The sequence below is a fragment of the Engraulis encrasicolus genome, chromosome 16, assembly GCF_034702125.1.
Source record: "Engraulis encrasicolus isolate BLACKSEA-1 chromosome 16, IST_EnEncr_1.0, whole genome shotgun sequence".
NCBI classification, from domain to species: Eukaryota; Metazoa; Chordata; class Actinopteri; order Clupeiformes; family Engraulidae; genus Engraulis; species Engraulis encrasicolus.
Genome location: NC_085872.1, coordinates 14,302,421 through 14,374,509, shown reverse-complemented (window position 1 = coordinate 14,374,509; position 72,089 = coordinate 14,302,421). Strand labels below are relative to the sequence as shown.

Here is a 72,089-nt window from a genome sequence, read left to right as displayed (position 1 = left end):
TCATCCCTGAGCCCGAACTACCATCTCCTGCTGTCATGTTTAATTTGACTGCAATTCAGCAGCAGTGTTTGGTCGATAAAATGGCAGGTGTTGAGGGGCTTTGCCTTGCTGCGTCTTGCACCTCAGTTTCTTCATTAATTGAAGACCGATAGACTAAGGACAGTCATCATGCCAAGCTAGTGCTGCGAGCCCTTTGTGACAGATTCTTCTTCTCAGCATAGGTCCTCATGGGGACAGCGACCCCACCTTGCTTGTGTTGTACTGTACCACTCTGCAGCTCTGCTCTCTCACACACAACCTCGCAATTACAGAGCTAGCACTCTGAAAACCAACATTTTCTGAAAACCACTGTTTAGTGGGAAGTGGCGAATGGTTTATCTGAAATCATTTGATACAGAACACAGACAGCCTATTAGTGCAACTCCATTACTCCCTGCAGAGCTGGCAGAAGAGGATTGAGTGTTCTTTTCCTATTTGATCCAGAAAGAAGAGAGAGAGAAAGAGCTGGCTGCACACATACAAAAGAACACACCAAACACCATCACACACGGCAAACCTCAGTTCAGGGTGCCTTGACTTACACCATCTGCCCGGATGATAAGGATCAATCTGCACCAATAAGCATTCATACACACCGCTTCATAGATCCTAATTAGAAGTCTAAACACATTACCACCCCTAATCTTTCATCCAACCGCTTATCCATTTGTCTCATAATAAGAGGTAATCAAGTCCAGGCAGCTTTTAACATTACTGCAACCTCTTAAATATATCATCCACGTCCACATTTCCCCCGTTTTGACAGTTTTTGTGCTGCGAAATGAAGGAGCTAACAAATGAAATTAGCCAAGGAAGAGTGGAATGCGAATGCAATCAACCCTTACATCTATCATCCTCTCACAGGTGAAGCAACTTAGTCTCACTCCCACCTCAATCCCTCTGCGTTCCAGCACTTCTACTTAATTAAATCCTATTCAACCGTTGTAAACAAACAAAAAACTGTAGTGTATGTTTGTCATTGATTGTATCATGCCATGTCATGTATTCACAACACAATTTGGTTCCAACAGGCTTTTGTTGGAAAGATGCAACCAATAAATCAAGCAATCCATGCAAGAACAACAGTGCAGAGATGGTTTGGATGTTTAGTTGGGTGCAAATGCAACACGCGGAGCTGTCCATGGTGCTGATTTGGGTGAATAGGCCATTAGGATTCACTGCCTCTCTCTCTCTCTCTCTCTCTCTCTCTCTCTCTCTCTCTCTCTCTCTCTCTCTCTCTCTCTTTCTCTCTCTCTCTCTCTCTCTCTCTCTCTCTCTATCTATCTATCTTTTTATCTATCTATCTATCTATCTATCTACCTTTAAAAGTGCTGATTTAAAAGTAGGAAACAGGTACCCATTTTCAGCCCTGAGATGGGATCGCACACCTTCACTTCATCCATCCATCCATCCACATGTCCCATATCTCTAGACACTGTGGCTCTAATCATTGTCTTGGTGCTTGGTGCAGCGGTGCGGTACCTTGATGGCCGAGGATGCGATCTGGAGGTGGTGCAGCCGGCGCAGTGTGCTCTCCCTGTCAATGAAGTAGGATGCCGCCAGCTGGTGGAGGGCCTCCAGGGTAAGAGGCGTAGAGCCAGAGGTGCTGTTCACATCGATCCCAACCTCTGGGCCCTTGCTCAGCTTCCTCTGGTCCACAAAAATGGTCAGTGACTCCTCTCCTGACAAAACACAACAGAGAGGAGGGCCAATTTAATGACCTAAGTTTCAATAGCCACATGAAAGCCATTACTACAGTAAGGTGCTGCTTCCACGTAGCTGGATATTTTTACATGTGGATATTTTTTTCTCCTGGTTGATTTGGTTTTGCACTGGTTTTGGCCTTCCGTTTCCACATAGCAGATATTTAAAATCCAGCTATAAAAAGCAGGAGAAAAAAATATCCTGTTTAGGGAGCTGAAACGCATTTGTTGCAATGGAGGATTTATTTTTATCCACATGTTGCGTATACACCTCAACAGGAGAAAAAAATAACCTGCTAAAAAATATCCTGCTACGTGGAAACAGCACCTAAGTCTGCATTTCACCACATACATGTTTTTTTTCTTCTAAATTTAGAAGCCTTATGTCAAAGCATGATCTGGAGAAGCTAATACATGCCTTCATTTCTAGTAGGGTTGATTACTGCAAGAGTCTTTTTACAGGCCTCCCCATAAAGACCTGGTCTACAAAATGGTCAGAGACTCCTTACTGATAAAACCCATCCGAGAGGGCCAATGTAGCCTCTTACTGCAGATGGGGTCGCTTATTCACTATTTGCTGAAAATACTCAATACAATACTGCTATGACAGTACAGAGAGCCTTAAGTAACAGGTACAGACATAGTTACTGTAATACAGTTTTGGTGACAGTACTGTTATAACACAGGCTCTGCACTAAGGGGTTAATGCCCTGGATTTGACACTTGACCGCATGCATTGCTTCATTTATTCAGGCTGACTCGGTATACACTACATGCAAATGCTTACAGACATATTGTTGGCACATCTTTGCCCCCTGGAAATTGAGCCATTAATGCTGTTGTAATGTAACAGACATGTATTCTTACCCATGGGGCTACACAGGCAGCTGTAAACAGCCTCCTCGCAGTGTATCTAAACAAACACATGAATTGAAAAGGCTGCTTATCTGACTCAACTGTTCTTGGGCAACGGTATGAGTATCATACTGAGAGCCAGACACTCAGACCCTTTGAACTAAATGGAAATGTGCATCCCGTTGGTGTGGAGGAAGACCAAACATTTGAGGATGTGAGTGTTTAATAAATGTGAAATTTGACCCTTTCACTTTTATCATGAATTCATGTGCAATTTTTTATAAATATGTACAGAGAGAATATATATTATCTATCATAGCTTTGTTTTTCTTTTAATATAAAAAAAAATGGCAATCATATTTTCTATCTTTGCAGAACGTATAATGTGTTGTATTCATTTTAAAACAAATGTCAGTTGTGACACACAGCACCTCTATTGCTTTCAAAACCAATAAAGCTACTCCGGATAGGGATCACATGAAATCTGTACTACCTCTCTTACCTCCTAAAGTTGCGGAGAGCAGGAAGTGTGTCCCGTACTTCTTGATGATGTTCTCTGTTATCTTCTGCAAGGTGGGTCTCCGCCCCAGCAGCCTGATGTTGTGGATAAACTCCGGGTCAAGAGGGGGAGCAACCCCATTGCTCTCCTGTCTCTCCAAGGCTAGGTTGTTGACCCTCCATCTCCCAAACTCCCTGCAATGCAAGGTAAGCATTAAACACAACCTTGGCTGCCGCCGCAGGGGTGGTGGGGGAGGTGGAGGAGGTGGAGGGTAAACAGGGACAATATGCAATCTGGAGAAATGCAGAAATGTAATCAGCAATATGCAAATCAGACGGATCTGCTTTCCTTCAGTATTTCCCCAATTCCCAATGAATCTTTGTGCCTCCTCACAGTCCTGGGCTGCCTGGTAACCGGTGGGTGTAGCTTGATTGGTAAACAGTGGGTGTAGCTTGATTGGTAAACAGTGGGTGTAGCTTGATTGTGCTGAGGCCAAAGGAGTCTCTGGGTGGGCCAACATGAGTAAACTCATCCATCCACAGAGATTTCTGGCCTCCTCAACAAGGTGGTGTTGAGGATATTAACAGCTACGTTGTGTATTTTTTTCACATTCCCAGTTCTGTTTTTTTAACGACTTTGGAAAAGTCTACATGATTTCTATTGGGAGCTCTGAGTAACTGCCGACCGTTTTCCTGTTTTTCTCGCCCATTTCTCAGACCTGCTGTTCGATGTGAGAGATGGGATGCAGGTGGGAGGGAGACCAGGCTTCAAGTGATCAAAATTGCTGTAAGATGATTCTGACGCCTGCTGACATTTAGCTGAAATATCACCTTATTGAATAACTAGTCTCCCACCTGAGTCTACACTCAATATGTTTGATTACATTTGCACATACTTGTACACAATCAAGCACGCACACACACACGCATGCACACACACACACACACACACACACACACACACACACGCATGCACACACATGCACGCACGCACGCACGCATGCACACACACACACACACAAGATTTGAGGAAGACTAAGAACTACATAGCAAGTCGTCTCAAGTTGCCTCAGTATCCGGGCTGACAGAGTGCTCTTCTGGCCTGGGGCCCAGTGCTCTTTGCTCAGAGTTGCAGACATCCTCCTCTGCCTCTTACTGTTTATAGCAAGGAGTGCCAATGGAACGGGTGAGAGGCTAACGCAGGGCGTAATCTACCTCATTCATACATAATGGAACATGCCTTGCGGCCCAGCGATAATCAGGTTTCACAGAGTTTTGCTTCAATACAGTTACTCACTCACGCTTGTCATAAACATCTCCGACAGACACAAGGAATGGATCATTTTACTCTTATCACTCCAAGACAGCGTGACGTTGTAAACAGTGGGTACAAATGGTGGCACATCCACCTAGTTCTCTAGCAATGGACATATTGTTCAAGTAACGGTAAAGGGGTTGACAAACGTGCAGAGAAGCACAGACATGATAAACAATGACTTCTGTCCAATATCATAGCCATAACAAACAGCCATAAACACAATACAAGACATCAATATGGTCGTACACTCTCAGAAATAAAGGTACAGAACTCGTCGCTGTGGCAGTACCCTCAAGGGGAGTACCATTGTGTTGCTTGAGTGGTAACTCAAAAAAGAGATGACAGATGCACATTGGTAAACATTGCAAGAAACTGAACGCACCTCTTTTTTGGGGTACCAATCAAGCAACACAATGGTACTCCCCTTGAAGGTACAGCCACAGCGACGAGTTCTATACCTTTATTTCTGAGAGTGAATAATACAGGACGATGTTTGTTGGGGAGAGTACAAGGAGCTGCCACTTGCTTTGTTGACATATTTTGTGTGGTCAGACCTGTTATCTTATCATCCCTTCATGCTGTTATAATGTCACACAAGATGTGAATTTTCAAAGAATTGTACCCTCAGATTCAATCCCAAATTATTGCTTTCTATTATTGGTTTGGAGAAGATGGTCCATCTAACAGCCATCCATCCATCCATCCATTTATGCATGTATGTATTGCATACATGTGTGTCTGTATGTGTTGTATTTGAGGCTACTGTACATATTTGCAGCTTAGAAAGTGCTAAATAAATGTATGCAACTATTAGGAAGGAGAGTTCACTTGCAAATTTTAAACAAATGGAAGAAAACATGAAGTATTCTCATAAGATACTTAGGCTGCAATTTAAAGTATCTTACTTCACAAGATACCTTAAAAACTGTACTGCATATAGGAAAGGTAAACAAAAGCACTATTGTTTTGGCAACCTCCCTGGGTGGTAAAAGGTTATATGGTGATCTGCTTTTTCATCACCAGAAGAGAATAAATATATAGGAGGATGTGGGCTGGGAAACTACCAAAGCTTGCTATTTTGCAAAGACGGACGGTTTGGATCAGCCCTGGGGGTCATCTGAACAGGAGCTCAAGAGTCCTCTACAATCACATGTCCTTGTGCATCACTGGACCAATCTTATGGTAGGGTCAAATGGCACGGAAGCAACAAAGTAGCACAGAAAGAAATACAAAAAAAAGGTATACAGCATAAAAGAAAAGGAGAAAAAGAAGAGAAGAAAAACAAACCCCAAGTCACATTGTGACTTATCGTTTTAAATTGAAATTGCAGGCTGGGGACAGGGGGGTGGGGTAATCATGTTCATGGCAGTGAAGAAGAAAAAAATGATCGAGCGGTGGATGGATGAAGTGTATCATTACAGCCAATCAGCCTAACGATGCCTGAGCTGAGTGGCTGTTGGAGATGCTTGAGGAGGGGCACTATACCCGAGCAGAGGGCCATCCACATCCTCATCCTCATCATCCCCCACCAGGGAGCACAAGTTGACAGAGGGACGCTCAGCTGGAGAGGGCTTATAGCAGCCACCAGTGGGAACATGGGGCTACGTCTAATCAAAAGGCGATAGCAGCTTCAGGAGCCTGTGCAGGGCAGGGTGGGCGCCACGCGCAGGGTGCGAAGGCCAGAGCTCTAATCAGCCACCCTAGAGCTACATGTATGTGTTGTTGCCCATGGAGCACACAAGGCTCCATGTAATACAAGAGTGGCGGAGAAAGGCTATGCTGTATTGCGATGCCTTCAGATTCATTACGCATTACTTACCCATTCATAATGAAGTTGATAATAAATCTGTGGCCTGATAGATGATGATACATTTGATATGATCTGATAGATTCCAATTGCTGTTTCCAATCATTCATCATAAACACAATGCATGTCTGTCTATTTTATGAATGTGCTGTGCACTGTACTGTATGTGTATAGCCTACTATACTGTGCATAAGTGTTGTAAAATGTGTCTTTGCTGTGATAATGTATACAGTATCATGCTATATCATCATTTGTTGAAGGAAGCACTAGATAGATTTGACTGAACCCAATGAATGATTATTCAAAAGCATTAAGACACACATATATAGGCCTATTGAACATGTGTGATACGGTCTAATGGAGAAACAGTAAAGGACATATCTTCTATTAATCGTAGTATTGATCCAGACGTAAAAGCTCTACTGGCCATATTTCCATCTGAAAGTTTTCAAATGAAGCAGGTGCTGAGGCTATATACTGTAGTATTGATGCCCAGATAGTGATTGAATAGAGTGATTAAGTGAATGAAATGTATTGCAATATTTACATGTAGGAGAATGTGTATACACAGATGAACAATGACCAGCTATCCATCCTCAACATTGTCTTGTCTTGGTATGTCCTGTTTTGTCTAGTCTAGTCTAATGTCTGTGAGAATGACTGGAGCTACGCCAAAGACAATTTTCTGTTTCATGTGTTACAGACAATAAAGTTTTATCTTATCTTATCTTATCTTATCTTATCTTATCTTATCTTATCTTATCTTATCTTATATGTAGGCCTAATTGATTTGTGTAGGTTGATATGATTAACACAAAAAAAACGTAATTTGAATCCCAGAGCAACAATTTTCAAACAGTCTCAGTCTCATCTCTTGATTAGGATACACCTTCTGTCTCTTGTAAAGACAGTGGGCATGCATTTGGGCATGTGCACAGTGCTGTGACAGACAGCACTCTGAGATCTTAAAAACCATGTCCTCTCATGAGCAACATCAACGGATTTATTGGATTTTTGCAAAGCCTTTATTTCCCTTGTGGTTACAGGGAATGGCATTGTGAAATGCAAAAGTTTACTGTGCCCAAATATCTCGATTTGGAACGATTTCATTAATCACGCTGGTGGGTGAAAACAAAGTGTAACTACATTGTTTTTTTTTTGTTTTTTTTGTTTGTTTTTTTTTGGGGGGGGGGGGTGTAAAGAGGGATCGCATTTGATATAGGGGCCTAGGAACCAGCGGAAGTAGGCAGATATGAGTTGACAGAATGCATGTGTTGCTCTCATGTTTGGAAACTATCTTTTTTTTAAATCATAAATGGAAAGATTAAGGTGAGAGCCGGAAATGCTTCTTCTCCAAACTGATAACCTGAACAGCTCACACCTGAAGAGTAATAGTAGGCTCTATTGCACATCAGCCGGAGCCCGCAGGGATGTACACAAGCTGGTTTAACAAAACTGCTGGTCCGTTCAGATGAGAATCATCAAACAGCTACACTTACAGCGCAAGCTAAAAGACAGATGAGTGTTCGAGATCGGTCTTACACAGGGCAATACCTCACCTGTAAATCTTGTATCTTGTTGAGAAGCCGTGTTCGTGGCGTTCCGTGAACTCTGTGAACTCCTGCGCGCGGTGAAACGGTCCTTTATCCGACAGGAGCCAACTCAGGGGGTCGGCTGCATCAGCGGAGGCGGCCGCGGAGGCTATAGCCCAGCAGCAGCGGAGGGTGAGTATCATGCCCTCCCATCCGAGCATCTGATCGGCCGGCCTAAGACCAACACTTCGACCGTGCATTCTTATCCCATAAATTCTTCATCCTTTCGTGCGTCAGTGCCCTATTGCAATTGAACACATAGTGTGAGAGTCGTGTGGAAAATAAATACTTCGTTTGCTAATTAGTGACCTAAGGGGGTACAGACTGCCAAACTTAAGGCTATTTAAAAAGGCTGCGCCTGGAATAGGCTTTATTTATTTGACTATGCGGGTATTTAACCCCTGGGGAGTTTGTCAATACATGCCACATTATTTGACTACACATGATTTACTGCTGGCCATACATACTTAGTCTGACAAGTGCTAGATATGTATTGATATGTAATCTGCTCAATATTAACACACACGAAACATTTATTTACCAGAAAGTCCAGCCGTGTAACTTCCTTAATAGAAATAGCATCCGAATGCACAGGTGAAGATTTCGCTCCGTGTTTCGTCACCTTCAGAAGTTCGAAGGGCGGTCTCCATGAGGTGTTGCGAAATACATGCGAAAAAATTCTGGTTACTGCACCATGATAAAGTTCCTATTTTTCAGTTGCAGCAATTATCTCCATGATGAAAACTTTTTTTTCATGAATCGGTTAATTCGATGACGGATCGTGTATTGTACCCTGCGTAGACAATTCCAATCGCCACAGCCGGAGCGAGTGACGGGCACTCCACAGCCCTCGGTAGACATTCAGCGATGTAGTTCATGTTCGGCGCGATCTGCCCTCCCCGCATTGGGATGTGTGCATGTAGAGTGGGGGGCGTCGTCGATCAAGTAGCGCAGCCACAGGCTTAACTGTCAGCATAGCGTTGATCTCTGACTCCTTTGATTTGGATGGGTAGTATACTTGATTTCAACATCATGTACTGTACATTACATATGTTTTGTTGCAGCCTATTCTGCATTGGAACTTTTCACTAAAATAAACAGCGATGAATCATTAGGTGAGGGCTAAATCTATTTCTATTGCCACATAATTCTCCAAGTTCATCAATGGTGTAGCCTATTTGAATTAAACCTCCGAGAAATAACCTTCATCCTCTCTCTCTCTCTCTCTCTCTCTCTCTCTCTCTCTCTCTCTCTCTCTCTCTCTCTCTCACACACACACACACACACACACACACACACACACAAACACACACACACACACACACACACACACACACACACACACACACACACACACACACACACGGGGTGTTGCATATTCATTGCACCACTATAATATCCAAATGTGGATGGATGAGGGTGGCATGTAAGCAGAGAAGGCAAATTAAGGTTGCTATCAGGAAACGAAAACGTAGCTAATGCTGTTCAGGAAAACAAAACCATCAAAGTGAAATACAAAGCCCATAACCTTTTTAAAAACTCATCAGATATCATCCTGTCAACAAAGACATTTTTGTGTGTTTGCAGCACTATACGACAAAGAGCATGTGTTGGTATGCCTGGTTGCTGTCGGAAGATGATATCTAATGATTTGGAAGTCTTGAAGCCTGTGCTGTGTGCATCTAAAAATGCATTAAATATTCAATTTCTCTGCACCATAATTTGTGCACAGAAAAGAGGAGGGAAGGGGAAGGAGGCAAAACGAGTTTCCCTCAGGGCTTAAGACTGTTACAGTCTCTTGTACTCGTCGCCTTTGTTGTCGGCATAGACAATCATTGAAATGTTCTTAAACCTACTTTCCTTCTCTGTCTCGATCCTTCTTATGCTCTCATCCTCTCTCCTCTCAGTCTTTCTTTCACTGCCTCTCTTTCTCTCTATCTCTCTCTCTCTCTCTCTCTGTCCATCTATCAGCCCTCTCTCATCTCTTTTGATCACTATAGTTCTTGTTTTTAAATCACCTTATGTTATATCGGTCTTCCTATGTGTTTGTTTTTCCTCTATCAAATTGCTCTCCCTCTTCCCTACCATCTCCCCCATGTCCTAAATGGTCTGAGAGCTCAGGAATGAAGTCAGTGTTGATTATGCTTGAGGTGATCATCTGAGGGAGCTCAGGGGCACTGACTGACTGCAGGAATGAACCACGAGGGAGAGGAGTGCAAGCAACATTTATGGAAGGGCAACCAATATTATTTAACACACTGTCCTTATGGTAGATGGAAGGACAACCACTATTATTTAACCCTATTCAGACTGTGCTTTTTTGGCATTCCTGGGCCTGGGGGGGGGGGGGGGGGGGGGGGGGGCTCTTTTGACCACCCCCCCCCCTCATAACTCATGAACGGAATACAGTATGACTACGAAACTTGGGGGAGATGATCTTCATATGGACATCTATGAATGACATAATTTTTGTGTAATTATCTGGTATTATGACGTCATTATGACATCATTATCTTATTATGCCCAAAATCTCGCCATAATGGATTTTCCAACTAATTTAGGTAATGCACTTAAATTTTAATGATTTTCTGCTTCAAACCACTTAAATGCTCACAAAGTTGTCTGATGCTAATGGAAATAACAAAAAAATATGAAAATATATGGCGTCATAGATATGGTGAAGTGATTTTTGGTCAGACATACCTGTCAGAAAACCGTTGCCATGGCAACAGCAAAAATGATAAACCTAATCTTTCGGTACCTAACTGTAGCCAACTAAATGTTAGGAAAAGTCACAAAGTTTCGTAGTCATAGCTTAAGTCGTTAAGGAATTATACGACATCAAAGTTGGTGCGGGCACTTTTAGCCCCCCCCCAGTCTGGATAGGGTTAACCCACTGTCCTTATTGTAGATGGAAGGAAAATATTATTTAACACATGTCCTTATGGTAGATGTAGACCGAATAATGATGAAACGTCTCTTTTCTGAGCAACCTACACATATCTATTGGTTCATTCAATGGTATTACAGTTTACATTGCAACCTTCAGCCTTCATTAGATTGCTCCAAACTGCTTGTAGAGCACCAATTCAGGCTATTTCTGAAGTCAAATATGGATTCTTCTGATACTGAAGCAAAAGCCCAACTTTGCCTGCTCAATTCAGGGCAGAGGGTTGGTTAGACCTTGTGGCTTTTGTCAAAGCACCGTCTGCATTGCTTATGTTGCTATTTTTGCACCGTCTTCGAGTATGCCCCCTCTACACTCCAACAGAGCCGATGTGACCTAGAATGCTCTGTACACAGAGAGGGTGCACTCACAAAAGGAAAAGAGACCCGGAGAAGCCCCCCCATAGCCGCGAGCACTCACAGATGACTTGACCACGCTTACCATTCAACTGCCCTGGCCCCTTCCTGTTTAGAATATTAATTTGCAGTATTTTGCCAGTGAACAGTAGCTTCTGTATACAAATGTGCTATTGACAATAAACACCTGAGCAACACACTCTACATTTTGCTGTCAATGTTGATTCAGTGTTGACGATACGGATTCATGATGCTTACTTATGCTGCATTGTCGCAGTTGTTTTAGGTTTGGCAACTAGCATTCATAATTTGCATGAACACAGCACTGATGGGCCCTACCGTGGCCAATTGGTAGGGCACTCGTCTACCATGCGGCTGACACGGGTTCGATTCCCAGTCCGGGTCCTTTGCCGGCTCTTCCCCGTCTCTATCTCCCCACTCGCTTCCTGTCACCACCTTCACTGTCTTATCATCAATAAAGTCAAAAATGGCAAAAAATATCTTTAAAAAAAAGAACACAGCATTGATGGTCACCGTTATTTGAGATATAAGCACAAACTAGGCGTGTGAAACAAAAGAGAAAAGCTCGTGTTACAGAGACTAACTCCTTCATTACATTTACTTGTGGTCCTCTTGCTTCATTCTGCCAAGACCCTTGCCTTGCTGAACCAGTGATGGTAAATGCTCTCCTCTTCTTCTTCTTGGGAATCAGGATTTTTGTAAGTTGCAGGAAACAAGTAAAACAGTGCACAATAAATGCCAGTCGAGCATAAATACAACAATACCCCCCTTTATCATGCTTTGTTTTGCTCTGCCAGATTCTTTGATTATCCTCTGCCTTTCAACAAATTAAAGCCCGGACAACATGCTGGGAAGAAGAGATATTGATCTGCTTACTCAGCCTCTGTTTGGATGTTTAGATACTGAACACTGAAAAACAGAAGAGAAAAAACAAAGCTGGAGGGGACAAATATTGGTAAACATATACAGTAGAGGACATTCCTTTAGAGGACAGCCGTTGCAGTCTATTACATCATACCAGGAGGAATATACTTTATATTTCAGTGCCATCCATTGATTTCCACTTGCAATGCTCATAAATTACAAATCAGGATTTAAACGTTTTAATCAGTCAGAACATTTGAAGTTCATGGTGTTGAACAAAAAAAAATAACTTCAGTTTAGTTGGCCAGTATTGCGCACCAAGTCCTTACCTATAGCATGTCAAAACTGTCAAATCACTGTGCGATGGCGAGAGTGCGGTATACAGTTCTGAATGTCCCCATCTGGTGTATGGTTCTCAGTTCTCACCTGCATGCTTGTGTTTGGCTCTGAGGCTCTCACACTACTAGCAAGTGCCGTGGGATCTGAGTTGAACCCCGTTGCCAGCTAATGATGATCTAATTGGCCGCAAATGGCTAGGGGTCAGCCTACATGGCCCGTGGTGATGTCAGAGCCTGGGCCACAAACAGTGGCGGAACAATTGCACACAGGGCCCCAGGGCAAGACACTTATAGGGCCCCCTATACAGCTTGCCAAGCTCACAATAGGGCCTCCACCACCACCAATACGAGAGGGCCCTGGGCCCAGGGGCAAGTACCCTGCTCACCCTCCCTATAGCTCCGCTCCTGGCCACGAACTCCCTTCCCAGTGGTTCAGGAACTGGGCCCTGGCCAGCAGCATCCTGGCCATTATGTGTTCAGCCTTAGAGGCTGGCCCAGAGCTCTGAGGTGATGGGAGCACGGCTACAGGCGCCTGGCACTTAAATGAGGCCCCATGTGCAATGATGCAAACTCCACAGGCCTGATTTAGACAACCAAGGCCTGTGTGACAGGGACAGCAACATTCTGAGATGCTTTTTTTTCAAGTAGCCTAAACAATACACGTAGGTTTCTGATGCGTGAAAAGCCTCGTTAAAAGGATCTCTTAAAATGTGAATAGATCACTTTATAACTACCAGTATCTAAATGTTTTAGACTTACAATTGGGGTACGACATGCAATAGGTCTACCTTCATGGTATAGCTTCTCACCAGTTTTTATGCACTACTGTTCTGGTGCTTGGGCTTTCACAGTCAGAGTCAATCTGATTATTGTGCTTATTATATCTGTTCATATATCTAATAAATCATTTTCTCCTGCTAACTTAGCATAACTAGATATAGTATTGGAAATAACACCAATTTTATCTTTAAATCAAAGAACTGTTCCAACTTGCAATCCATTGGAGGTTATTTTCAAGACAGTATTGGTTCTTCTCTACATGGTGTCTGTATACCATCAGCCTGCTAAATGTCGCTCCTCCATTCCATGTATTTGATGCACTGTGTTGACCTGAAATGCTCATGACTCATTTGACGCCAGCGTGTGAATTTTTCCAATTAGACCTACATCACAGAGTCAGTGATGCCATAAAATTATTTTGACATATAAACATAGAATCAACAATAATAACAGGGAATTTTTTTTTTAATAATGTTCTGTATGGATCTTTTTACATGGGCCTATCTTTAAAAGAGTGATGTACTAAATCCATATAAAAAAGGGCCTGTGTAACCATGTGTGTACCTTTTGCTTGTTCAAGGTAGTCCTACTACTTTTTATACAATTGTTTGGAAAAATATATAATTGAAAAAGGAAACATCAGCATTACTCCATAAAATGCTCTTTCCTTAATGCAGAAAGAAGTCATTTGTTATCTAGCTGTTAGCAGTGACGTCATTGCATCTTGAGAGGGCTCTTTACTTGTTTATCTGTTTTTCTTTTATTGGTGGAATCCAAACATCCCTATATTTAAAACATTCACAATATAGGTTGTGATATAATGAAGATTTTTCCAGTAATTTATTTCGGTTATGATCAAAAGATTGACGAAAAAGTGATGGGCATTATACTGACCCTAAGAACAGAGCTTTAACTTTGTATGTGTATGGTAAACATCATTATCTCTGTTGTGGCCAGAGGGGGCTATCAAATATTTTATTACCCTCTGTGTGCTTTGCAAAAATCAAACGATCAGATACGTTAAGAGCTCTTGCTCCGTTTCTCTCTCTCTCTCTCTCTCTCTCTCTCTCTCTCTCTCTCTCTCTCTCTCTCTCTCTCTCTCTCTCTCTCTCTGCCTCTCCTGTGCCCTCATCCTCTGTCTTCCTCATTACATGGTGCCACTTGCTTCCCTGCCACCATAACCTGTGAGGATCCTGTGGTCCTCATTAACCTTGGCTGCTCTTATCTGTCATCTGTGCCTGCCATCTCAAATGAGGCTGGGACATTTTCCCCATGTCTTTTTTATGTTTCATGTTCATTTTGGTTGAAGAAGTATTGACACAAAGATAACACAGTTCTGCCAAAGCAATCTTCTTACGTAAACGTTTCCCATTGTTTTTATTTAAGATCCAGGAGATTTTTCAAAATAGGCCTAATCAATACTGCCCTACACTCTTAGAACGCAGTAACTCTGAAAACGGCAAACTGAGAAAAAAGGCTTCAAAGTTTTCCATATGGCGCGACAACTGTGTTGCCGGTAAATTGGTGGTGACACTTCCTGGTAATGCTTGTTTAGGATAGAAATTGAATGCACACAAAAAAAAAAAACCAACAACATTTATGTGTCTTTTTGCCACAAAAAAACAGAGTTACTGCGTTCTTGGCTGGTATTACTGCCACAAAATGGAGTTACTGCAGGAGTTACTGCGTTCTTAGCATGTATTACTGTCTACTCCCAAACCAGTCCCATTGGAACGTGCAGCAGTAACTCGCCGACTTACTGCGTTTTTGTTTAACTTTTTTTGGGTCATTTTTGCACTTTCAAAATGAGTTTTCTCCAAAACGGGACGGTGTTGGACCACCATTTTTGGACACAAGACAAATGAGGTAGTTTAGAACCCATTTCCGATATAAAAAAAAATCGACCATTTTGAGTTACTGCGTTCTTGTATTGCACGGCAGAATAGTTGAGGTCACTCATATTCTTGGACATTTTTAATACACCCTTTGATGCAGATGCAAAAAATGGCAATTTCCGCCTATATTTGACACTTATTATGTACAGTAGAATATCTCTGGTTCTACATATGCTATTTACAAAATGTATGAACCACATAACAGAATACATTTGGGACATCATGTTCAAAGAGTTAAAGTGTTTTAATGAGAACATTATGAATTCAATATTACAGTTGGCACAGCAGTAAAAATGTAAAAAAATCAAAAATCGCCTATGATTTATTTGGATTCTATAGTGCACAATTATTTAGGAGTGGCACAGGTCCAAAAAAATTACATGACATGATGCACCTATATGTTGGCAACATGTGTGAAAAATTTGAAGGCAATAGACAAAGGTTTGTAAGAGCTGCAAAAGAATATCCATTACATGACATAGGCGTTCCCAAAAGTGTCTACCCAACCTCTCCAAACCTCTCCAAAAGTACCCAAAGGCAAAAACAGTCATATCAATAAAAATCAAGTGTGACTCCACTTACATTTACATTTAGTCCTATATAAACCCATTTTTTTGATTAATTGAGAAGCATAGCTGTATTTTCTACAGCAGGGGTCCACACTCTCTCCAAAACGTGCCCAAAACCTATCCAGACTTATATACTGTTATACTGAAGCACTGCACATTGTGCTTTTGCTAGGTGCAGTGGATATGAATGTATGCATACTGTGTACTATTTTTCAGATATGATCAGTCTTCTGAAAATGATTTTCCAAGGGAGTTTTTCCCTCAAGGAGCCTTTCCTCAAAACGTTGCTTCCCAAGGATGTATGACTTGGAACACCTCAAAACGTGTGTGTGTTTTTGTCAGACTTCTAAAATAGATAGATCTGCATGATTGAACGAACACTACTATACAAACACAGTCATTAGTAATATTATTATAGTTACAAAAATGGCCACACAAGTAGCCCGGGCACGTCATACTTCCTGTGACACTGCATAGTAAGACTGGGCATGTCCATAGTACCTGTAACGATGCATTTTTCGCTTCTCAATTTGTTTGCTATATTGTATTGTCGGTCAAGGCAAGCGCACCAGAGCCCCGTTGGCCAGAACACAAAGGTCCAGTGGGGAGTATGATTGGAGCAAGTCCAGCTGGACTTCTGGGCGGCGTTAGGGGGAGAAAAGAAGTATTGTTGGCTTGACATCAGCGACAGTAATGTCTTGCCAACCATCAGGGTCGTCATCTGCTGTGTTGCACAGCTGGCTTTGCGGTGGGGCTGGGCGACGGCGTGCAGGAGAGGGACCCTTGCGTCGTGCAGCAGAGGCAACTGGAGGGCGACGGCGGGCAGGAGAGGATGAGGGTGACAGTCACAGCAGGAGGTCGCATGCGGCGCGAGGAGGCAGCGGCAGTAGGCCGGGAGGAGGAGGCAGCCGCAGCATCAGGCCATAATGAGGAGACAGCCGCAGCAGCAGCAGACCGGGAGGAGGAGGCAGCCGCAGCATCAGGCCATAAGGAGGAGGTAGCCGCAGCTTCAGGCCATAAGGAGGTGGTAGCCGCAGCTTCAGGCCATAAGGAGGAGGCAGCCGCAGCAGCAGCAGACCGGGAGGAGGAGGCAGCCGCAGCATCAGGCCGGGAGGAGGAGGTAGCCGCAGCTTCAGGCCATAAGGAGGAGGTAGCCGCAGCTTCAGGCCATAAGGAGGAGGCAGCCGCAGCAGCAGCAGACCGGGAGGAGGAGGCAGCCGCAGCAGCAGCAGGGACCCTTGCAGCGTGCAGCAGAGGCAACTGGAGGGCGACGGCGGGCAGGAGAGGAGGGGGAGAGGGTGACAGTCTCAGCAGGAGGTCGCTTGCGGCACGAGGAGGCAGCGGCAGCGGCAGCAGGCCGGGAGAAGGAGGCAGCCGCAGCAGCAGCAGTGGCCGTGGCAGGCTGTAGCCGGTGACTAGCAGACTGTGGTGGGGCAACAGAAGGAGCAGTGGAGGTGGAAGGCTTTGGTGGGGCAGCAGCAGGAGTGGTGGCAGGTATTGTGATATCTCCAGACAGCCTCTGTATTTCAGCAGAAGCTGCAGCAACCTGCACCAGATGTTCTGAAGCTCCCAATTCATCTGCCAATTTGTGTAGGGCATGTCCCGCTCTGTTCTTCTCCACTGTCCACCTCCACATCTACAGGAGACTCCCCTCTAAGTAAAGAAGATATATACTACATGTTATTTCTTACAATAAGGACCATTTGCATGTATTTCATTGCAGTGAACACTTTGACAAACAAAGAATTGATCTGAGCAGCAACATTAAATTGATGTATTTATGTATATTTATATGTAAGCATTCAAATGCATGTAGTAACACATTAGTAAAGTGTAATAGCAGTAGTATGGTAGTGACCTTTACAACTACTATTACAGCGCTTACGCTGTACCTTGCATCTACCTTGCCATTTTGACAACATAGTGATTGTGCAAATTATATTGTGCATATAGTATTATACATTTGCAATGCTCAGCATGCACTATATAACTATATAACTATTATATGCATAGCTACCCTGTAAATTTGGATAGCTATTATATGACCATATAATATAGAATAACATTTGCTATTACTATTATTATTTTTATTATTATTATTAAAAGCACTAAATGAGGTCAAGTAGTTATGCAGCCACCCAATGTGTACTAGTGTGAATGTCAATTGTTGTGTTTTATCTTTTATGTTCTATGTGCTTGTCTGCTTATAACTTATGTCTCACTGTGTCTTATGTGTATTGTGCCAGCGAGTGCAATACATTGCCCCACGGGGACAAATAAAGTTCTAACTAACTTATTATTATATATAGAGTCGAGTCATATCTATCTATCTATCTATCTATCTATCTATCTATCTATCTATCTATCTATCTATCTATCTATCTATCTATCTATCTATCTATCTATCTATCTATCTATCTATCTATCTATCTATCTATCTATCTATCTATCTATCTATCGGTGCGTGCATACAGTCGGTATAGTAATGCTAGTGTGCAGTCGCATGTAGGCTACTTACACGTCCAAAACGGGATCTATGCGCTCGTCAAACGGCTCCTCCTCAGCTGAGTCCATGCTGTCAGGATATCCATTACTGAGACAATCAATGTCATCATCAATGTCGTCGTCAAATAACAGCTGTAGGACTTTATCCGTATTAAAATAGCGACGCTGCATCTTCCTGAGTTTTTCAAATTTCGCGCTGTGGGGAAACACCGCTATGCGCAACTGCGAGAAGGTCATTTACGCACATGGCCAGGCAAAACACAAGCAACCGAACATGATGGTTACGCATGGACCAATCGCGTTTGCTTTTCGCTCTAACGTGGGGAATCCCCTGATTTTGTCAACCAGATGGGCGAATACTATTGGCCGAATAAGATATCATTGACCTTTAAACTCCATGGTTTGGGCTATTGCAGGGGGTGTTCACTCACGGAACTTCCTACTAGCCACAACTGGCTAACCCTAACCACGGGACAGTGCAAAATGAATGGGTGTCAATGGAGTTTTTTACCATTATAATTTTTGTGATTTTTTATAATTTTTTGTCCTGAAATATTATTATTAAGTTCGAAGCTAGAAATAATAAGACCCCATTTGAGTAGCGTTTCGATTATTTTGCGCCACTAGATTATTATATACTGGGTCACAAAGCTCAATTTTTATGGGGCCAAACCCATAAACATTAGCACGATGCTAGCGAGTACAGGTTGAAATCTTCTAACCACTTAATCCTCAGTAGAATTCTATAGAATTTTAGCATGTTTGCACTGCGCCGACTCCAGGAGTTACTATTCCTCCTCACTTTGTCCTAAACTAACATGCTTGGTCTTTTTAGAAAGCTGAGACTCTGTGCAATGTCACTAAATAGTCAGAATAGCTATCTTATTTACTGTCAAAATAACACATAGACGAAAACTTTTTTTTTTCTTCCACGCGCAAAAAAACATATGTAAACAAATGTGAATGTAATCCACTGTTACAGTTATTATCCCTTGGAAACACAACTGAACACTTGCACCAGGTCTTAGGAAGCAATGTGTAAAATTTGGCTTTGTCAGCATGAAGGACACTCTTTCTGCAATGTTTTATGTAGAGAGATGTCCAGGCGTTTTGCTCAGTTCCCTTTAGAATCTTCAAGAATAACATTCCGTTTTACGTACGTAGTTTTGTTTACATTTAGACCGGAAATGCTGAAAATGCTAAAGTTGAAAGTTGACACGACCGTAATGAAATGTCTGGTCGCTGGTCTGTAAATTGATTTCAATTCTGACAACCATCGAGTGTTCATGACAAATAAATGCACACACAAAAGTGTGGTATATGACATATATCTTTATTAGGATGGCTCCGCATCAAAAAGTTTGCTCGTATGCAAGCGTTTGACAAGCTAACCGGATGTCGGATTGAAAAGTGAATGGGCAACAATAAGAGTTGCTGGATTGAAATAGCATAGCATCGACATGTTGAAATGCTTTTGGAAATTGCCGACATATGTGCTGAATCTTTTCCATGTTCACCACAGTCGAGTGTTCCTTATTCCTGAAAGAGGCGCAGCCAGACCAAATTATAGTGTAGCATTCATTGGGTGGCTCATAAATCAAGACGTATTGGTCGTATTTACATACCGGTTAGCATTATGCAACCGGAAATATCTTAGGGACTCATTGCCGGTCGTGAATCTGCCGACAATAAGCAATCAAAACAACAATACGGGATTTGCTACAGATAAACTCCGCAACGCGCTGGCTTTGCCCACGGCGTTTGCTTTGTATGAGGCGTTGTATATACTTGTAAAATGTTTTTTGAATAAAATAGTGTTTATATTTTATTTCTTTGGACTCTTGTGAACATTTTGAGACCCAACAAACAGCGTGAACTCATTGATAAGGGTACACACAATGTCGATGTTGATGAAGCTCAACAAGGGAAACGGGATATGCCGGAGGTATTTTGACAGGATATCAGACAGGATAATTTAGATAATATAGAAAATACTATATATTGATTCTGTGGATGATTTATTTGTGCAGTTTCGTGAAAAAACAAGCTTTTAAATGAGGTGTAAATATGACAGTTATTTAATTCGAAAACAATATGGTTTTATTTAGCATGATTAAGAGGGAGATGAGTGTGATAGAATCTCAACCCGCCCGCGGGTTTTGACCTGCTGTAAAACTACACACCTGAACGATTTGTCAATACAGCCTATTGTTAAACAACAGTCATAGTGCTTACCAGGAATGTTTTGTTGATGATATTTGTGACTGGAAATCGCAGTAGCAATGTATTTAGCATGGGTTCCCCTTTCCATTCCATACATTTTCCCACATGAAGGACTGGCCTACGCTCGTTACTGCAGTATGCATGCAAAGCTAACTGGCTACAATGGGAACCAATGAGACTGAGCCTTCTCCCTGTGTTCTAATTTCTCTGGCCATTGTTATTTTACGCAACCTTGTTCAAACCCGGAAGTAGATTTCGCGTGTAGTGTAGGTGCCCAACGCGTTCCGCCTGCCTGATCCGTTCCCTTATGACTTTCACGTTTTAAATGTTTATTTTGCAGCCGCCAGAACATTAACACAAAAAGATATGTTATATATTTATATTTTATCTTTACTTTATATCGTTGTTTTACATAAAACGCGTTTGTCGCTGTAAATAATAGAATATTGTGCTCTGAATAGTCAGTTGGTTAGCTGACCAGTGGGTGACCTTATTAGCGTTTCTGTAACGGTTATATATTATCATAAAACATACAGTTTAAAACGCAAACTTCCTCCTGCAAAATAAACACTTAAAACGAGAAAATTAAACATTAACGGAACAATTCAGGCAATTTCTCTTCCGTATACGTCATACTGCGCATGTGCATTGTGCAAAGGGAACGGATCAGGCAGGTAGAACCCGTTGGGCACCGACATGTAGAACTCGCTTGACAAAAGTTAATCAAACACAAAAAATAATGAAATCTAGCGAACAGAAACGATGGATTCTAACAGATAACAAGTTAATGCTTCAGTCTACAGCCTTGTTTTTGAGGAATAAAGGATTTTATTATCATCAAAATGTCGAAGTCTCCGTGGATTATTTCAATGAGGGAATTCAGTCACTTGTAACACCTAAAGGTAAGCAAACTCATAACACATCAAATTCAAACTTGAAGTCTTCAAACTTAAGGAATATCTTTATGGTGGTGTAAATGAATTTTACATGGGGTTTCAGACCGTTTCAAACGCTCCTATTATGTTTATACATGATGTTAGTTTGACGAAGTCGGACAATTTGTTTACATTATCAATGAACATAGCGTGCGGTTGATGGAGGATTATGAGCTAACCGTGGCAGCTACAATCGTTGGGTTTTCTGTGTTTGTAGAACCAAGTGTGTTTATTAGTTGTGTGTATCGATTTTCTTTCTGAAACATTTTGTTTATACAAATATGTTTGTACTTGTTGTTTCGATCGTCTGATGTCCCGTATGCGCATCCGCTAGGGGCGCTAACGCATCAAAGGGTTAATACATCGCACTGTACTTCAGTGCAGTACTAAACAATTAAAATAAGGGAAGAGTCAAAGTACACCACACAGAATAGTAATTATCAAATGCATTGACATTTGGGAAGTTGAGCCAAGGTATTCACCATTATACGTAAGTGTCAGCATGTTAAAATAGTTGATGTCAAGAGGTGGTATCAATATGGGTCTAACCACTCCTATGAAAAAAGAAAGGAATTGTTGAATGAATGGTTGCAATGTAATTTCCCATTGGCAACTACCCGAGTTGCTAACTGCTAACCACTAAGCTTTCGAGAAATGCACCCCAGGATAAGTGATTACAGCAACGCAGCATGTATACGCACGAGTTACATGCCATAGTGCTACTACTAACTTGCATTTAATTTGGGCAACAAGGACTTAGCCATCAATGGAGATGGATGCGAAGCCTCATGGCAATATGTGTCTGTTTGGCTCAGTTATGGTGTGTCATTAAAAGCTAATAGAAGCGGAGGTGTAGTCATCTATTGTGAATTCCTACAGGCATTATCTCAGAATCTGTTGGAACTGTATAAACATGCTATCCTATAATTATCCTATAGTTATGATTCAAACATTTTGCCTTGGTACAAATGTGCCTTTTTGCATTGTTCACAGCTCAGTGGACATTACTGGGCTGTGCGGAGACTCTCTCTGTACCAGGCATTCTTGAGATAGTTCTTAACCACAACATAGTTTAGATAGTGGGCCAAGGCCTGTTTGTGTGGGTGTGTGTGTGTGTGTGTGTGTGCGAACAAATCTCTACCCGGATGAGTGCCCCCCACCTCCTTTAGCGGGTAGTGATCATTGTAATCAGGGACAGTCCTTTAATAAAAACTGCTGGAAAACGGGAGGCCTGTCAGAGTGACTAGGGAAGATTGTACTGACAGTCCTCTCTACTCGCTTTCCAAGCGCTTGAAACTTAATTAACGATTCTCTGTGTCTATTCTGTTTTCAGGTGTTTCATATTACAAATGTTTAGGGTTTGAACCTAACAGAATCAAATACCTATTTATTGGTCTTTGTTTCAATGGAAGTGATGAAGAGGAAGGGGCCTATGTGAAAATACCTGTTATGTTGTCATTTCTATTCTGTGCCCAGTGCTTGCTCATGCTCACTTCAGATGAGTAGAGTAGAGTAGTAGAGAGGAGTAACTTTATTGATCCCCGGGGGGAAATTAAGGGATGGATTCATTAATGTAGATCTGAACAAACGTTTTCAATTTGTACAATGCAAAGTAGCCTACATGCCCTGACCTTAGCCCAATGTGTATGTCAGTCCTCATAGTATTGCAATTACCAACATGAACCCTTGAGTGGGTCTGAGATGAGGTCAGGAAGTCTGTGTATGATCTCAGTCAGGAATGGACATTGATTATGAGCCCCTTCTCAGTGCAGTGTCTTTTTTTCTTTGTCCTTTTAATTCTCTCTAAAATTAAATTTTGTTGGAGATTCAGTGCTCATCTGTGTTACTCTTGTATTTACCTTTTGATCATTGTGGGTCCTCTGTATAATAAATAACCTCCAGTGCACAAAGCGAATCACAGGCTTTTTCTGCAGAGCCCTTGAGCTTATATTAAGTCTGAGTCTCCCTTTAGAAATATTTATACAAGTTCTGCAGAACAACTGCGCAGTCATAGTCAAAGTGATTTTACCGGTAGTATTTGAAAATGAGCAAACATATTACCATTACAGTACACACATCTCTTTCAGCATTAATGAATTGCTTTTTAACTGCCTGCCCAAGTTGCTTTTCCAGTAGATTGATCTGCAGTTTATAAAGACGTAGCGTGTCATATTAACAGAGAAAATTAAAACTTGTCCATGAACCCAATAAGGGCATTTTACAAACCCTTAACAGGCCAACAGACTGGACATTGCAGCTCAGACTGATCTCTTTCAGTGCCGGTTTACTGTTCGGTTCTGTTTTTCAGAGTTAGTGAGGAGAACCTGCTGTGGATCCCAATGCTGTCTCCTCCTCCTCCTCCCTGTGGCTCGCAGCCAAGTTGTTGTTAGCCTAATGAGCGAAGCCAAGCACCATACACAACGGTAGGATTTTCCCTCTGGTCTATCAGTAATGGAAGGAATACCTCATGACTAGAGATTATTGAGTTGTCCTGTTGACACACGGCAGAGCTTTGATGTAGCTTTGGCTTGTGTGGTTTCACTTATCAAGTGAACGTTTATGGTTTATTTATGTATGTGCATAAACTTTTTAAAGGGATTACAAGATATTAGAATTATGAAACGGTTTCTCTCACACTAAATTGAAGTTCATTTCACAGCAAAATGGGAACAATCCATTAAAGCGCACAAAATAAAACCAGCAGTTAATTGTCTCTGAATCACAAATGCAGTGTAATTCAGAATCCCATTACCATACCAAAAAAGGGTAGGCCTGCAGTACGTTTGACATTTTACTGAGGGTGAGTGATGCAACAGGCATGTTGATGCTGATGACACACTTCCAGTTACAGTGTTTGAGTTGCCTGAATAAAAAATACCTTTTGTAATGCTTGTAAAAAAAAAAGATCCGGCAGAGCTGGACTGGTAATCTGGCATATAGGGCCTTTTCCCGGTGGGCCGACAGTCCTCAGGGGCTGGTGCTGTTGATTTTTGATGGTTTAGTTTTTTTATCCTTATAGACCAGCCCTCAATTTAGATGAGGCAGCCCATTGGTCTATCTTTAATACAGACATACTGAGCTGGTCACAATTAGGGTTGTCGTATCGGATCGGCTGCCGATATTGGCAAAAAATGCGGATCGTATCGGATCGGCATGCACGGAAAAATCCGATCCAGAATTCCGATCCATTTTCCTGTTTTGTGTTTATTAATATCTAAAAAAAACAGGTCAGTTTCTCAAACCATGGTGTATTACTCAAATTAACCTAATTCAGTTGGCTAGTTGTTACTAAGAGTAAAAACCATTTTCAACATGACTGTGACAACAAAGTAAGTAGGCTAAATAACTTTCAACTTAAATACTCTGGTATCGGTATTGGCCGGTATCGGAATCGGTTCGGAAGTGAAATAAAATATCTGTATCGGATCGGAAGTTCAAAAACCTGGATCGGGACATCTCTAGTCACAATATCAGGGAAAGGCAGGGGGCTGTGTGAAGGCCTGGCCTATGCTAAAATGCCCTTGCTGTCTTTATGTTCCAGTCCAGCCCTGAGATACGGATTGCTACGGCTAACTGCACCACACACTATAGGCCAGATGCTGTGCCCTGTGTTGCCTCATGTTAATCGGGCATGGACAGCCACAGCGTACCCTTCTCAATAGGAGTGTGATAAACAAGTAAACAAAAGCATCCTTCTGTTAATGGGAGAACAACACCAGATAAAGGCTCGCTGGATTAAATTGTGAAATAAGAGAAAGCCTATACTATGCTATCATAGTGTGATTAGTATCAGGATGTCGTCTTGTGCACACCAAGTTTTATCTCTAGCTCTCGCTCTCTGTGCTGAAAGGAAGCCGAGGGGTGTATAAAACTGGAACTGAGCTTTGGTGATGAGGATTACACCATTTAACCCCCCTATCTTGTTGTGTTTTACTGGGAAGTGGTGACTTGGCTAACTCTTATCGTCGCAAGCACAGGCTGAAGTCGGGCAAATTCATTCCGAGGAGGAGAGACCATCTCCTTTTGATAATCAACCACACTCAGTAATTACAATAAAAAAGTAAAATATTGAAATTGTGAAGGTGGCACTGTGCTTAGAGCAGCAAATACTTTGAAATGGGTGCCTTGGCCTCACTCATAATAAATGTGTTTTTTGCATGGGCGCTGTGCTGTTAACGGTTGCTTTGTTCAGGATATGCTGACCGTATTATTTCCTCTAAACCTCATGCACCCCACCCCACCCCCTCTGTTTCACTGCGCTCTGGCTGGAGGTACGGTACACTTAAGATCCTGCTCTACAGTTAGGTGTGCATCCAGCTGCGCTGTCTTTGAACATCGTGCCCTATTTTCAATGTCTGTCATCACCAGGGGGGTGCGGACGGGTGGGGGACAAAGGGGACAGTTGTCACGGGGCTCAGCAGGGAGAGAAGGGGGTCCTCATTACATTATATTATTGGGTCTGGGGGGCCCTTTCATGATGACTTTGTCCTGGGCCCGGCCAAAGCTGTCAGCGCCTCTGGTCAAAACTATGCTAAAGAAGCAGACAGAAAGTTATCAGGTTAATTCCATGGTGACCTTGTGAATTGCAGACAACAATAGACCAGTGGGCATGGTCATCTTTCATTCAGAGAGGGCCGCAGTGGGAAATATAGCTCATTATCAGCAATTTATGAAGACGCTGCCATCACTGGACACATCCATCAGTTATTTCACAGTTTGCAAAAATGTGAAAATGAACATTTTTCACACATGGAAGTATTTTTGTGCAGCCTTATGGACTCGGAGGTGCAGAAGAACTTCTGGCTATGTTCCAGCCATCATTCATCTGACGCCTCACAACAGGCGTCAGACTTGATGCTATTTTAACAAACATCAACAAATGGTGAACGGGAGTTTCATTACAACCTTTTTCACATTTAAAAAAGAAAAAGAAAACGTACGGCCAGCCAGTCAGTTTTCTGTCTAATATTGAATCAGTTGAAAGTACTCCAGGATTTAGGCAGGGTTTGTAATTGGAAAAAAAGACTAATTTAATTGGGGACTCAGAAGTCAACAAAGTTTTTGCTTTAGGTGTCAGGGCTGTGTACCAAATATCTACATCATTGTTCCTAGATGGGACATATTTTGAACATAGTCTATTTATACCAGATGTTGCTATTTAAAGATCTCTTGGTACACAAGTGAGACCAATGTCTGTAAAAGGGTGTGGTCTTAAAATCAGTAAGCCCTCTCAACTTTCACATCAGATTTCTTACAATATTTTATCTCGTTCTACCCAACAAATACAAAAAGTCAAATGCATTTGTTAAAACTGAGTTTAGACTTAAAACCAAATGTATACTGTACATATAAAAATCATAATCTGCTTTGGTCATGTTAGACTAGGCATCACATTGAAAGCATTCCCAGTGTCTACATTATACTGCATTTGCCTTTGTAGTGTTTGTGTTGTTTATACAGTATTGTTATTTATATACAGCAGTAGTCTCCAAGACACATTTGGGCAGTTGTAACTTTTTGTCTGATAAGCTGTCCTGTTCCTTGGTCATCCATTCCCACCCATCACCAGCCTTAGGCAACACTCACCGTCTTTTCTGCAGTACTCCACACTTACTGTCCTTTCTCCATTGCTTGTTTTCATAATGAAGGATATTCAAGCCACATCATTGCTGCTCCTTGTTGCCGTACTTCCTGTTTTCAACTGCGGTTTGGTAAACATGGTCCTAGTGCCCATCACCCAAATCACTACTGCGCTGCACTCCCAGGCTTCACACCTATTACACCAGAGGGGAATGCAAGGAGGGGGCAAAGAGAGGAGAGAGGGAGAAGAGAAAGAGATTGTGATTTAGAACAGCATTAGTGGGGGCGCTGTGGCGCAGCGCGTTAAGCCCCCCACATTTGGGCTTGCATGCCCACCCACGGGGACCCTGGTTCGAGTCCGGCCGGGGTCATTTCCCGATCCTCCCTTGTCTCTCTGTCCCATTCGCTTCCTGTCACCATCTTCAACTGTCCTATCAAATACAGGCATGAAAGCCCCTAAAAAAAATAATAATAATAATAAAGAACAGCATTATTAACATCTCTGTCCTGTCTACACTCAGGCACCTCCATTGGAACATGTATTCAGGGCCACTGACGGCTCTTGCCGGGCTAAAGTCATTTGAAAAGGTCCGAGAACCAATAGCCTATACATACAATGCAAGGATGACCCAATTTTGGACCCCTCTCTCCGGTACAACTGACCCCTTTTCCCCCTCTGTCGCCTTCCCTGCATGTATTCCCTACCAAAAAAGAGAGTGATAAAGAAAGAAGACACAAGAATATCACAGGAGAGAGAGAGGGAGAGAGAGAGAGAGAGAGAGAGAGAGAGAGAGAGAGAGAGAGAGAGAGAGAGAGAGAGAGAGAAATGGGGGGATGGGAAAGCAGAGTCAACTGTTGGCCTTCCCTGGCCTGTGTCCTTTATCTGTGCGGCTCACTGGGGTCCTCTCCACCCTGACAGCTCTTGCTGGGGTTACACAGGGGCATAACGGCAGGCACACCAATCCCCACACAGAGTCACTTTCATGGAGGCACTGCCAGCCTCACTCCCTCTTTATAACACAGAGCCTTCAGGTAGGACACTTCTCAAGTCCAGTAAGCAAGTCTGGGCAGCGGCTTTGTAGCCCATGAGCAAATTACTGTAACAGGAAAAAATAGGATACCCGGATACCTGCCAATTGGCCAAATACTGGTGAAATTTCAGTTTGACTGGAAGAAAAGACCAACTCACCAGCCACTTCGACCCATTATTGAGTGTGTTTGGCTAGTAAGATACAATCTACCAGTAATTTTGACTGGTGATTTAAAAATAATAATGTAGAGCCCTCATTAGAACTAGTGAGATTGCCCAGAGGGTTGGTTTTTTTTAACTGTTTGTGCGTTTTAATGTCCTTTGCTGTTTAGAGTTTTAAGTGCAATGTGTTGTGTGTCTGCATTTTACAGGAAACGTAAAGTGTTCTGTGCACAACAACTGCAAAGAAACCTAATAGTTAGGCTCACAAACTTAATCCTTGATTTTCAATGCTTGTCTCTATGTCATATTGAAGAAAATGTAACAGTTCATAATTTCAATACATTTGTGTTATTTTCTGAGAAAATACCTGATTAAGATTTTCCCAAGACATGATTTGAATGAATAACATGTTTTGCTGACAAAGGCATCTAATGAGCAGTGGATAACAGACATATGCAGGCTTGAAAAACTGCTTCTGAGTGAGGGGCACAGTATACTGTAGATTGTGAATTTACAGCATCTTTCAAAAGAAATTGCGTGGATCAGGCCTTGCATGTATGTCCTTGTGTGTCACTAGCTAACGGATCATCAGTTGGTCTGCATATCTAGGTTGTTCTCCATGTGGTACTGCTCTATATAGTGAGCGAATAGAGGAGGTGTGGGAGGGGTTTACCGAAATGGAAGCCAAGTCATGAGGCCAGATATGTTTTGGAGGGAATTGTATTCCGGTGCCATTAATTCTTCAAAATCTGTGCATTACCACGTCATTGTCAATGCTCTCCAACCCAGAATATGAAATCTCTGCTACAAGTTATAAACATGTGAATTGACTGAATGAGTCTTTTTGAGTAAAATAATAATATATATATATACATATATATATATTTGAATCACATGCTCTATTATATACAGCTACCCACCACAAGGATATCCAGTGACCTAGTTTTCACCAAATTTCTCGCTGCTGGAGTAGGACACTGCTAAATAATGACACTGGTGATTGATGCACCTCTCTGTCACACCAACTCTCAAATAGCCCATTACATATTCGCCCTTCATTTGTCAAGCAGTTGAAGTCACCAAGGGTGATGTGGAGCACAGTGGATTCCATTGCCGTCATATCGGAGGGAAGTGCCTGCCCCTGGAGGCTGAATTCCCAGAAGATCATTTACAGCCATTTCCCAGAGCCTGTCAGTGCCACTGTTTGATTTATTTTCCAAAAAGAACCATTATAAAAACTGATTTCCATTTTGTTAAAAAAAAAAGAAAACAAGATTCGAGCACTGTTGCATAAGGGTATCATGCATAAGCACATATCGGACACCCCCCACCAGAAATGCACATTCAAAAGTACACACTCATACACACACACGCATGTGCGCACAAACACACACGCACACACACACGCACACACACACACACACACACACACACACACACACACACACACACACACACACAATGAAACACAATGAATGCAGTATGGTAGTCTTAAAGGATAGTTCCGGCGTAAAATGAAAGTTTCACCATCGCTTTCCCATGCCACATAATGTATCTAATGATGAGCCATTCCGGGCAATGCCGCGCCGTTATGGAGTTAGCTAATTTTAAGCTTTTTGGTGAAACACGCAGCCAACGCATCACGGCGGGGCCAATTATAAACCTATTCTTTTCTGATGTTTCCCCGCTATAAACAACTTCAAAAACGCTACACACTTCATCACAAAGGTCTCGTCAATCAAACCGAGGCACAGAGAATGTCATCGGACCACAGAATCTTTCACTGGCCAGTGTTTTCAGAGGTGTCTCACTGTTGCAACTGACCCGGATGCAGGCTACTCAATCAGGTGGCTAGGTAGGCTAAACATGGTCCGCGGTTCGCACCGGCTACGACCGTAAAATGAAAAGCTGGAACCCCGACCGTTTTCACCGACTGTCACTGACTAAACCAGCCATATTACGGGAATGGCTAATAGCATTAGAAGTGGACGAAACTGGCGTAAAAACCCGGAGGGATCGCTACTACCGTGTGTGCAGGCAGCAGATTTGAAGAGTTGCATGGAGAGTACAGGTAGGCAGACTACTCTTACAAAGTAATTGCAACACGGTATAATATAACATGGATTCAGCTTTGTAATAACACACCACTGGTGGTGTACTTACATCTGTAAGAGTACTTCTAGTACGACTTTATAAATTCCTCCAGCCCTCCTCCGTTGCGTAATGGTCCATCTGACCTCGCGCGCCCTGGTCATTAGAGTCTTCTAGCCTGCATCCGGGTCAGAGAGTTGCAACAGTGAGACACCTCTGAAAACACTGGCCAGTGAAAGATTGTGTGGTTCGATGACATTCTCTGTGCCTCGGTTTGATTGACGAGACCTTTGTGATGAAGTGTGTAGCGTTTTTGAAGTTGTTTATAGCGGGGAAACATCAGAAAAGAATAGGTTTATAATTGGCCCCGCCGTGATGCGTTGGCTGCGTGTTTCACCAAAAAGCTTAAAATAAGCTAACTCCATAACGGCGCGGCATTGCCCGGAATGGCTCATCATTAGATACATTATGTGGCATGGGAAAGCGATGGTGAAACTTTCATTTTACGCCGGAACTATCCTTTAAGTGGAAATAGTGCCATTAGCATGATGCTGTGCTAAATGTGGGAAGCCAGCTCTCTTCTTTCTCTGAGTCATTGAGTGGTCATTATGAGCCACATGCTAAAATGTTGAAATTAGCTGGGCTCAGAGGCAACAGACAACCCCTGACGACAATAGTTTGGTTTTCGCTCATACAAATGTGTTTTCAGTGACCAGTGCAATCCTAGGTGCAGCAAGCCATGCTGGACAGAGAGCACAGTAGTAGTAGAGTAGAGTAGAGTAGTAGAGTAACTTTATTGAGCAAGGTTATTTATCTACGTTTTTGGCACTTCTGTCTATGTGGAAATTTCGTCTGAGCTCCAGATGATGAGGGGATCATATGCATATCCGTGGATGGATGCAGGTTTTACACCTGGAACAGATTTGAAACCCCAATGCAGTACCTCTGCTTAACTAGTCAGAGCAGAGTATCTGTCCAGATTAACACATGCTGCCCGTGTCCTTCCCCTACACCCTACAGTCCCACTGTAGCTCATAAAGTGACAATGAGCAGTGATGATTTCTCTGCCGTAAAAGCTGGCTCGCTTGCCACCTCGCAGCCTGTCTTTATGAGCCTGTAAAAACTGCCATCTGTCACTGAGGACACACTTCGGGGAGTGGAATAAGCAGCGTTCGGAAATGGCAGCTTGTTTCGGCGTGTCTCGGAGCAGGGCTTGACTGGCCATCTGGCTACAGGGCATTTTCCTGGTGGGCTGACAGTCCTCAGGGGCCGATACGATACTGCTGTTGTTGATGTTGTTGTTGTTTTTCAGGGAATTGGCTCACAAATTGCAGGGCAAGGCCCATTGGTCCATCATCATTAATATAGACAGTGGATTCAGCCAGTCAATGTAGGCTAGTGTATACAAGTAGTATTGGCCTGTGTCTGTGTGAAGGCTTATGCCAAAAATGCCAGGGCCATTTTTCGGTCCCGGTCCAGCCCTGTCTCGGAGACACCTGCCCATGTGTGGCTGCTGCAGTGCCCACCACTGTTTATGAGGACGTCTGTCAGATGCATTTTAAGCAGGTTTATGTGAGCTGTGTATTCATTCATATACATGCCACCACTTGTGGTCATATTTGTTTAATGAAGAGCTGCAAGGGTAAGGCTGTGCATGGCAATTAACATGTACCGTATTGCAGGCAAAAGGATGACTTCAGAGTTCAAAGCAACTGAAAGAAGCTGTAACAGACAAAAGAGAATATCAGATATGAATTATTAACTATGTCGGTGTGTGGAGAAAAAAAGACGACAGCTTTTTTTATATTTTAAACTGGTAACACTTTATAATAATGTTCCTTAGTAAAGACTCAGTAAATAATTAACTAATGATGAATAAAACATTAACAAATGTTTTTATTATTAACTAAGCTTTATTAATGCTTTATAAAATAACTACTAATGATATCGGCAAGCTTTTACACACCTTATAACAGAGTATTTTATTCATTTACAAGCAACTTGTAAATGTTTGATAAATATAAAATATTAACATAGCATTTCCTAGTCATTTACAAGCATTTGTTTACATATCCTAGTCATTTACAAACGTTTGTTAATGTTTTGTTCATCAATAGTTAATTATTTATTAAGTCTTTATAATGCTTTTTTGCATCCATTATTCTAAAGTGTTACCTTTAAACGTATTGTTGTTTTCCCTTTACCCCTGCTCTGGAGGAGAGACGCTGTGGGGAAGTGTCTATTTTTCGCTCAGGTGTAGAGGGCCGTGGGGGCAGGCAGCTTCCCACTTCCTGCCAATCAGTGTGAGAGTGGTGGCTCACCTTGAGTGTGCGACTGCTGGATTGATCTGCCTTCAGGGTATGTCTGCTGTGCTGTGCTGTGCGAGTCTTCCCTGCGCGGAACATGCCAAGGTCACGTCGGATCTGTCACTCCTCACACTGGCAGGATGTCCAGATGGCCGCTTCTTGGGACCAAAAAAGGAAACAAGGTCTGGTGTTGTCGCTGTCCACCTGAAAGGTATTAATTCCATTCCTCTGCGGCAGTGGGCTGGAGAGGATACTGTTTGGAAATCTAAAGCAAAGTAGACATTGTCTGCCAACATGGCTGTAACTACCATTGAGGACACAGAGGTCATGTCCTCTGTATTTTTTAGTTATGTGAAATGTATCTATGCCGAAAATCGATATATGATCAACAATGATCAATTCAGTCTGCATACGCCACCCCCATTTATCTTCAAGGCAGTGATAAATGAAAGCAAACTGAAGAGTTTGACTGAAGTGTTTAAAGCATTCTAAATGTACAGTATACAGTACAGCACACAGTATTTGCCCTCGGTATTTGAAAATGTCTGGTTACGGCCCTGTCTGCCACATATGGTGGGTCATTCGATACAGAGCAGGGTTGTGTAGTAGACTACACCTTCACAAAAACATTTTTCTGAAATCTTTTCAATGTAGGCTACTTTTCTGAGGTCATTGGCCACTGTCCAAGCACAAAAAATAGGAAAGCATTCTGACCGAAGGTTTTTACAGTGGCAAACGGGTGAATAGTTGTTTGAACCTTTTGTTTTGTTTTCATTTCTCAGAGTCCAAAGCTCATTGAACTTTTCACTGCCTGGGGAAGGGTCTGCCATCGTAGACCCTTCTAATCACTGATATAAGTGAAGATAACCACCTGAAGTTACCATAAAGGTTACGTCTGGACTGTCAGCTACAGTCATTTCCATCAGGCTTGTGATTAGATAGGCCACTGAGATGCTCCCTTTGTTGCAATTATTCAAGGCACATTCAGGTCGCAGGAAGCAACACCCGACTGCCTTTCAGTTTATTAGTAGCCTTGACATTGGTAGCTCCACTCAAGTGTTTCAAAGTCATTGCGAGGGAGGAGAGAGAGACAATAGTCTACATTAGGGAATGACCAAATGGTCTGTTTGGTCACGTGGGCACATCCGCTGCCACCTGGAAAAATGTCACAGTTGGCCAGGGCTCAGGACTGTCACGGGGGGGAAAGGGAGGGCATGTCACCCTGACGACTCGTGGCTGAACCCCAGTTTGCATATATCTCAGCCAGGATGACTGGATCACAGCTGCTGTGTGCGCTTGAGGAACAAGAACCCTTTGACTTGGGCCGTCAATCCAATCCCAGCGTCCCCCCACAGGTGAAATTTAACCTACAGCTCATTACACCTGCTCTCTGGCCTGCGATGCAGATGCAGGTCCCCGCTAAAGATAACGGCCTAATGCACAAAACTATGGCAACTCTCAAAGCAACGACACATAATGAGAATATTTTGCACCATTGAATTCGATTTGTGGTGAGTGGATTCGGAAGTATGACCTCATTTGAATTGCTATAGCTCTTCCTGTAATTGGCCACTGTACAGTGCATGTTTCGTATAAAACTATAATTACATTAACTCCCAACACAACTCCCGTACAATATTTACACTCATGCCCAATACATACAGCCTTTAAACACTGGGTTTGGATTTGTATAGCATCACTCATAGTTGATGAGAAGGTTTTCCCCCAGATGCCTTGGGGAGCCAGGGAGGCAGTACAGGGACCGGTAATATGTGTCCTGGCGCAGAAGAGGTGACAGCAGGGCAAATGGGTTTGTGCTTGGGATGGGAGTGGGGGGTCAAGGGGGGGTGTGTTGCATGTTGGAGGCCAGGGAGTTGTAAAACATGGCATTGGTTTTGAGAGTTGATTTCTCAGTGAAGTGTGAACATGGAGAAAGGGTGAGGAGGTAGATTGGGGTCATGAAGGTCATCTGTGTGGTTGTTTAGGCTTTATAGGCTGGGCTACTGATCCCTCCTGGGGTCGCGTTGCGCCTGTCCTGCCTCTAGTCTCCATAGACCTGACTGGAGAAGATGGATGGTAGCGTGAGCGGTCTGCCATTGCTTGTCGCACTAACTGAGTTAAAATATTGAAATACGCAAGTCACCCTTTGTATACTTGACTTCACAATTCATGTCTTTACTACTCAAACAAACACAATCGGTGTTGGAACAACACCCGCCAATCATTTATACCTACTAGTATCTCCATCCTAAATAAGACAACTGTAAGTTAGACTGAATAGCACACTGCACTTTGGTACTGAATACTGCACTTTACTGTGTTTATGTTGGGTTTTTTTGTCAACCTGTCTTTTTGTCCTATAGAGGGAGGGGAGGCGGGGGGGAGGGGGGGGGGTCGTGTTTGTCTATTGTGTTCTTGTTTATTGTAATGTCTTTGTAATTGTATCAGATGCACTGAAAATGGCACAGAACAAATTTCCGAAAGGACAAATAAATAATCTATCTATCTATCAACTGAACCCTCTTTCCCATGGGACTCTTTGCACAAACACAATCATAAAACCAGAGGGAGAGTATCAAATATAATTTCACAACGATCTTCAAAATATCTCTCTTTTGGGAGACGTTGCCCATGTAAAGGACCTCATTTACTGTATGAGCTTGGCACTAAGAGGATGTTGTTCACAGTAAGGGTATAGCTGTATGGCAGTAAATGTCTGGGGTAATAAAGTCTGGTAATTCCACTGCAATTCTCACCATAGTCGAGGAGGGTGATTTGCCTCGTATCAAATCTTATCACCCTGCATTTCTTACAGCACATCTATAGTAACCAGTCACAAGAGGGACTCATTAAGAAATAGTGTTAAAAACTGACTTCTGACTTGATAGAGGTATTGAGGTATCAAATGACTGCTTTTTTGTGCCCCTCTAACAGCAATACATATCCAGTTATTTTCAGTATGGTTTTACCAAAATGTTTATTTGCGTGTCTTAACCGTCAAGCTATGTGTGGAATTTGTAGAATTCATATAAATTATTATTCACTCAATTGCAATGCAGTTCAGCATTGTATGTTACATTTTCAACTCAACGTATTATCAGAATTGTCCTGGAACAGAGATATTCAGAAGAGATTAAATGGGATCTTTATTTCAGCTTCAGACTCAGTTAGACAGCAGAAGAAGCATTAGAAGGGGGACTTACTGGGGAGTTGGATCAAATTCTACAATGAGCCTGGAATTTGTAGAGAGATCAAGATTTTAGTGACTGTCCTAAATTTTGGCGTTATTATTGATGTTTACTTATTTTGTGGATCGGAAATGATTTGTCATGATTAGGACCAGTCTGAGACATTCTGAGAAAAAAAGGAAGCCACACAAATGTAGGACACTCCCATTTCTCCTGGTGTCGAGTAGCCCCTTATTAAATTAGGGAGGAAACGCTGCTCTTTTTAGCCATTATCCTCACTCAGAAGGCCTCTGTAGTTTGTTATTAGTGTCTGCAGCGAGGAGAGACAACGGAAGACTTCCTGCATGTGTTGAGGTTGTTTTGAAAAAAGAGGAGGAGGAAGGCATGTGATGCACTGAGAGCATCAGAATCTGAGTGCAGAGGGCAGAGCCAGTGGATGCCGGAATGTGTGCATGGAGCATTCCGAACGGCAGCACAGGATGACTTATCAGCCTGGAGAAGAAACTGATAAAGCAGCTCAGCTATCGTTTAACATTTTGTGGTGTGCTGCCTGCCAACATCTGTTCTTACTTAGGTATTGAAGTCAACTGATGGAGTTAGTCAGTATCCCCAGTGAGGTAGTCTATGCTTTAAAATTATTTTCTCTTATTGTTGTGTCCTTTTCTCACTAAATTATATCATTCTCCCTCAAGAGGAGAGTGATATATGTCCCAGCCAATATGCTAGTTAGAAAATTACTTAAAAAAAAAAAAACTACTTTTATGGCACTGTTAAGAAATCTTACCTTTAAGTTCATGAGCAGGCTTGATTGTGCAAAAAATGAGCTTATCGCTCAATGGGTTGATCCAAGTCGTAGCTCTGTAAGATATATGTCTACTATCTGGGAACACTGGCATGAATGCCTTCACTAGCTTCCTTTTATTGTATGTGTATTTTTTCATTGTATTGTTGATGTGTGTATTGTAATGTGTCCAATGTGGGCCCTGAGCCTGTAACAAAGTTTATATATATATTTGTTCTAAGCAATCATGCTTGAGGTTTTACGCCACGTGCGTTAAGCAACTTCAAAACGCCACATGGTGCACGGGACAATTGTAGCCACGTCACTTAGTGAACTCCAAGGAATGTTGTAGCCTCTTACTGCAGATGGGGTCGCCGGCGGGCTTATTCACTATTTGCTGAAAATATTCAACTACATCATAACAACATTGCTATGGCAGTACCAAAAGCCTTAAGTAACAGATTAAGACATAGCCATTACAATGTTGGTGACAGCAAGGTTATAACATAAGGCTGTGCGCTAAGGGGTTAAGAATGAGAGATGAGAAACTGTTTGCTAATGTAAAACATCTGACTCCAAATGAGCCAGGCATGCTAATGGATGATAATTAATGGTCGTTAGTAGCTGATATCATGGATGGCTGCAGTGTGTCAATACAGTGGCAGCAGCACGCTGCCCTGGAGTCTGTAACCTGGAATCTCGCAAGAATGGAGGGTGATTTCACATCCACAAACGTATCAGCTGTGGACCAAGGAAGGACCCATGGATTCACTGGTAGCGTGCAGTGCTTCATTTTGTGTGTTGAGGTGCATAGCCTACTATCAACGGAAAATATATCCGATTCAGAGATTGAGGTTGGTTTAATGACATGATACAGTAGGTCATTAAGTTTTTATTTGACAGCCCTAATTTTGCAGCAATATGACAATGACATTTCTCTTCCCATATCTCTGACACATATTAGATTAAAAGATAATAGGTTAATCAATGTCTCGAGTGAAATGAAAAAGAAGTGCAAATTCCCGTGACTTGAATTATCAGTAAATCATGCTAAACTGAAAGGCAACGAAGCTGTGTCAGACTGAGATTTGGGAGGAGAAAAGAGCAGTAACTCAGGAAAAAAAACGAGAGCAAAACACATGCAAACAAAAACTCAAAATCACGTTCAACTACTGACATCATTGTCAAGACACAACACATGAGTCACGTTTTCCAATCACTTGTTTTGTTGTTTTGTTGACTTTACACAATTCAACCCAACATGTGAGCTATAATTGTTCCGCCACTATGACAGTTCACCTGGTGTTCTTTAATCACGCTGACTTTTCAAGGTCTGGCTCTTCCAGAAACATTAAAGCGGAGTTTGATTGACTTGGCAATTCAAGTTATAAAGCCTCAGTATAGTCATTCATCTGGGTGCAGCTGCATGTCTGGGAGGAAGGTCTCCTTGAGAGGAGATGAAAGGAGCTGAGAAGAAAGAGAAAACGCTGTTGTAGACAACTTGTGTCTTCTGTATCGGTGCCTTTTTATTTTAATAGCAGTGAATTTTGACTAATTCATGAAAAGTTTCGGAAAAAATGATAATTGATGATTACGGGGCTTTTCTCTATTCCCACACACACATGCATGAACGCACGCACCATTGTGCACACACACATACACAGACACGGTCCATTTTCTTTTCTCCTTGTGGTGGGCCTATGGGTTTTTGTGCATGTGTTGTGTGTACATGGGGCAAGAGCGTATTAAAGGTTTCAACATTCTTTTCTAGCAAGATAATACACCTCCAAGTCTTGTCCCATATAGTTCAATGTACAAATTGGTTTATACAAGGCCTTTCTGAAAAGATTTAATTTTCAATAACATTAAGTTTCTCATCCCAATAATGGATTTCTCAGCACAACCTTCCCATCCTGCCCTGCTCAGTATACTGAGTTTCTAATTTCAGCCTCTCTCAGTTAGCCTCAGATTGTGCTTCCCAGGACCCTCGCAGAAATGAACTACTTCCACTCTTTAGAGGTCACGGTCAAGGTCACATGCAGCTAAGAAAAAGTACATGCTTTCACTTTCGATTCTAGTATCAAGTAATTGACCGCTAAGGAGTTCTTCAAACACACACCTCCTTCACCCATATTCAGGATGTCCTTCCACATATTCACTTGATCATTTTCACTTAATTGAAGAGCATTGCCTTCATTGTGTGATGAGGAGGATTGTACGTAGTTCCATCAATGGTTTCCATTTTAGGTAAGTAGTTGGCTAGTAGTGCTCTAGCAACAGAGCCAACCCCGTTGCTCTGTGTAACTGCCCCATTAAAGACGTGTTCAGCTGGTCCTCAAGGGTGCTGGAACGAGTTTTAAAGTGGTGGTGCATTTTTTTCTTCATTCTTTATTTCTTAACAAAGTTACTGCTGCTGCACTCCACTCATTTGTCTGCCTTAAAAACTGAGAAAGCCTCATTTAAGGAGCCTAAAAGTAAGTGGGGATGCACCCAGTGGTGTAGTCTATGTAAAACGCAGGTATACCCAGTATACCCACTTCAAAAAAAATTCAAATATACAGTATACCCACCACAAAAAAGTAGACTACACCACTGGATGCACCACTGCATCCCCCTTTCCGGCACCTATGCTGGTCCTATCATCAGCCAAACTGCTAGTTACCTGTACATGACAGCAGCATATCATGATATCCTTGTAACACTCATCTCTTCGAGTAGGTACTACACATACAACCTACATGCATAGTCCTCCTGATGAAAGAGCTGACCTGTTTGATCTGTGAGATCTTTTGATGTGATGCATTAAGCTGAGCTGACAATTAGGACTGAGAGGCAGGTGATGCAAGGGTCTATTATATTAGGTGCAAAGGGAAAAGAATCTGGTGCCACACGGATGTCTATTTTCTGTTATTTATTTTTTCAGTGCAGTAAGACTAACGTTTCGACATGCGTCTTCATCGGCTCTGATGAAGACGCATGTCGAAGCGTTAGTCTTACTGCACTGAAAATAAATAAATAACAGAAAATAGACATCCGTGTGGCACCAGATTATTTTCCCTTTGCACTTATTATTTAGTCCTGCTCTGGTTGCACCCGATTGTCAATTTAGAAGCGCGGAGTGCGTATCTCCTTTGTTTTTACAAGGCCTATTATATTACTTGTCCAAAAGGAGTGAGGCCAACACGTCTACACCCAGCTTCAGAATGACAAACATACCGCTTTAAAACACATCGTATGAATATACATAGTAGCCTATATGTATACTCTTCTTGCCACAGTGTGGATGTGACGTCAGTCGGGGCACGTTATGAAGTGCAGGGTCATAAGTGGTGTGAGGATAAGACATAGGTCCATGCTGACTTGATGCACACCAACCAGACGGCAGATTTTTTTCTGGTTTGCCTGATTAGAGAGGTTACCCCACAGTTTATCACAACCAGTTTTTAGTTATCGAATGAATACACATGGGGGGGTATGAGTTTGCTGGCAAAGGCTGTGCTGTCTGCATGCTTTCATGTGGTGCTGATCATGGCCGTAACTACCATTGAGGACACAGAGGTCATGTCCTCTGTATTTTTTTTTTTTAAAGTAAAATTTATCCATGAGGAAAATCAATCTATGATCATAAATGATAAATTCAGTCTGTGTACGCCACCATAATTTATCCTCAAGACATTGATTAATGAAAACAAAGTTTTGACTGTTTGACAGAAGGGTTTGAAGCATTCTAAATGTACAGCATGCAGTACAGCACGCAGTACTTGATCTCGGTATTTGAAAATGTCTCGTTACGGCCCTGATGCTGATATGTTTTATAGATGCAGAGGAAGCTGCAAAAGAGTTATTCCTAGTAGTCGCCTGCCTGTGCAGTATCTTAATAAATCCATGTGCAATCTTGTGAGATCATCATACATCTTCCTTGTCTCTATGTTTAAAATGAATATTTCATGAATTGTGCATAAATATTTCAACATGAGTAACGTGTTTACGAGCAAAATCCATTCACATTAATGTGGAACATTTGGTCTCATTTGTAGTTCGATGATCCATGGTTTATCTTTCAAGTTTTTAATGATGAGAGCAGCTCACAGAGAGCCCCTCAAAGTCATTATGTTTCCATTCATCATGACACACAGCCATACCATCCAGAGTCTATGGCATTGGCTGATGGAAGTGACGAATACACAGAAAAAAAACACTAACTATGAAACCTATGGTATTAGTTAGAAACCTGCTGAGGAAGCCAATGAAACTCATGCCCAGTCATTGTAATATTTTTCTGCTTTTGGCAATTACAAGAGTCATCAAACTGACATAGCAGTCATCATTCTCAGATTCATTGCATAGTCTGCACTCACATGGTGCGATGATCTGTAATCAATTTCGAGAGAAAAGAAAAGCAATTGCTTATTGATAGTTTTTGATTGCAACTATAATGCGCTGAACACACAGCCTTTGATTTCATGTTCCTCTCGTGGTGTCCTTATACAGTATATCATGAATGAACCAAATAATCAATGGGCTCCTTTCGAATAAGCATACAGGTGATTTGGCACACTTTGTCCTCATGTGGACGGGGAAATGGCGGTGCTGAAGGAACAGTAGGTAAGTGCAATCAGGAATGGCAAGCCTAGCGAAGTGTATTAATGCGTGGCTATTACGAACAGAAAACGGCGGACAAAGCCTGGCATTTCAGAGAAGCGATTTTGAGAGAGGGCTCCTTTTATTATCCCCATAGAACACAGAGGGAGTGCGTGTCAAGATCTCCATCAGTCACAGAAAATCTGTGGAAAGTTTGAATGTCAAAAAAAATGATGACCACCAAAGACAGTTCCTTTGGAGTGTAGCCTAAGATTATCCAAAATGGGAAACACTGCCTGCTTGCACTTTGTGGTGAAAAATTCAACTTCCATTTCACCTCCTTAAAACATAGATGAACTATCAGAGAAAAAAAATATGAGAGAAAGACAGCTCTTCCACTTGATATTTGCTGAAAATGCAAGCGGACAATTGACTTGACAGTTACAAATGACTCCTCACTTTAATTTTCTTTTTTTCCAGGCTTGTAAGATTTAAAACTATGCTCACATCCGGCAGACAAACTAAACGTACTGCTGGCAGATTATGAGAGGTATTGTTGACTGTTGACACAGGCGCGATGCAATCTAAGTGGGTTAATTAGGGTGGGAGGCCCGCCCCCCTGGGCATTTTTGGAGATGTGGGGTTGATCTCTGTCTGAGGTTAGAGTTTGAAGTTGCATGGTTTGAGGGGTAGCTGGGAGAAAAACTTCAAAAGTTTGGTTAATGGAAAGTGTTGTAACATGCCGTTGAGAAAGCAGGAAGCAGGACTCATTAATCCGCCCGTGTGGCTCCCAGGCCCAGAGATAGTGATGGCATCACAGCATTACCATACGACTGTAGATCTGTGGAGAAATGCATGTCTTGAAATGAGTGCACATGGGCCCTGCCGTGGCCAACCGGTAGGGCACTCGTGTGCCATGCGTTCGATTCCCGGCCCGGGATATTTGCCGACCTCTCCCCATTCGCTTCCTGTCCACCTCTCATACTGTCTTATCAATAAAGTCGTAAAAGACACACAAAAAAGAAATCTGCACAACAGCATCCACTATTTCATGGTTTCCACTCCAGTTTATTTGGACAGCACCCTTTCATCCTGAATGATTTCCTGCACAGTTCTGGAAGATGCTTGTATTGACTAAGGTGTCACTAATCTCTAGGGTGAAAAGAATTAATTAATAAATAGCTTTAAGATACATTTATAACAGGCAAATTGCCTTGTATTTAGCACCTCATCGAGGACAACATATAGCCTCTCAATTAATTATATTTGAGAATAGAGATTCAGAAGTGGAAAGCATAAAAAGTGTGACCCAAACTCACAAGATCAGTTCCAGTGACTCAAAATGTTAAGTTGTGGTGCGTTTAGCATCTGTTACCAAAACAGCAAAAAACAGCAACAAAACAGATCCCAAAATGTATGGGTGAGATCCTGAATAGCAATGAGTTGAAAATGATTAGTAATTTACTTCATGGAATTTACACTGTAAAAGAGAACATATTGTGAGATTGTTGATGCAACCTGTTGTAGTTTTTCCTTTTGTGTTATTTTGCCAGACTGAGAAACACATGTCATGGTGCTCCGTGGCAGCTAGTCTCAGTGGGGTGAGGTCCTACCTCAAACTGCAGTGTTTCTTGGGCTTGGTATGGGGTTGGCAGTTGTCTTTGATTGAGAATAGAGGTGAGAGGCTTCTTTTTTTAAGGCTTCCTGGAAAGTGAAATGGATCTCTGAAGGTAACAAGCGGGAAAGGAATGGGTGGGTACTTTTTTGGTCCACTGCCCATGGTTACAGTGATTCATTTTTTAAGATGCACTCTCCATGCTTCCTGGAACTCTCTGATTGCCACAAACTAACAGCGTGGTAAGAGTCGGGGTGGAGTCGGTGGGGCTATAATGGGTGTCTGTTATTTAAGGCCAAAATGGTGTTCAGGGGACATGGCACGGAGTCTGCCGTACCCTTTTCTTCACTCAGAGGGGCCAATATTGAGAGAGGCTTTGAGAGAGGAGACTTTGCAGAATGGATAATTGAACAGTGTCATCAAACAATTATGCAGTGTGTGTAGTAGGGTTTGTATATTAATTAGACTTACATGTGATCTCAGTGATTTTAACTTTTTTTAGTGTTGAAAAACATGGTTATATATTTTGCAAGAGGTTACTTCAGAGCCTAGCCCCCTGGTTTCCAATCAAAGGCCCGCAGGCCAAATCTGGCCTGGGCATGGCAAACATTTGGCCCGCCATAAGGTCAGAACAAATAATAACATAAATGTGTGTGATTTTTGATTACTAAAACTTCATTGGGTCATATCTCTCCAAAGCATTCACAGAGAGTTAGATCTTATGCTAACAGTCTCATAACAGACATTGACAAGAAGGGAAAACGGAAAAGAAAAAATCTGTTCTCTGTCCAGACATCTAACTTGTTTCCCAGTGTGTTGGGGAATCGGTTTGGCCCGCAGCCTCACTTGCTCTACATATAATTTGGCCCTTGGAGAAAAATAATTGGAGACCACTGACTCCATCCTTTACTATTTCAGTTTAATTAAAGTAAAACTTCTTGACACTTCTTGATGTTTTTTGTAATAAGCTTAATCCGTTGCAATAAGCATGTGTTAATTCTTCTGTTATCAAATATTTGGCGATGAATAATTAATTTGTGGAGTAGGACAGAGCCATGGATCACTATGTTGTATGAACATTTTAATGATATAGGTACATACATGATCATGCCATTCTCTGTGCAGTCGTATGATAAGTAGTTTACTATAGCCTACTTTAATGCCACTGAAATCCTTCATCATCCTCCTGCCTCAGTTTATCCTCATTATCTTGAAATAATGATTTGGCTGATATTTCAAAACCTCCTTTGCTTGATCTCAGGGATCTAAATTGCTTGAAATGGTCACGGGTAAGACAACAATTTAGCCATTATCTGGAGCAGAATTACTGGCATAACCCGTCCCGTCGTTTCATCTGACGAGCGTGCTTTGATTGTTGACCTGCTTTTTGATGTTGGTAAAAGGGGTTAAGGTCAGCGGTGTATACAAAGTATTTATAGCTCGTTTGCAGGGCCGGATTACTGCACAGGCTAGATATGGCTGCAGCATAGGGGCCCCCACCTGCCAGGGGGGCCCTGATTTGCCAAAAGTGAAAAATTCCGGACGCTGCCTATGTAAATTTGACGCGAAATTTGCCTTCCAGGGACCCCAAAGCAACCTGCAGCCTAGGGGCCCCAGGCCGTCTTAATCCGCCCCTGCTTGTTTGCTTTCTTTGGTCTAATGAGAGCCTTTTAGCGTGAGGCGCAAACATAGTCCTTATCAGTCTGATCAGCCTAAAAGGCACAACCTTATGAACAAGGACCTTTACTGTACATGGGGAATCATAAACATAAGTTGATGTCCATTTTCATTGTCTCGTTGAACCTTGAGTAAATTTGTGCAAACCTGTCTACACATACCTCAAATGGAGGAAAATGTCCACAAGGGGTGGTGAAGAAAAACTAAATGTGGAAGATAGACTATAATATTCCTGTCTGTTGGGGGGGAGGGGTTAGGATCAGCAGAACAGTTGCCGAGGATACTTAATTGCATGGATGCCTAATGCAACAGATTAGTACCCTGTCAACATTTTTCTAGTCGTAACAGTGGATTCCGCACTTTGTCGGAGGTGCAGTTTTGACCAGTCTGCCATGTCCTCACCTCAATGTTGGTGTCCATTTTAATGTATGCTATATCATATTATTTTCAATGTAATGAGAATTTTGTTAATTATTACATTTTATGCCTCCGCCTAATTTTAGACAGTTATGTCTAAGAATATGTGAAAGCCCAATTGGGAAACTCCAACTCCCATTGCCATTGTGACAGCACTCCACAGCACACATGTGTTCACTGCACACTGCACACAATGAAATTGCATTTATGCCTCACCCGTGCAAGGGCGCAATAGCGCCCCAAGGGAGCGGGACGGTACCATGCTCAGGGTACCTCAGTCATGGAGGAGGATGGGGGAGAGCACTGGTTAATTACTCCCACCAACCTGGCGGGTCAGGAGTCGAACTGGCAACCTTTGTGATACAAATCTGACTCCCTAACCGCTTATCCATGACTGCTGAATAGTATTGATAGTGATAAATTATATATAATAGTTGGTATTGGTAATAGTGATATTGTTGATGCTGATGTTGGTGTCGATTCCCAAGCATACTTGGCAGTTAGGCCTACCTAATGGCTTAAACAACTACTTTCAGTTATCAGATAATAAAGCATGGTTTACAGATTCACAGATTCTTGTTTCACAGTGTTGTGTACTAGGAAAAAGGAGACTGAGTGCACCATGAATGAATAGCATTAGCTGTTCTGCAAAGGGCTACATGTTAAACACGCTGACACACATAAACACATTAATACCATACCTCTACGGATCACTCTTGATTGTCGTCCGTATTTGGCTCATTCTGCTGCCAGAACGAGAGTATAGGCCTATTGTAGAATGTAGCATTTAAAAATTCATGCTGCGCAGGTCACATCAACCTGCAGAGAAAAATAATTGTTCAAATTATATGTTTTCGTTTAGAAAACTATGTGTGATTGCACTATAATTACTTCATTCACTTCCTGTAATAACAGTACTTATCGGTTAACCAAAACCAGGAAAATGTGTTGTATCAATAGATTGTGTTTTGACTGGCATATTCTGTCTTGTTGTGACCTGGTTTCTTTGCATATTAATTTGTTGCTCTGCTTACACCCCGGACTAGGCGGATTTCAAAGATAACCGTCTCATTATTATACTAAAGTGATTACTGAAATAGGTTTCAAAGACTAGGTTTCAAAAACAGCTGGGTCTAATGAGAGATTTTTTTCTCTCGGATGTCTGATTCTCTCTCTCTCTCTCTCTCTCTCTCTCTCTCTCTCTCTCTCTCTCTCTCTCTCTCTCTCTCAGAAGAAACAACAACATACACTTAAGAAGCCGTCCAACTTGACAAACATGCACTGGAGATGATTGGCCCATTTTAGGCTCTATCTTTTGGGAATAGAGACACAAACATGAAACATCAACCCTCCCAAGGACATTGAAAAAAAAACACATCACACAATCAAAACAGTATGAATCATTTTCTCCTACACAGCATATTCTGTATGCAAATTCATCTGTCATTGTGCAGTGGGAGTCTTAAAACCCATATGTCTATTCTTTTAAAGGGAAGGAGGCAGAAACAGCACCTGTTTGTGTGTGTGTGTGTTTGTGTGTTTGTGTGTGTGTGTGTGTGTGTGTGTGTGTGTGTGTGTGTGTGTGTGTGTGTGTGTGTGTGTGTGTGTGTGTGTGTGTGTGTGTGTGTGTGTGTGTGTGTGTGTGTGTGTGTGTGTGTGCGTGCGCGCACACACGTTTTAACAACCCTCATATACAGTATCACCACACATATGTACCACATCACTGGGGAACAATTATATCTGTTTGTTAAAATCGTAGCTCTCCCCCTTGAATTCTTATGGTATTTTGAAGTGCATTTGTATTCTCTGCCATGTCTTCACAGCAGCTCTGTTTCTGGGATCTCCAATGGAACAAAAGGCGAAAGGGAGGGAGTGCGTTCCAAGGACATGTTTCGTGAAAAACTGTCATGCTTTCCTGAGTACAAAAGGAGGTACCGTAGTACAAGAGAAAGCACGTCAAAACAGAGGCCTTTCTCTGAGTCCCGGGAGAGGATCCCGCACAGACAGAAATCAGTCAACTGAAACTGATCTCCACATCATCTCGTGGCATCCATTTTGAAGAGGTGTCGTCCTCACCCGCCTCTTACCACCACCCCCCTTCCTGAGCAACTCAAGCGCGGCAGAACTGCTGTCACTGTTTGAACCAGGCATTTCATTCCCATTCGGAGTAGGTGTGAAACATTGAGTAATTCTGCTTCTCAAAACTGACCCTGTCATTTCTGTGTGACGAGACATGACAGATGAGCGTCTTAGGCGTGGGCTGCCTGCGGGGTTGGCTTCCTATGGGCAGTGAACCTGTCCAGAATGATGGGGCTTCAATGAGCAACTTAGTCAATCACTCACTGCCGGGGCCTCCGTCCTTGACCATTTATCTCTCTCAGAGAGCGAGAGTGAAGCCGTTTGTCATGTATCTTAGTCAGTGGTGTAGTCTATGTAGAACGCAGGCATACGCAGTATACCTACCTCAACATTTCAGGGATTTCAGTATACCCTCCTAAAATTGATTGATCCATTATTTAGTATAGCACAAATAAATACAGTATACCCACTTCAAAAAATGCTCAAACACACAGTATATCCACCACAAAAAAAGTAGACTCACCACTGATCTTAGTCAAGGAGGAGGCCTGTTGACAATGACATCGTGTTACAGTAATAAGAGGCATGGGCACACCCAGTGGCACATGCACTTATGCAAGAAGAAAAATCCACATTGTTGGAAGTAAATTGAGACTGAAATTCTATGTCCAAGCAACATTACATTCGCTACCACATTGGAAAGTCATGCCAACAGTTGACAAATTCCGCTTGTTTGGTTCCAAAAAGAAATTACATTTTGGGCTTTGAAATGTTAATTGTTTATTTATTCATTAGCCTGGTATTTCCACACTCTCTCCCCGAGTGAAATGAGTGGAAGTCCATACGAATGATAAGGCCAGGCTCCATTGAAACATTGAAACAGGCGTTTCTTTAGAACATAGAAAACTCAGTGAAGAGAAGAGAAGAGAAGAGAAGAGAAGAGAAGAGAAGAGAAGAGAAGAGAAGAGAAGAGAAGAGAAGAGAAGAGAAGAGAAGAGACATCCTCTTCACAGGTCTCATCACTGGTCCTCCCTCAGTCTTTAAGTAGCCATGTAGTGGCAGATCCATGCAGGGGTAGTCAAGTCGCCACACACTCTGCAAAATCATTGATCGCCGCAAACAATCAATTGAGCTGAGGAGGACAGTGACAGTTACTCTCATCTGTGAAGTCAAGCCAGCCTCAGTTGAAGGCTCATTACACGAGGTCCACATTTGAAATCCATGCTAAACGTTTGAAAGTTCACTGTTCATTGGTATTTGTAAAACAAACAAGAGTAGAGGTTTGTGAACACATTTCAGCTAAAGCCTATTACTGCTCTCTGTTGGTGTTGTGGGCTTGGTGAGAGGAGGCTCTCCAGCAGTGTTTATTTACCACACACACCATGATATCATTCACCACAGGGGAAACGCGAGGAACTCAGTCAACATCCAGACCTGTCTAAGTGAGGAAAATGTTTTGAAATATAAATTGATTTATGAAATCAAGATTCTCTAATTAGAATTCTGCTTTACCTCCACTGATGAAAAAGCGTACAGGAACGTCCTCTGTGATTCCCATTAACAATTTAGCAGATTACAACAGAATTCATAGGCGTGCTTTTCTGTCCGCTTGGCTTGTGAAAAAATATAGATTTTTCTAGGATCACATTAGCTGGGTAATGAGCATTGCTCATCAGGCTCAAACAGTTGCAAATAGTGCAACTAATTGTGGACATCCAGAGGCTTTTAACCATGTGTGCAGTGGACCATGAACCTTGGACTGAAATTGATTATTGATGTTGAGGAGGTAGAATAGAAATATCTGCAGTGTACACGTGCACATTGATCACAGAGACTGTGTACTGTGCGAGCTCTGATGTGTTCCTGTGTGTGTGTCATCCTGTTCTGGCTGTTTCAGGACCAGTAGGTATCAGCAGAGATTCTAGGAGTATTATAGAGATATGCCAGAGTAATAGGTTGCCATAGGCACCTAACGTGACCAGGTTCCGGTCTGCCTAAAGGGGCGTGTCATAATACTCCTAGAATGAATAGGACAGTCCTTAGGTCTGCCCCCTCTCACCCTTGCAACAGTAGAACCCGAAAACGGCCCAATGGAACCTCTCTCTTATCCACTCTCTCCAGTATAGGCACCCCAGCATGATCAGAGCCCTGCATGGGACCTGCAACTGCACTAACTGCCTGGGCGTCCACAAGAGTCATGTACTGGGAGGCAGTGCTGGCTGTGTACATACAAAGGAAGCATGGGAATGAGGTAACGTGTATGAGTGTATGTTAGGAAAGAGCTTTGAAACAACTTCGTTGTTGTGATACTGCGCTATATAAATACATGTTTTATTGTGTCTGCAGTATCATTTACCCAGGCTCCAATTGAGAAAGATTGTGAAATTATGAGTGAATTAGGTACTGATCTTCACTGTTAAATAGCAAGTGACTGTCTAGACCACAGATATGTATACAACTAGAAAATCCCTGCTGGTATTCAATACCAGTGAGAGTGCTGTTAATTACAGTGTGTATCCAAATAGATGACTACTACGACTTCTCGAGAGTCACACCCTCTGGTGCAGTTTAGCAGAGCACTTGCTTAGCTAGTCTGTTTCTAGTGCTCTTATGTGATTACAATACACCAGAGGGTGCTCATGTCAATGTTTGGGATCTGCCCTGCCAGCCAACCTGCTCTGATCTGTGCTGTATCGTTTCAGTCTGCATCCCAGTTTTATATTTAACATTCGTTCAAAGTTGTAGAATGGAAAGCGCTGATGGCAGAATGACTGAAGACTCATTTTTCATAATGAGTCCTTAACGAGATGACTCAACATTATTTGCACGGATCATTCGAATTTTGTATTGAAAGTCATTATAATGCGATAAATGTACAATTCCAATATAGTTTACATTATTATACCTGCTCTGTAAAGGTTTTATATAGAACATATCTCTTGCAAAGTGTTAAGTCTTGTTTGTCATATTGGCAGTATACAGTTCTATGATGTGCTTTCTTTTTACATAGATAACTTTAAAAGCTGCGTAGACATCCAGTAGTGCAGGCAAACGTGACCGCCCAGCTCTGAATCAGCTTATCCTAATAAACACTCAAGACGGGTAGATCAACTACTCAGTCAAGTTGCTTGTGTTCAAAGTGAAACCAGTCAAGGGTTTCACAGCTTTCCTAAAAGTTAGTTTAATACTTTTTTCCCACCACCATATGCTGTAACATCAAGCTTTTCTTGTAAGCTATAGTTGATACAGAGCATTCAAATGCCCCTTGCATGTGGTTATTTCTCAGGTCTGCTTGGCTCGCGGTTGTTCACAGGAAGTGGGCTCCTGACTGCTGCCGTCGTGTTGGTGCTTTCAGTTGAGTCGCATCCAGACAGCTGTCAGCTGCCCTGCAGCCGAGAAACCCAACATTTACCGGAACACGGGTGCTTTCTGGTGCTACCAGAGGCACAATCGAGGGGTGAGGGGGATCCCAGCATGTACATGTTCATGTGCATGTGTGATGAGGTTGACACTGTTCTGCTCGCAGCACTACTGTTATGACCGTAATTATTATTATGATGATCACATCACATGAATGATAAATATGTCCAGAGTCAGCTTCTTCTTCTCTTTTTTTACATTTCTTTTTTTGGTCTTTTTTTTCAACCTTATTTTTGATAGGACAGTGAAGGTGGTGACAGGAATCGAGTGGGGAGAGAGAGCCGCATGGTAGACAAGTGCCCCACCATTTGGCCCCGGCAGGGCCGAGGCAGCTTCTTCTTGTCGCAGCATCATTTAAGGGGCAACTCCAACCACCAGTAGTATATTCACAATCATTGCGCTCAAAAAGAGAATGGCTAATAGACACTCCTGATGAAAAGGCTGGAACAGCAGAGGAGCTAAGCCGGAATGGTGAGGGAATGTGTGTGTGTGTGTGTGTGTGTGTGTGTGTGTGTGTGTGTGTGTGTGTGTGTGTGTGTGTGTGTGTGTGTGTGTGTGTGTGTGTGTGTGTGTGTGTGTGTGTGTGTGTGTGTGTGTGTATGTGTGTGTGTGCGTGTGTGTGCGCGTGCAGGGCAACTGACAGCTTTGGCTGGGCCCAGGACAAAGTTATCTTAAAGGGCGCCCCACCCAATAAATACAATGTGATGAGAACCCAATTCAGGGCCCCTCCTCTCTCGGGGCCCGGGACAACTGAACCCTTTGCTCCCCTGTGTGTGTGTGTGTGTGTGTGTGTGTGTGTGTGTGTGTGTGTGTGTGTGTGTGAGTGTGTGAGAGAGAGAGAGAGAGAGAGAGAGAGAGAGAGAGAGAGAGAGAGAGAGAGAGAGAGAAAGAGAGAAAGAGAGAGAGAGAGAGAGAGGGACAGAGCATATGTGTATGTGCTTGGCAGCTGTGTGTGCATGTGTGTGTGTGTGTATGTCTCCATGCGGTGTGTGTGTCTCTTAAGGGGTAAGTTGGTCTGCAGGGGGTCTGTGCGGTGTGTGTGAGTCTCTGTGCGGTGTGTGTGTCTCTTCGGGGGTAAGGTGGTCAGCAGGGGGTCTGTCTCATGCCGGCACGCCAGGAAGAAATCTTGATGCCCCCGCAAAGATGGAGGCTGTCAGGTGGACGTGTTCTTACACATGCACCACCCACCCAGCCCGAGCGCACCATCCCACCCACCAACCAGCCCACCCAGTACCACACACCGCACCACACCGCCTGCCCACATAGTACACCACACCGCCTGCCCCCTCTCATTTCCACCTACCTAGCGTCGGAACATCCGAAGATGAAAGTGTTGCCTCTGAGGATCTCCGGCTTTCTCATCAACCAAAGGGAAGGGAGGGGAAGGATCCAGGTGGCAGAAACACGACACTGATGTGAGAGCTTGGCTATGGACAAAAGAGCTTACACAAACATAAAACACTAACATTATTCAACACTGTTTCATTTGATGTTTTTGTCGCCCCCCCTCCCTCCCTCCCTCCCCCTGTGCTGTTCTTCTTCTTTTACAATCATTCCCCCATCCCACCACTGCAAAGAAAATAGTATGAATATTTAAAATGGATCCTTGAGATCTGAGCAATAAAAGAGAGGGGTTGACACGCTCTTCCAGTCTACCGTGTGTGTTGTTTTGTTTCTCTGTCGGAGCGAGTGTCGACCCCAACCAAAGGAGATATTTGGCCTTATCTCTGCTGTGTGTTCTGTCGAGTCTCAGTGCAGGACCTCTATTATCAACATCTCTAGCAGCAGCACACAAGGTGACTTTCACAAAACAGGCAATAGCCTCCTCAGACCCAAGGCTTTATCACCATTCCTCTCAAAAATGGCGTTTACAGCAGTTTAGCTTTAAATCTAATCCCTGACGACGTGACTGATCTTTTGGAAAGCTGTGCATTCAGACAGGAAGGAACTATCTTTTCTTATGCACACACAGTGCAGTTTCAACGCCACATTTCCTCTTTTTTTTTGCATTAATGCCATTTTAGGATATTTTTCTAACAGCCAAATTGAAGTGAGAGCGAACAAAAGGTCACCCATTCTGGGCATGTCATGTCATTTCACTGGGGTGCAAGGATCTGCATTTTATCAACATGCGCAAGGCCTACAAGTATAAGATACAATCCTGATGCAGTTTTACATATTATTGCCATTAACATGTTTTGCTTTGTGAATGCTGAAGGAATTAAGATCATTCATTAGCAGGTTTAATGTGGTTCAGACACAGAGGATGACACACATTAGCTTTGATTACATGGGACATTTAATTCCAAATCAACTCCATTTAATTCCAAATACAACTTAATTCCGCTTTAAACTCATGTAAACGTAGCCATTCACTCTTAGCCAATAGTCCACAATAGAAAGGAACACCATGGATGCTTATCTGAGCTCTCTCAGCACAATATACCATACGCAAAGCTCTTGTAGTTATATAGTACACTGGGTGCCATCATGAATCCAAAGGACACGGTGGCAGTCTTCAGAATAAGGTGCATCCATAGAGGTCAATGGATGCATCTATCATCACCTTGTGTCACAGCTTGATGAATGTTGTTGGTTTTTACTAAGGCTTTGTATAGTGTCAGTTTTATTTAAGGCTGGCTAAGTATTCATCTAATCACAAAAAAACTATTTATCATACATGTTAGTGACTATGCCCCCGCTGTAGATCATTAGAAGACCTGCTTCTGCTGGGAGCGCCTGAATACCTGACAGGCAGGAGTGCCGACAGGGGGGACACAGGGGACAGTTGTCCTGGGGCCAGGGAGTGAGGGGGCCTAGAATTGGGTCCTCATTACATTGTATCTATTGGGCTGGGGGGCCCTTTCAGACGACATTGTCCTGGGCCCAGCCAAAGCTGTCAGCGGCCCTGCAGACAGGTCCACCATGTCAAGGCAACACTTCTCTTTTGAAATACAGGCAAGGGTTTCTGGGACATGTCTCTTTCACCTCTAAATCTATAACTAGAGTGGTAGATGAAGACGACACAGGCGTCAGGGCAATTCGCTTAATTACAGAGGGGAAAGTAACCCAGGGAACGCACTTCTCCCCTTAATAAGGCTTATAATCTGAAACAAACAATCTTTGAATCATAGCGAATAATTAATACTTAACAGGGCTCAAACTTGGGCCCTTCCTTCGGTTTTGCCTTCGACTCAGGCTGACATTGTTGCAGCTTAAATGCTATCTACCATTCATTTTGACAATGATATGTTCATATGTTGAAATATATGACTATCTTGTGGAGCAGAGTAGAGTGGAGTAGAGATATTTTATTACAGTATTTGCCTACTGCTGGAACACTATAGGCTGATGCTTAGACCAACATAGCATATTGTTAAGTTGTTGGTAACAGTGTGCCGTACCTTAAACAAAAGTGTGCACAGTGTGCCGTACCTTAAACAAAAGTTCTGCTTAACATCGTTGTAACAATTCAGCAACACACATTTTGCTTTATGCTACACACTTGCTCATGGTCACTGCACACTTTTTCCTTCATAAGACACTCCGTTAAAAAATGAACACTCATCATATCATTGGGAAAATACATCTGCTAAAAAAACAAAACACACTGGATGTATGACAAGATTTAGGCACCGACAATAAAACACCTGCTTTCAAAATTAACCACTATTCTGCCAGTTACAAAGTTGCATTCTTCATATTGCATTGCACTTATTTTATTTCGCATTTATTTGTTTTACTTTGATTGCTTCTTTGCTAAATTCACACCTTCCTACACTCAAACAAAACAAATATCACAACGGTACTACCGTAAAGAGTAGAATATGGAGTACGGCATTGACTGACTCAAGTTCTGTAAAGCCTAGCCTGATGCCAGGAGTAGCCTTTTGTCTTCATCATCACATGTTAGGTATGAACATGATAGTTTGTAGAAATACACATAATAGTGTAATTTTCAGAACACAACCAAGCAAGCACTTGAGCAAACTGACTGAACATGATATAATTTTGATAACGTCATGTAGATGTCAGCTGCATATTGTGTCTGGAAATGTACTGTATTACAGTATACTTCGTTACTTTACGTAAGCAAACCTCGTACCTCATACCCAAACAAAAAAGTAAATTGACTATGTTTTTCATTACAGCATGTTGACGCCAATCACATATTTGTATCATATTTAGATGTTTGAAAATATGTGAATATACCCAATACACAAACAAATGGTCCGTAAGCTCACCTACACACCTTTGTGTTGAGAGTGATGTACTGTTTAAGATATATTTTGCTTCAGTTTAATGTCCTGTACTGTAAGGTGCAGTTATGTAATGTACAGTATTGCATTTTGGGGTCTTGTGAAGATGTACATTCTGTGAGTCTGAATAGACTGTTACAAAAAGAAAGACTGCTGTGTTTTGTATAAAGTAGACAACTGTTTTCACATTGATCTAATTTGTTTTCTCATTTGGTGCTAATGTGTGTCTTTTGACATGAAAGTGAGGTTTTGACAAAAGATTGTTAAGTTTTTATGGCAATGTTTAGGTTTTGATAGCAGAGTTTCATGCTGGCATATATGTGAAGGGTATATCTCCAAGTGTTGAGAGTAATTGGCTTGTGTGTAGAGTTTTGACTCTATGAGCGAAATTTTGCAAATTGTGTGCAAGCAGTAGGCAAAAACTGTAATCCTGAAGGAAACTAAGGATGACTTCTCTCATGGAAATTGCACTGACCAATCGGGCCGTCAGAGGCAGCAGAGACATCTACCAACATGGGCAGTATAACTTAAAATGAAAACAATTGACTGAATTTATGTGGGTGTAAATGCCAAGCTTCCTGTGTCTGCTGAACCCTCTGTGCTGACTGTCTTGTGAGGTCCCACCCTAGGGTTTAAACATGCCCTGAGTAGAATGTGGCCAGGTACTGCAGCTATGCTGGTCAATGACACTGTGCTGCCTATTACCAAATTCGGTATTTGTATTTACCTATTACACAACTTACAGTAAGGATTTCATATAAAGGATGTCTATTAACTTGGAATTCTGAGGCAGCTGGTAAACTTATGATTTCAAGTTAAACGCTGCTGATATTTTTAGGGTTAGTGTATTACAGCGGAAATTGTACAGCAGGGGTGTCAAACTCAAATTCACAGTGGGCCAAAATGTGGGACAAGGCTGCGAGTCTAACTCAATATATATATTTTTATAATGAGCTAAAATTGCTCATGCATGCACGTGAATACTCAAAGGCAGGTTTCACAAATACTCATTCCAAATGTTTTTATTTGGTAGATCAATATACATAGGTATATCTATAGATGTAGGCCTATATGAGCCGGCCTCATAATAATAATTGTATTTGTATAGCACTGTGTCATACAAGGCATGTAACTCAAAGTGCTTAACAAATGGGAAAAAACATTGTTAGAGATAGATTTAAAAGGAGAGGTATAGAGGAGAGGCAGAAAAAGCAGGAAGGCAGAGGAAGAAGAGATAGACAGAGAATGTAGAGTCATAAGGTCAACGTAGGTTAGGACCAGGATTCTTAGATGTGTAAGGTCCATAGTGGCTGGGCCTATCATAAGTCATAGATAGTCACACAGAGATTGGGCGCTCAGGTGCGGCCCCTGGTGGCATCAGGGGTGAGGAAAAACTCCCTTTCGCTTGATTCATAGTTTGTGAGGGGGGAAAAAAGCTCAGTGAGGTCTGAGAAAAAAGACCCCCTGTAGTCAGGAAGAAACCTCAGGCAGAGACCAGCGGCCACCTAGGGGAGCCCCCTGCCAGGGCTGGATTGCGAGTAGTAAGGGCGCTGCGGCGGCTGGGACACTATGACGCCTTGGCAGCTAGGAGTTGGCAAGGATGAAGAGGTGGGTCTTCAGCTGCTTCTTAAAGGAGTCGACGGAGGTGGCTGATCGGATCTCGATGGGGAGGGCGTTCCATCTCTTGGGCGCATAGCAGGCAAACGCGGCGTCGCCGATCTTCTTCTGCGGGGGGGTGGGGGTCCTTAGCAGCTTGGCATCAGTGGACCTGAGAGCTCGAGCAGGGGCATAAAAAGAGAGCATGTCTGAGATATAGCTAGGGGCAAGTCCATTTAATGCTTTAAATACTGTGAGCAGAATCTTAAAGTCGATTCTGTATGAGACAGGTAACCAGTGCAGGTCTGCCAAGACAGGAGAGATGTGCTCTCTCATTCTGGTTCTTGTTAGGATTCTTGCCGCAGAATTTTGAATGAGTTGCAATTTGTCAATTATTTTTTTTGGGAGACCGGAGAAAAGAGCATTGCAGTAGTCTATCCTACTGGTGACAAAGGCATGAATAAGTTTCTCAGCGTCTTGTCGGGGGGCCAAGCCGCGCACTTTGTTGACATTTCTAAGATGGAAAAAAGCAGATTTTGTTATCTTGTTGATGTGAGGCTCAAAGCTCAAATCCGAGTCTATGACCACACCTAGGCTAGTAACCTTATCTTTAATGTGTATGCTTAGGTCACCTAGGCTTGAGTGGAGTTTTGCACGTTTTCTCATGCATACTATAATAGTCTATGTTGGCCAACTGTAATGCACATTTGGAATGAAGCCCCAGTCCTGAGTTTGACATCCCTGTTGTACAACATCAAGACATGTGATTTTAATTCAAAACTTTATCAGGAGTGTAGATCTAATTACCTGTTGTATTTTAGCTAGTACTTCTAAATCTGTTTTGTTAAACTATACTTAGCTGATGCTTTACCCAAAGTAACTTACCGTTATTAAGGTACAGGGATTTGGACAATTGGAGCAATGTGAGGTCAGTTGATCAGTCACCGCCTGCATGTCCATATGGGGGTTCCAAATGTTTTAGGCTGAGTACTGCTAGCTTGCATCCTTTACACATCATTCTAATTGAATACCAACTCCTTGACCATTAGGCCACAGCCTGACTATTCCAATGTGACAGCTAGCATTTGTATTTGATGCCATTTGATTGTTTTTTATTAGTGAATGTGTGTGTGTGTGTGATTTTTTTTAGGAACACAACTTACATCATCTAGGGCTCTGACTGGTGAGTACACAACCTGACCGTGGAACCGTGGAGAATCCTCGTTAGTTATGGCAGACACATCCGCTCAGGGGTTCTGCCACTGTCCCCCCTTGTTGTTTAGACAAAGATATCACATTTGTCTCTGTCGGCCTGAGATTGCCTCAATTCCCTGTTGTCATTTGCTGTGTCACACTGAGTCTGTCCATCACCATTACACCACTGAGACCACCGTGGAAACAATCACATCATCAGGCCTCCATGCATGCATCCCTACTGCACATTACATTGGACTCCACTGTGTACCTGCTGTGCCTACCCAGGGCCTGGGCCGCTGACAGCTTTTAAGGGGCCCGGGACAAAAGTCATTTGAAAGGGCCCCCAATCCAATACATACAATGTAATGAGGATCCAATTTTGGGGCCCCTCTCTCCCTGGGGCCGGGACAGCTGACCCCTTTGGGCCCCCTCCCTGTCGGCTTCCCTGGCCTACCGACCAATATGGATTAGTCAGAGGCACACACATATTTTTGCATTTGGGGGAAAACACCTGTATCAAGTTTGATACACTGTATTCCAAAAAAGCATACTGGCCTCTGGCCGTGCCAAACAAATACAATTATGTCTGCCTGTACAGAAAAAAAAACATGGCGGCATAGATGAGTTGATTTGGATGGCATCTACAGTAGTCTATGTGGCTGCATGTCTTTCAGTTGGCAAAGTGCACTGAAAGCTAACATATTATCTCATTCTAATCATCAGCCACACCGCAAGTCACCATACAGGAAAGAAAAAAAAAATCACCCTGCATCAGCTCATAGGGTCACAAGCTCAGTTGGTAACGGCGTGCTTTGGAAATTCAGGTGTATAGAGAAGCGTTCGGTAAGCACAGGGTGATTTCCCACTACCGGAAACACACAAGACGTCGGGTAGAGAGGAAATGTTCTGTTTACAAACTTTAAAACACACACAAAAAATTACCCCCCTTGCTCTGAAGTATTTAAGTAGACACAAAGCTCCATCTGAGCGTTTAGATTCATGAGAGTGACAAACTAAGAGGAAGAGCATGGAGACCTTGCTTGTTCTATTTCCTCACTTCAACTTTTCAGCCCCAGAGAAGGAACCATATTTCAACATGTTCAGCCCTGCAGATGACATTGCTCTGGTGCGGGATCATGGCAATTCAAGGTATGTTGACTAGCAACTTTTTTCACAAAATAATCTATATGCATGTTGTTCATGACAGAGTTATCTTCTTTATTGTGTTGTTTATATTATATATACAAATTGGTAGAGGAAAGATTTACCAAATCCACTCGGCATGTGATGTAAAGGCATCTACAACTTCCTTAAATTTGTATTACTCAATAATGTAAGCACATTAAAATGGTACAAATAAAAATGTAAGGCCATGATACAATATGGAAAAACATAGACAATAGAAAATGAAACTGTTCTGAGGCATGTTTTTGTTGTAAATAATATTGAGTTTACTAGTATCTGGAATTAGGTTTTCTCATACCAAAGCTGTTAGTGTGCCTGTATCCAATAATGAATATGCACTACTTCAGGGGAGCACAGTTTCAGAGAAACCAGCTCTACACATTGTTTAATGGTGTACTGTTGCTTTGACATGGGCTTTTGAGAAAATGCTGAGGCTATGGATTCGAAAGGCTGTATGATGAAAGACAGTGTGCCTCAGTGAAACTGTTGATGTCGTAAAAAAAATAAGCCCACAGATAAGCCCATGGATACAAATTAAAAGTATTAAACCCAGAAAAATATTCTCTGGCTATAATCCTTCCTAGTTTTACTTATTGGCAATGCTTATGTAAATGAAAAAAAAACTAGGCTTTCCTTTTCTTACTCGTAACTAGTGCAAAAATAGCAGACTTCTCCTTTTTCAAAGTTCCCTTTGTCTTGATGGTATGCTTTGCCTCTCAAACGCAGTCTCAGGTAGTAACAGTAAACAGCTTTGCAGCTTACTCATTTGCAAACTGTAGATGTTGGTTTAGGAGCAAAAGCTTCTGAAGTTTGTCAGTTCTCACCACACACTCATGTGAGTCTTGTTGTAACGAGCGTGTTACATGTGCCCCTTCCCAGATTAAAAGACAAAAATCGGAAGAGCAGAATCAGTCTTCTTCTCGCCAAATCCGGCTCTCACGAAAATGTCAGCCCTGAGAAGAAGCCCACAGCAAAGGTTAACAGGTGAGGTCTGGCTCTCACTCACATTGCTCAGCTTGTATTTTTCTCACTAATTAATCTCAGTAGTTTGCAAGAGACTCATCATCACTCTGGGCAGTTTATAATAATTGAACTCGGTGAACTTCACTGATGCAACTCACACAGCTTGAACATGCCTTCATACAAGTGGAGGTTACCGCAACTGAAGAGGGTGCATGTGTGTGTCTGATAAGGGGCATATACAGTAAGTCACCGTTCATATCGCAGTGTCTTGTCCACAACAGCACTGGCAAGGCAAGGCAAGGCAAACATACATATGGCCGATTTCACACCAGTCTTTAACAACACATTAAAGTCAATAAGAGCAACCTCTGTCGTAGAGAGTAAGACTACATAATTCATGTCAATGAAGATGGATATAGATGCTGGAGATATATATGCAGAACTCTAAATTAACACCAGCCAACCAGCCAAATGCTGGTGAATTGTCAGTTTGGCTGGTAGCAATGACCCACTCACTAGCCACTTTGATGCATTAGTGAGTGTGTGTTTGGCTAGTAAGATTTACACCTACAAGCCATTTTGTCTGGTGACGAAAAAAGTTAATTTAAGGCCCTGTTTGTATGTGATTTTAGACATTGCATGGCATGCCACAGTGGCGGCATGGGGCACTAAACACTAACTCAGTCCAGGACCTTTGATGAGGGCCACAGCTAGGTCAGGTGCGGCTGGGGACTATCAGCTGGAAAAATTCCCCTTGCAACTTGTCTTCTGCCTGGGCTATACGGTCCACATACAAGTTTGGTTGGTGATCTGACTATATTGGTTAGACAGATAGACTTGTATTGTCCCCAAGGGGAAATTTGTTCTCACCACCATAGCAGTCTTGTCACAGCCTATATCAGGCATACATAAGTCATTCATAACAAACATCAAAACACCAAACACAATTGGCATACTAAATATTGATGATAGTCACATACTAGATACATACCCACTCAGACATTGACAGACAGTACAGAGCACAACATGATGACGCCATTTGCTTGTACTGTGTTGATCATTCTGCCTGTGCAGAATGGGAGTGATCTGTATGATGTGTATTAAACTGTCATTTCTGTGTTGAGGCCACCAGGGGCCTATACTACAAAGCTGGTTCAGGATAAGTTTAGGTTAAGTTAAGAGGTAAATCATCTAATACAAGAGCTTTTCTTAAGATCTTATGATTTACCTCTTAACTTAACATTAACTTATCCTGAACTAGCTCTGTAGTATAGGCCCCAGGCCTTAGAACAAACCGACGTGTGTAACAACTGAGCCATCTCCACACCTCATGACAGGGTGGTCATTAAGCTCCAAAGTAGGGTCTATGCCAACATTAGTATATGAGACTTGACATTAAAAAAAACCCCGTCTCGTGAAAAGAGGTGATGAATAAAAGAACACAAAAGTACGGACTCACAAATTCTTCGTTAAGTGTGTTTTCAGCTTTGTGATAGGAAATGTACTTTTATGCACCTGAATTAAAATAATTGTATTTATGTGCCTTTTTAGCATCCCACTAGACACAGCATTAACATGGAGTGACTCCTTTGAAGAACTGCTAAACGATGCAGGTAAGCAGATTTCAGTGCACTTTCAAAAAGATGAGCCCTTGTTGAATACTCACACTAAACACTATGCTATGAAGCACATTAAAACACTAAGTGGATTTAAGTGGTTTTAAATGTTATTCCTGCATACGACTCTCTCTCTCTCACACACACACACACACACACACACACACACACACACACACACACACACACACACACACACACACACACACACACACACACACACACACACACACACACACACACACACACACACACACACACACACACACATTATAGAGACATACTCTCAACTTGTCGAAGAGTTCTGTGATAGTCAGTCTAACTAATGATATTACAGTAAATCTGGCTTAACCAATGAAACTGCTTATTCAATGCACCATCACACCATCATTACTATCAGGCATATTAATATGCACCCACACACACGCACATACACACTAAGGAAAGGTGTATTATATCATATTCACGTCAGCCAACAGTAGTCATATTCATATGGGGGTCAAGATCACTTTATTTTTCACATTCAAAGATATACAAATCATGGCAGTTTTCACTGGTGCATTGGCCAATACACAAGTACTACATACATGCACACACACATTCATGCATGCGTGCATTCATAGGGCAGTCATGAGGAAGTGGCTATTGGCTAGCCGTTACGGTGTCGGGTTAGCTGCCTGAGGGTTTGCTGCCTGAGGGTATGCCATCACCAGGTTGGCGGGGGGGGGGGGGGGGGGGGGGGGGGGGGGGGGGGGGGGGGGGGGGGATGATTAACAGGGACTGTCCCCTATCCTCCTACATGACTGAGGTACTCTCAGCACGGTACCACAACTCTCCCTTCGAAGTCCTTGTTGGGCTGTCACAATAACAATGGAAAATTGATGAAAAAGTCATATACATGCACACTTGTACTTACAGCGCACATACGTATGTACATACATACGATAGGCCTACATACGATAGATACATACATACATACATACATACATACATACATACATACATACATACATACATACATACATACATACATACATACATACATACATACATACATACATACATACATACATACATACATACATACATACATACATACTTATACTGTACATACACGTGTACACTATAGGGGCCTAGTACATCCATCCATTCATGCCATCTATACAATGAATTCAATTTAAGGTAACATGGTAACACTTTATTTTAGGGATACATCTATTAGCACTAATAGTAACGTGTAAGGCATGTACAAAGCAAAATCAAACATTTGTCAGACATGTATTTGCAAATGTCTTGTTCATGCACAATAAGGGATTCCAATTACCAATTTAACCTTAGTAAGGACCTAGTAGGCCTTAGCATTTGCTTAGTACATGCCTTACAAGGTACTTATGCAGACATTAACATTGTATGTATTAGTGCTAATAGATGTATCCCTAAAATAAAGTGTTGCCGTTAACATTATAGTATGTAGTAGTGGTGTCAACAATGATCGATCCGGAGATCCAATCCAATTTTTTAAAGTTTCAATTACTTCCATGGATATTTCCGGAGCAAATGAATGTTAAATTAAATAAAAGCACTTCAAAACATCGCAAGACTGATACAGACTGATACAGAAAACAGCCAATAAATTGTTGCTCAGTATCTGACTACTTGTATTGCCTCATCATGACTGATTAAACATTTGCTTGGCTTTCAGTAGAAATGTAATGCATTGCAATGAATTGTAGAATTGAATCGGATCGGATCGGATCGGATCGCATAGAATCGAATCGAATCGAATCGAATCGCTACCTCCCGAATCGTGATCGAATCGGATCGTGAGGGCAGTGCCGATCCACACCACTAGTATGTAGCATGCTTTTAAAAGCTGTTTAACACAGTTGTAGAGAAAACAAGCAAACAGTGCCATATACAGTACCATAGCTATGACCTACATTCCATCCTTGTATGGCAATCTGTAAATGATAAGCATCAGCTCATTATTTGAGTTTACAATAACATGTCTTGCCATTTTCCTTCTCTCACAGACGGCGTTCAGACTTTTACACAGTTTCTTCGCACTGAGTTCAGTGAGGAGAACATTGAGTTCTGGTTAGCCTGTGAGGACTTCAAGACTACTGAAACCAATACCAAACTGCTATCTAAAGCCAAGCAAATCTACGCTGTGTTCGTAGAAAACGACTCTCCAAAGGAGGTGAGGGGCGAACCGGAATAAAACACCAGTTGCAAACTATTTTATTTTATTTTATTTTAGTTTAGTGTACAGGCCCATTAGATTAGATTCAAATATATCAGATTAGATTAGATTAGATTAGATTAGATTAGATTAGATTAGATTAGATTAGATTACGGAGATTAGATTAGATTAGAAACAACTTTCTGTTCATTGCACATGTAAGAGAACAGAATAACAGAATGCAGATTAGCATCTTATCAATGGGTCATTTTAAGGGTTAAGCGGTATTGTTACAGTGTCATAGATCTTTGTAAATAGCCTTGATAACATTGTCAATTTCCTGACACCATGCGGTAATAGTTTAATTGCATGACAGAAAATAAAACTAGACTTTCTCAGTGGCTGCTCTATAGTTTACTTTTCTCATCCAAGCCGAGGTCATGTGCAGTGATGAGGTGACCCACTGTGCAGTTTGTGGTTTTCCTGTTAGTACGTATATGGAGGCTGTGTCTGCTAGCCGCATGCACCCACACACTCAGCTCAAGAGACACGTATGTGTTGCTACTCGAAGCAGGGGAGAGCTTAAAGTTGGTGCTAAAACGTGAGCACCAGAGAGAGATCTGCACTACAGTAGGTGATCAGGAAAAAAATAATAAAAGAGAGGGTAAGATGGAAAGGCAGGTACAGGGTGCTTGCCTGGTTACCACCAGACCTAATCACAAGTGTCTTTCAGATCGGAACGATTGTGTAGAACTAAAGCCAGTATGGGAGTTCCCAGGCTAACATTGGGACAGTGAAACTGAAACATTTTAGAGTGGGTAGTTTCATGGACAAATTGGACCACCTTGGTGGCCAGTCTTCATTAATATCCTTGGATACAGTGGCTCTTGATGAATCACTTGCTAAAAGACTTGCTGTCTTGGTCAAAGATGCACTAGCAACATGCATACCTACAATTTCTCCTTTTTGAACTCTGATATGTCACCCATAATGTTGTGTGCATTGCAGTATTTTGAGCAAAACTGTGCTCTTACACTGTTAATTGAACCTTCACACTCTGCTGCTGGTGCCATGTGCAATTAATGAAGACTGGCTTCCATGGTGGTCCAGTTTATCCATGAAACTTCCCACACTAAAATGACCGCGGTGTTTCAGTTTCACTGTCCAACCCCTATAGGCCTATACCACTTGAATTGTTTACGGTAGATAATCTGATGAAGACTGTTGAAGTCGAAACGTAAGCCAGCCATGAAATAATAACAGAAACCAAAAAGGATTTTAAGTGTAAGGACCGCTCACTCCAAAACTACAGTCAGCCTTTGTCCTGCACCTCTTCCTGGGATGTGCACAATCTTCACCTTCAACTACCATTTGAAATGAACAAGAGGCTTGACGTTGGCAAAGTGCTGTGTGGGTGGTCTCCTCCTGACTGTCAATCACATGTGTCATTCAGATTAACATCGACCACTCAACTCGAGTCACCATCCAGAAGGCCATCGCCAAGCCCAGCCTCACGTGCTTCGACGTGGCCCAGGGGAAAATCTACGCCCTCATGAAGAAAGACTGCTACCCACGCTTCCTGAAATCCGACATCTACCTGAGCCTGACCAAGAGGAGAGCACCAGTTGCCATGACGCGGAGGCGGTCCCGTTCCTTTGTTTTCAATGAACGAGGTGAGCCCGCATCCGGCTCAGAGTCCTGGCTATAGCCATGCAACTTGTTCCTTGGACACCTGTCAATGTAATTAATGACAATGTACCTAAATACTAACATGATAAATTAATCTAATTTTAATAATATGTCTGGGTTGATTAATTGGGTTATTTAATTTTGCGGTTTTGCGGTCATGTTCTTCTGTTACATACTTGTAAAGTGTATATATGATTTGTTTGTATTAAACATTGCTACATATTAACAAAACAATTGTATGTGGTATATTTATATAAATTGCACACTATCACACAAGCACCCGCTTGGCGAAATAAAAGGATAATGCACAGATAGCAGCAACCACAGCAACCACAACCATTCAGGATGCCTGTGCAGATAATTACAGTACTACTCTAAATCTTCCTTGGGATATAAGATTTGTCTTGGCACATTCACAGCATCAAGAGGGGTGGCTTCTTATAGGCTCAGGAGTTTATAGTCTTCTTACCTGATAACATATTATCATACGGTGCTGCATGAGATTTGGAGCTCATATCAATTATACATGCACACATAGACAGTATTGAAATGAATGCACTGTGTCCAACTTTTCTTCCCTCATTTAAAATGGTGTGGCATCACACAGGCTGAATAACAAAGATAGAATTAGCTCACAGCGGAATGGTAAATCTATCGCAGCTAGTGATTATTTTTCCGCTCTGACAGGAGTTAAAGCCCTGCACAAATCCATATTTTATGGCTGAGTCATGTTATTCCTGCAAAATGTACGGGCTCCTACATATAAATGTACCGTACCATCCCCATCATATAAATGACTATGGCTAACATTATAGAGATTGATTTCATTAAATCATTTGTGTCCATATGCCTACATCCAGAAACAGAAATGTGTTGTTCTCCACAACCAATAGACCAGGTCTCCATTTACTGTAGCAAATCCTCACCACCTCTCTTTGAAACATGGAATGGAATGGATTAGGGCACAGTAATATTGAACTGTTCAGCAGCTTATAGGCCTACATTGGTTTGAATTCTGCCATCATACTCTTATGAACTACTTATGAAGCAGATCACTAACATTTAGGAGGATCAGATTGTAAGAATTCACAGTTGAAGCTATGCAATAACTCCTCTGAACGCAAGCCATAAGATATAGTTTTGCTAGGTATCCCAAAAGGCTACCTATCTCATATGGCAGGATATAAGATATAGTTTTGATAGGTATCCCTATACCCATCACATGTGGTTGGATTGGTTAACCTGATGGGAACCAGTGCTATCACCATCAGGTATGCCAAACACAGCTCACCTTGCAGGCTAAAATACAACCAGAGGAATTGCAGCAAATCATTGCACAACTTTTTTTCTTTTTTAAAAAAGATTTTGAACATGAAATATGTACCTTTCCCCAGTGTTGAATCCCATGGCAGCCCAAGGCAGAATCTCTGTTCAGCTGTGCTGAAGCTTAGCCCAGGAGCCTTGATAGAAGCACAGCTCCCCCCTTTGGTCAATGGTGAGCAACAATGTCCGTTTCCATGGAAGCTAATGAAAATACAATGTCAACACAGGAAAAGGGCAGTGGTGGAACTTCACACTTCTGAAAACAGCAGCGAGGTTATCCACTTCACTTAAAAAGACCACATGCAGCACATGCCCAGCGATTTGGACTACATTTAGGAAAAAAAAAGGGGGGGGGCATTTTTAATTCTCTCAGATAAAGCCATTCGGCACAAGTTGATAATAAAACCCCCAAACATTTAAATATGTTGTGGAAAACATCTGACTGTGAACTTGCATGTGAGGTAAACAACAATCTAACCAAATGACCTCATTAAGGGACACCTGTAGGGGCCTAGGCCACATATCCGCCTTTTAACCACATCTAAATCTCTTAGACAAATACAAAGTCTACATCATTACTCAGATAAATGCAAAAATGAATGTTTGTACTGATTACGTAGGATAACTATACTTACTCAGTGCCCATCTGTTTTGGAAATCAAATGATCTGGCTTGCCCTGTCATTATGGATGCAAATTGGGCAAGCCTTGGTATTTTCCATCACCTGCAGTAATTTACATACCCAGCTACCGGATGGGAGAGGGTCCATGAAGGGCCTGGTGTGGGCAGATGGGATAGGACCAGGCACTTTGACTGAGGATCCTCTCAAGGGTTGCTGATTTATGCATCATACAACAATTACAAATACATTTAATCATGTTTATTCTCAGCAAGAGATGTTGCAGCACGCAAGTGGTTGTCCATTGACAAATCTGCCGATAGAGGTGTAGGGAGTGGACGTGCAGTGCTGTCGTCTATGAAGAACGCAGGTATGAAGTATACTCACTTCAAAATTTCAGGGATTTCAGTATACCCACCTAAAATGGATTGATCCATTATTTAGAATAGCAGAAATATATACAGTATACCCACCTCAAAAAATGCACAAATATTGTACGGTATACCCACCAAAACAAGTAGACTACACCACTGTGGACAAGTGTGCAGCTGGGTCTCACTGCACCAACGTATAAGGTGCTAATGGACTCTGGCCGTATAAAGAGCATGCAGTTATGAAGCAAATAGGGGGGAAACCAGGAGAGAATTGCTTACGCTGACTTCTCAAACATGAAATATTCATTCTTTTCTTCCTTATAAAGCTGCAGCCCCTTGCAACCCTGTGTGTAGGAAACACACACACACACACACACACACACACACACACACACACACACACACACACACACACACACACACACACACACACACACACACACACACACACACACACACACACACACACACACACACACACACACACACACACATTATAGAGACACACTCTCAACTTGCCAAAGAGTTCTGTGATAGTCAGTCTAACTAATGATATTAAATCTGGCTTAATCAATGAAACTGCTTGTTCAATGCACCATCACACCATCATTACTATCAAGCATATTAAATGGAAAACCGCACAGACACGATATTACCTTTTGATGGAAGTCAAACCTTTTTCATAGGGTATATGGCATATTGTTTGTTAAGCATTATATACAAGACAAGTAAGCCTATTTATCCTCATTAAAGATTCCATTCAGAAAGATCCCTTATAAACGCCAGTTTGAACTATAACACCATTCACACTGTAAGAAGATAATGAAACATTAGTCCTCTTCTAGACTTAATGGCCATACATATGACTACCTAGTACCTACAGTACAACTGTCCAACAAAACAGCAATTTCTTCCTGTCTTGTCTTTTTCCCCACAAATGCTATATAGCCTAGCAGATGTTAATAGCCTACGTACGTAGGCATATGTTATGAGTGAGATAATGTTCCACTATATTGCTTATAACAGTTGGTGTTTATCCAAAGGCAAGTCCCTGAAGGAAATGTAACAATGGCTGGTCAGACTGAAGGTGTCTGATTGAGGGTGAAGTGTGTCACCTCTGTCAACTTTTGTATATATATATATATATATATATTAGGGGATTTTTATGCCTTTATTTGACAGAACAGTAGAAGATGGCGACAGGAAGCGAATGGGACAGAGAGGATCGAGAAATGACCCCAGCCGGACTCGAACCGGGGTCCCCGTGTGTGGGCATGCAAGCCCAAATGTGGGGGGCTTACCGCACTCCGCCACAGCGCACTCCTCTATCAACTTAAAGGGGATGTCCAACCTGCATGTTCATGCCCCCTCTTGATCTACATAAAATAGCCTGGGTTATGAATTAGCCATTTTTTGTTTTGCTATAACATAACACTCTTTTGACAGCTATGGGTGAGATATTGCCACTTCTTGCCCATAGCAAGTTTGAGGAAGGGAAAATAAATGTTTATTAACCCCAAAGGAAATTAAGGTTGATGTAATTGAGCTCACACTGTGTAAATTGTATAAATCAAAGTCGATCAGAATCACATAAATCCATGATGGACACTCATGTGCAATTGAATGTAGGCCTAGTAATGCAGATTGACACTAGATTCATGTTTTAAAAAAAACTATTGAATACATCAGACTCTCTTGAGCATACCTTTTAAAATCCCCAAATACCACCACCCCTCACAGACATGTAAAAGCTCTATTACTGGAGACACATTAAACTCCATTTAAATCACGGCACCAGACTGCATCCCCAGGAGGAAGGTCAAGTGGCCATGTTGAGGAGTGCTCCAACAACAATGCTTTGCATGCTGATTTTCATGTCTTCCATTATTGGATTGGGATGCACGCCGCCACGCCACCCCAGTACAGTGCCAATCACTGTCGACAGTTTACACACTGACTAGACAAGGCTGACAGGAGAAGAGGTCATGGCCATCAAGTGAGTTCTTTTTTTTAACATGTAGTATCTCAGTGAGAGAATCCCTTTCATTATTTGGACAAAATATATAAGTATATGAGGGAGACCTGTACAATTCACACAGAGTGGAGGAATTCCTTTATATGATGTTGTCTTAAAGTACTTTTGAAAGACATGGATCTTCTCTGTAACTCGCTTTTGCAAGTAAGTGTGATGAATACACATCTGAGCATCTGAAGTGGCAAGTGCATCAAGCAATGTTTGTACTATTTTACAACTTTGATTTTTGTTAAATATATGACTTTGTTTAAAGCAGTAAGATACAATGCTGATGATGCACAGGGGAGCTTTTTGCACAACGGTGTTTGAATAATTTATCATTATAATACTTGGCTCAGCAGTAGCCAATTATTTTTAAGAGTGTGGGTTTTTGAACATTCTATAAAAAGAATGTGTTCTATAGCAATGAAAGATTCTATAATTCCAAATTGTATTGTATGGCGGCATCCAGAATTCTATAGAATTTTCACTGCCCGAACATTCCCGTCACACCGGTGTGACGATACACTCAGACTGCATTTCTGCAGGGACAATGTACTAAAGGCCAATCATTCCATCAAAAGATTCGGAACAATCATGTTGCTGTCCATTGTTTAAAAAGTTCCCCTATGTATCTTTACAGCAGATCCAATTAAAAGCTGGATTAATTTGTGGTATAATCTTACTGTTGAGTGCAATTAAATTATGTTGTCTGCATACTTCATCAGTGAAAGATCTCAATGTCATTTTCAAGGGCAGATTTTGTTGCTTTTCTAAGGACCCACTTGTGGATGTGGATGCTTGGGGTGAATCAATTGATAAACTATTGGCCTGCAAAGGTAAACTATTAATGTTTCTTATAGCCCTGACAATTAGCCTAAAGGTTTTGTGTTCTTTGTTTGGCAGTTTCTCTTTGACATTTAAGCAATTTTCCATTATTGACTGACTAAGCCATGTATCCATTGTTGATAATACTTCTTATAATATAAAATATCAATGAAAAATCAATAGACATCATCTCTAAGGAAAATATCACCATTCTTTTTTATGAAACAAGTTGCCAAATAGCTTAATATGGAGTCTGTGATTTAAATCAGTGGTTCTAAATCTTTTTTCCTAAAACCCCCATTACATATACAAATATATACACACTAAAGCATTGATGAAAGTGATTGTCGTGACACAAGGCATTAGTAAAGACCTTCATGACTTAACATGGCGACAAAAATTGGTTTTTAATTTGGTGTAATGTTCACAAGCAGAAATTTGGTCACAACCTCAATGTAGACAAAATTCCGCTGACCCCCTGCGACCTCTGGCGCACCCCAGGGGACCACTGATTTAAAGTATCTCCAGGTGTGCATGATCACCGCATGATGTTCATCTTTGTAGTTAAGTGAAAATGTAATATCAGCAAAAACAAGCAGGGGAACAACATGATATGGTCAATGTGTGGCGTCTCAGCCAACACAAATAGCATATAAGAGGCGTCCAGCATGTATATGAAAAAGGTGCAGTACAGAGAATGTGCATTAGGCTACATGTTGATAGATGATTTTACTATTGTATGGATACGTGGACTTTAGGCCAATGTAAAAGTATGTTTACTCTTAGGCTGTGGAATGCATTTGAACAAGGGGAGGTCACAATAGCAAGAGGATGTCGCTGTTGAACAACCCTCCACCTTTATTTTCCAAAAGTTACCCGGGCTAGGGCCCACCTGTCCTCCCCTCTTCCACAGTCTATGCAAATACTCTAGGACAGGACAAGCCTGATGTATCCAAACTGCTTTGCATTCATGGAGTGATTCCTCCTTGTTCACCTACAGCTGGCCAGGCAGCTTTCCAGGAGTTCCTGAAGACAGAGTACAGCGAGGAAAACATCCTGTTCTGGTTGGCCTGCGAGGACTACAAGAAGATCAAGAGCACTCCAGAGATGATCGTCTCTGCAAACAGAATTTACGCAGAGTTTGTGCAAACGGAAGCTCCCAAACAGGTACAAATGTTAATGTTTTTCATTTCTATGTTGCAATTGATACTGAAAGAGGTTGATACAGTACCATAGTCAAGGAAATACTTCTGTATAAGGGGTTAAGTAAGTCCCAAACTTACTGCAGAATGTGTATATGTATATTTTACATCTAGATATACTTTGTAATAAAAAGTATGTAGTCCATGAGTTTTTATATTACTGTATATTAAATGATATGTTATTTTTATCTTCAGATCAACATTGACTGTGGGACCAGAGCAAATATCACCAAGAATATCAACCAGCCTGACCTGAACTCGTTTGACACAGCACAGAGGCTAATTTACAGTCTAATGACTAGAGATTGCTACCCAAGGTTCTTGAAATCTGACATTTACCAAGGGGTCTTACAAAATGGAAGAAAAGGCTGATCGTGACAACTGTGGACATATGGGGTGCATTCCAATATGTGGACTTCTGTCCTTCCTTGCTCACTTGCCTGCTTGTGACCTCATGATGATGTCACTGACGACAGAAAATTAATTCAATATCTTGCAAAAGCACAATTCTAATGTCATTTTCTCATTTGCAATTGGCATGGTGAATGAAAAACAGCCCCCCAAAAGTTGTTGTAGCTAGGCTGACAGCAGGGAAACTTTATTGTTTTCTCCACAGAGGTGGGGCGAGGCCACAAGCACAAGTGGACGGGAGTGTGCATATTGGATGCACTCGTTGAGTGCAAAGGAAATCTGTAAATAGATTAACATAAAGCCACGATAGTCAACACATAATGAAACACTTCTCACTTTTATCGCCAATTGGCACATGCTATACTCCTGTTACATATGCTGTTATCATCATTTGTTTGACGTGCACAAAACTAGATACATACTGTTGATAAATATCAGTTTTAGGTTGATATCTTAGAA

General features: G+C 42.1%; 4 protein-coding genes across 4 annotated transcripts in view; 2 read left to right on the top strand and 2 right to left on the bottom strand.

The window, feature by feature from the left end:
* brinp3b (bone morphogenetic protein/retinoic acid inducible neural-specific 3b) overlaps positions 1 to 8,708 on the bottom strand; it is a 13,928-nt gene extending 5,220 nt beyond the window's left edge. Inside the window, exons 1-4 of the mRNA XM_063220214.1 lie at positions 8,354 to 8,708; positions 7,780 to 8,053; positions 3,100 to 3,290; positions 1,522 to 1,721 (exon numbers count right to left, since the gene is read on the bottom strand). Coding sequence (XP_063076284.1) covers positions 1,522 to 1,721; positions 3,100 to 3,290; positions 7,780 to 8,012 — 624 coding nt within the window. The 5' untranslated portion in view covers positions 8,013 to 8,053; positions 8,354 to 8,708. The remainder of the gene's footprint in view (positions 1 to 1,521; positions 1,722 to 3,099; positions 3,291 to 7,779; positions 8,054 to 8,353) is intronic.
* Positions 8,709 to 16,705: 7,997 nt separating this feature from the next.
* On the bottom strand, positions 16,706 to 18,258 carry LOC134466317 (uncharacterized). The gene is made up of 2 exons (XM_063220213.1): positions 18,101 to 18,258; positions 16,706 to 17,235 (listed from the first exon to the last, which is right to left on the bottom strand). Exon 2 carries the CDS (start codon positions 17,216 to 17,218, stop codon positions 16,745 to 16,747), a length of 474 nt encoding a protein of 157 aa, XP_063076283.1. The 5' UTR covers positions 17,219 to 17,235; positions 18,101 to 18,258; the 3' UTR covers positions 16,706 to 16,744.
* A 39,808-nt stretch (positions 18,259 to 58,066) lies between these two features.
* rgs18 (regulator of G protein signaling 18) lies at positions 58,067 to 65,069 on the top strand. Its single transcript, XM_063220212.1, has 5 exons — positions 58,067 to 58,373; positions 59,289 to 59,393; positions 60,924 to 60,985; positions 63,022 to 63,188; positions 64,624 to 65,069. The coding sequence occupies exons 1-5, from the start codon at positions 58,252 to 58,254 to the stop codon at positions 64,876 to 64,878; spliced, it is 711 nt and encodes a 236-aa protein (XP_063076282.1). The 5' UTR covers positions 58,067 to 58,251; the 3' UTR covers positions 64,879 to 65,069.
* Positions 65,070 to 66,230: 1,161 nt separating this feature from the next.
* LOC134465553 (regulator of G-protein signaling 21-like) lies at positions 66,231 to 71,591 on the top strand. Its single transcript, XM_063219275.1, has 5 exons — positions 66,231 to 66,354; positions 67,073 to 67,171; positions 69,918 to 70,028; positions 71,018 to 71,184; positions 71,415 to 71,591. The coding sequence occupies exons 1-5, from the start codon at positions 66,231 to 66,233 to the stop codon at positions 71,589 to 71,591; spliced, it is 678 nt and encodes a 225-aa protein (XP_063075345.1).
* The last annotated feature ends 498 nt before the right edge of the window (positions 71,592 to 72,089 follow it).

What these genes read in the sequence shown, in the direction of transcription:
- rgs18 (XM_063220212.1), top strand. Translation starts at nt 58,252, where the DNA reads ATGGAGACCTTGCTTGTTCTATTTCCTCACTTCAACTTTTCAGCCCCA. An exon ending in CGGGATCATGGCAATTCAAG is followed by an intron (nt 58,374 to 59,288) that starts GTATGTTGACTA and finishes GCCCCTTCCCAG; the next exon opens with ATTAAAAGACAAAAATCGGA. An exon ending in AAAACGACTCTCCAAAGGAG is followed by an intron (nt 63,189 to 64,623) that starts GTGAGGGGCGAA and finishes TGTGTCATTCAG; the next exon opens with ATTAACATCGACCACTCAAC.
- LOC134466317 (XM_063220213.1), bottom strand. Translation starts at nt 17,218, where the DNA reads ATGTGGAGGTGGACAGTGGAGAAGAACAGAGCGGGACATGCCCTACAC.
- LOC134465553 (XM_063219275.1), top strand. Translation starts at nt 66,231, where the DNA reads ATGAAATATGTACCTTTCCCCAGTGTTGAATCCCATGGCAGCCCAAGG. An exon ending in GTCGTCTATGAAGAACGCAG is followed by an intron (nt 67,172 to 69,917) that starts GTATGAAGTATA and finishes ATACTTCATCAG; the next exon opens with TGAAAGATCTCAATGTCATT. An exon ending in TAAACTATTGGCCTGCAAAG is followed by an intron (nt 70,029 to 71,017) that starts GTAAACTATTAA and finishes GTTCACCTACAG; the next exon opens with CTGGCCAGGCAGCTTTCCAG.